The sequence below is a fragment of the Triticum dicoccoides genome, chromosome 7B (genome assembly GCF_002162155.2).
Source record: "Triticum dicoccoides isolate Atlit2015 ecotype Zavitan chromosome 7B, WEW_v2.0, whole genome shotgun sequence".
NCBI lineage: Eukaryota > Viridiplantae > Streptophyta > Magnoliopsida > Poales > Poaceae > Triticum > Triticum dicoccoides.
The window spans coordinates 163,784,626-163,850,584 of NC_041393.1; the positions used below are offsets into that span (position 1 = coordinate 163,784,626).

The 65,959-nt window shown below is 43.7% G+C and overlaps 2 protein-coding genes and 1 long non-coding RNA gene across 3 annotated transcripts; all 3 read left to right on the forward strand.

Moving 5' to 3' along the window:
* Window positions 1-26,763: 26,763 nt before the first annotated feature.
* On the forward strand, window positions 26,764-49,928 carry LOC119341744 (proteasome activator subunit 4-like). Its single transcript, XM_037613599.1, has 35 exons — window positions 26,764-27,109; window positions 29,036-29,138; window positions 29,234-29,346; window positions 29,426-29,548; window positions 30,459-30,560; window positions 30,651-30,816; window positions 33,340-33,456; window positions 33,799-33,866; window positions 33,951-34,052; window positions 34,151-34,367; window positions 34,517-34,744; window positions 34,837-34,964; window positions 35,065-35,182; window positions 35,285-35,500; window positions 35,579-35,728; window positions 35,829-35,905; window positions 35,989-36,206; window positions 36,559-36,772; window positions 36,883-36,962; window positions 37,032-37,149; window positions 37,227-37,397; window positions 37,744-37,912; window positions 37,986-38,029; window positions 38,221-38,263; window positions 38,342-38,487; window positions 44,860-44,954; window positions 45,316-46,214; window positions 47,323-47,577; window positions 47,658-47,753; window positions 48,117-48,295; window positions 48,654-48,735; window positions 48,970-49,091; window positions 49,192-49,284; window positions 49,399-49,552; window positions 49,633-49,928. Exons 1-35 carry the CDS (start codon window positions 26,949-26,951, stop codon window positions 49,672-49,674), a joined length of 5,409 nt encoding a protein of 1,802 aa, XP_037469496.1. The 5' UTR covers window positions 26,764-26,948; the 3' UTR covers window positions 49,675-49,928.
* On the forward strand, window positions 40,554-41,578 carry LOC119341745. The gene is made up of 2 exons (XR_005165266.1): window positions 40,554-40,890; window positions 41,218-41,578. It is a non-coding gene; the product is annotated as an uncharacterized LOC119341745 (long non-coding RNA).
* A 5,330-nt stretch (window positions 49,929-55,258) lies between the features above and the next one.
* Window positions 55,259-58,254, forward strand: LOC119338449 (BURP domain-containing protein 11-like). Its single transcript, XM_037610772.1, has 4 exons — window positions 55,259-55,378; window positions 55,509-55,650; window positions 56,213-57,216; window positions 57,380-58,254. The coding sequence occupies exons 3-4, from the start codon at window positions 57,009-57,011 to the stop codon at window positions 58,138-58,140; spliced, it is 969 nt and encodes a 322-aa protein (XP_037466669.1). The 5' UTR covers window positions 55,259-55,378; window positions 55,509-55,650; window positions 56,213-57,008; the 3' UTR covers window positions 58,141-58,254.
* The last annotated feature ends 7,705 nt before the right edge of the window (window positions 58,255-65,959 follow it).

Consider the following 65,959-nt stretch of genomic DNA (forward strand, 5'->3'; position numbering starts at 1 on the left):
CCGTTTGTTCAAATCCCGTATTGTCATCAATCCACCAAAAAGGGGGAGATTGTAAGGGCATATATATCCCCAAGGTATTTTGGTGATTGATGACAATGCTTTTGTGGATTAATTGTGTGCGTTGAGTTTTTCAGAGATTCATTCTTTGGCATGAGACGATTCCTTCCCCTCGGTGCTTTAGTCAAGACGGTGTAGCTCTTTCGTCTCTCTGTTGGTGGACTAGTTTCGTAGGAGTCACCGTACTATCAAGAGGGGATCCGCTTTGGAAAGGCTAGGGTGGAATCAACACATACACATCCTTATCACACCCGTCGTTCCTTTCCGCTTCATTGGAGCTACCTTTCCTCTCCTTGCCTGCCCTGACCTGTCCTAGCGGTAGTACCGCGGTCCTCAGTGGTAGTACCGCCGAAGCACATCAAGCGGTAGTACCGCTCCCCAAGCGGTAGTACCGCTTGCTGTCTTTGGCCGTAGTACCGCTGTGGTTCCGGGCTACTACCACCTCGACTTGAGACCTCTATTTTTCGTGTCGGGTTGTGCGGTACTAGTAGTGGCAGTAGTACCGCCCCAAGCGGTAGTACCGCCCGTACTCCCGCGGTAGTACCGCTCTGGGCCCAGGTCCCTGCTACCCTCGTGAGCGCGGCAGTACCGCTGGGAGGGAACGGTAGTACCGCTGGCTCAGCGGTAGTACCGCCCTGCCCAAGCGGTAGTACCGCTCTATGCGTGGCTGCTTGGGGGGTAACGGTTGGATTGTTCCCCCCACTATATAAAGAGGTATTCTTCCCTAATGTTGACCTACCTCTTCCCCCAAAAGCTCCATTGTTGCTCCAAGCTCCATTTTCACCCGATCTCTCTCCCTAGCTAATCAAACTTGTTGATTTGCTCGGGATTGGTTGAGAAGGCCCCGATCTACACTTCCACCAAGAGAAATTTGATTCCCCCACTAATCCCTAGCGGATCTTGTTACTCTTGGGTGTTTGAGCACCCTAGACGGTTGAGGTCACCTCGGAGCCATACTCCATTGTGGTGAAGCTTCGTGGTGTTGTTGGGAGCCTCCAATTAAGTTGTGGAGATTGCCCCAACCTTGTTTGTAAAGGTTCGGTCGCCGCCTTCAAGGGCACCAATAGTGGAATCACGACATCTCGCATTGTGTGAGGGCGTGAGGAGAATACGGTGGCCCTAGTGGCTTCTTGGGGAGCATTGTGCCTCCACACCGCTCCAACTGAGACGTACTTCCCTTCAAAAGGAAGGAACTTCGGTAACACATCCTCGTCTCCATCGGCTCCACTCTTGGTTATCTCGCGCCTTTACTTTTGCAAGCTTACTTGTGTTGTATCCCTTGCTTGCTCGTGTGCTTGTTGTCGTTGCATCATATAGGTTGTTCACCTAGTTGCCTTTCTAGACAACCTACTTTGATGCAAAGTTTAATTTGGTAAAGAATTGCTAAAAATTGTTAGTCGCCTATTCACCCCCCTCCCTCTAGTCAACTATATCGATCCTTTCAACAGGTATGACTATCTTGATTATGTCATAAATTTGTCATGGATGTACATGCATGACAAAAAACGCGACCTACTGTGACAAACACGTATCATCACGGAAGTGTATTTTTTTGTAGTGAGTACTAGTAACCTAGGTCGGTTTTGTGAGCCGTCCAAATATAATCATGTGGCTTTGCTTCTTTCTCATTCCTCTCCACCCCTCTTCTCCGTCGATCATGTCACCCAATGATCGTGTAGGGTGGAGAGAAGGGGGGGTTCTGTGTGGGCGTGTCAATCAAGTACCATCTAACTATGGATCGATTGAAAGAGGACTAGGGTGGGTCTGGAGATCGACCGATCGACCGATCTAGAGAGGGGCGGAGAGAAAGATGAATGTATGCTTAAAAAAGATAGATTAAAGGCTTGGTTAAAATTAGTGCATGGCCGAGTGACCTAGGCGTGTGTCGAAGAGCGACGTGACGAGCGAGATACAATCCCGATACCTCGGGAGATCGATTATGTGTGACATGCACAAAGAAGAAAATAGGTGGTATGTGTGTGTGCACGCGCGCTGATACGTCTCCAATGTATCTATATTTTTTTATTGTTCCATTCTATTATATTATCCATCTTGGATGTTTCATATGCATCATTATGCTATTTTATATCATTTTTTGGGACTAAACTATTAACCTAGTGCCAAGTGCCAGTTGTTGTTTTTTTCCTTATTTTTGTCTTTATAGAAAATCAATACCAGACGAAACAAAACTTTTTGAGGATTTTTCTTGGACCAGAAGACATCCAGGAACCTTCGGGAGGAGGTCAAAGGGGCCACCAGTTGGCAACAAGATCAGTTGGCGAGCCCCAGGGGGGCGCCCCTCAAGCTTGTGGGCCCCCTGATGCTCCTCTAACCTAATCTTTGCTCTATAAATACCCAAATATTCCCCGTATACCAGAGGGCACACCAAAAATACTTTTCCGCCACTGCAAGCTTCTATTCTCGTGAGATCCCATCTAGGGGCCTATTCCGGATCTCTGCCGGAGGGGATTCGATCATGGAGGGCTTCTACATCAACCTTGCTGCCCTTCCGATGATGTGTGAGTAGTTTACCACAGACCTACGAGTACATAGCTAGCAGCTAGATGGCTTCTTCTCTCTCTCTTTGATCTTCAATACAATGTTCTCCATGATGTTCTTGGAGATCTCTATTCGATGTAATCTTCTTTTGCGGTGCGTTTGTTGAGATCCGATGAATTGTGGATTTATAATCAGATAATCTATGAATATTATTTGAGTCTTCGCTGAACTCTTTTATGCATGATTAAGATAGCTTTGTATTTCTCTCCGATCTGTTGATTTGGTTTGTCCAACTAGATTGATATTCTTTTTGCAATGGGAGAGGTGCTTTGTAGTGGTTCAATCTTGCGGTGCTCATACCTAGTGAAAAAAGGGGACATGACACGTATTTGTATTGTTGCCACTAACGATAAAAAGGTGGGGTTTATTCATATTGATTGGATCTATCCCTCTACATCATGTCATCTTGCTTAAGGTGTTACTTCGTTCTTGTTAACTTAATACACTAGATGCATGCTGGATAGCGGTCGATGTGTGGAGTAATAGTAGTAGATGCAGGCAGGAGTCGGTCTACTTGTCACAGACGTGATGCTTATATTCATGATCATTGCCTTAGAGATCGTCATAACTTTGCACTTTTCTATCAATTGCTTAACAGTAATTTATTTACCCACCGCATGCTTTCTTTCAAGAGAGAAGCCTCTAGTGAAAACTATGGCCCACGGGTCTAATTTTATCATATTATTTTCAGATATATAAAATCAAAAACACAAAAATACCTTGCTGCAATTTATGTACCTTTACTTTATTTCACACTTTTACTTATCTTTTATACATATCTCTATCAGATCTCATCCTTGCAAGTAATCGTGAAGGGATTGACAACCCCTTTTTCACATTGGGTGCCAGTATTTGTTTGTTTGTGTACGTGCAATCATTGGAGACTTGTGTGTTCCTCCTACTGGATTGATACCTTGGTTCTTAACTAAGGGAAATACTTATCTCTACTTTGCTGCACTACCCTTTCCTCTTCAAAGGAAAAACCAACACAAGCTCAAGAAGTACCAGGAAGAATTTCTGGTGCCGTTGCCTGGGAGGATCTACATCAAGCCTACCAAGTACCAATCATAAACTCTCATCTCTTGCACTTACATTATTCGCCATTGCCTCTCGTTTTCTTCTTCCCCACTTCTAAAACGTTTTCAGAAAAACACAAAAATATTTGCCTTTTTATTTGCTTTCTTTCCGTTTGTCTTTTCGTTTGCTTTTTGTTTGCCTGTGTGCTAGATTGCTGGCTTTGTCACGATGTCTCAAGAAAATACTAAGTTGTGTGATTTTTCCAACACTAATAATAATGATTTTATTGGAACTCCGATTGCTCCCACCACTAGTGTGGAATCTTATGAAATTAATGCCGCTTTGTTGAATCTTGTTATAAAAGAACAATTTTCTGGTAGTCCTAATGAATATGTTGCATCCCATCTTAATACTTTCGTTGAATTGTGTGATATGCAAAATAAAAAAATATGGATAATGATATTGTTAACTTTAAGGTGTTTCCGTTCTTACTATGAGATCGTGCTAAAACTTGGTTTTCATCCTTGCCTAAAAATAGTATTGATTCATGGAATAAGTTTAAGGATGCTTTTATTTCCAAGTTTTTTCCTCCCTCTAAGATCATCTCTCTTAGGTATGATATAATGAATTTTAATCAACTTGATCATGAACATGTTGCACAATCTTGGGAGAGGATGAAGTTAACGATAAGAAATTGCCCTACTCATGGTAAGTTTATGGATGATCATACAAATTTTTTATGCTAGATTGAATTTTGCATCTAGAAATATTTTAGATTCCATCGCAGGTGGTACTTTTATTGAAATCACATGAGGATTAAACTCCTAGATAATATAATGGAAAATTACTCTCAATGGCGTACCGAAAGATCTTCTACTAATAAAAAAGTGCATGTTATTGAAGAAATTAGTACTTTCAGTGGAAAGATGGATGAACTTATGAAATTGGTTGCTAGCAAGAGTGCTCCTATTAATCCTAATGAATGTCTTTGTCTACTTTGATTGAGAATAATAATGAATCTATGGATGCAAATTTTGTTGGTAGGAACAATTTTGGTAATAACGCGTATAGAAGCAATTTTAATCCTAGGCCATTTCCTAGTAATTCCTCTAATAACTATGGTAATTCCTACAACAATTCTTATGTAAATTATAATAAGATACCCTCTGATATTGAGAATAATGTTAAAGATTTCATTAATTCTCAAAAGATTTTCAATGCCATGGTAGAAGAAAAATTGCTTAAGATTGATGATTTGGCTAGAAACATTGATAGAATTTCTCATGAGATTGATTCCTTTAAGATTAGATCTATGACACTCAATATTCATATTAATGGGTCTCTTAAATTTATTCAAATTTCTATTAATGAAAGTAGGGAGGGAATTGCTAGAATGAGAGCTAAGAGAAATTGGCTAGAAAAAACATGTTCTTCTAGTTTTCGTGATAATCATGATGAATATCTTAAAGTGATTTGTGTGAATCCTATTGAATGTTTGTTTACTAATATAAAACTTGATGAAAAAGGGACTGGAGAAGAGTCAACTTTAGCTAGAAGGCGTCCCAATAATTTGAGGGTGAAGATCCTAATGAAAAGATTGATAAAAGTGGGATTGGCGAGGTCAAAACTTTAAGTAGTAATGAGCCCACTCTTTTGGATTTCAAGGATTTTAATTATGACAATTGTTATTTGATTGAGTGTATTTCCTTGTTACAATCTATGCTTAATTCACCTCATGCTTATAACCAAAATAAGGCTTTTAGTACATCATTGATGCTATGATGAAATCTTTTGAAAAAAACTTGGGTTGGAAGTTTCAGTCACTAGAAAGCTTTGGGATGAATGGGAACCTACTATTGAGATTAAGATTAAAGATTATGAGTGCTATTCTTTATATGATTTGGGTGCTAGCGTTTCCACTATTCCAAAAACTCTATGTGATGTGCTAGGATTCCACAAACTTGATGATTGTTCTTTATATTTGCACTTAGCAGATTCTACTATCAAAAAACCTATCTAAACAATTAATGATGTTCTTATTTTTGCAAATAGTAATTATGTGCCCATAGATTTTATTGTGCTTGATATAGATTGCAATCCTACACGCCCTATAATTCTTGGTAGACCTTTCCTTAGAACGATTGGTGCGATTATCGATATGAAAGAAGGAAACATTAGATTTCAATTTCCATTAAGGAAGGGCATGGAACACTCCCCAAGAAAGAAAATTAAGTTGCCATATAAATATATTATGAGGGATACTTATGGATTGAATACCAAAGATGATAATACCTAGATCTATGCAATATGCCTAGCTAGGGGCATAAAATAATAGCGCTTGTTGGGAGGCAACCCAATGTTAATTTTGTTTTTCTTGTTTTTCTTCTATTTTTCAATAAATATGGAATTATACTTATGTTATGATTATGTTTAAGAGTTTTAATTAGTGTTTGTGCCAAGTAGAGCCTTTGGGGTGATCTATGGTGATGGTTGATTTGATTTTGCTGAAAAACAGAAACTTTTGCGACCAGTTATGCAATTTTGTAAATTCACAGAAACATGACTTTGAACTTAATTTTTTACACAAGATTTATACAAATTTCCTACTTTGTCGTAATTTTTATTAAATTTTTAGAGTTACAGAAGTATGAGCAATATTCAGGTCTACACAAAATGTTCTGTTTTTCACAGATTCTGTTTTCTATGCATTGCTCTCTTATTTTGATGAATTTATGGGTAGTATCGGGGGGTATGGACCATGGTGAAGTTGTAATATAGTATATATAAAGCTAATATGAAATTGGAATGAGTTTACAACAGTACCTAAAGTGATGATTTGCTTTTATTATACTAACGGATCTCACGAGTTTTCTGTTGAGTTTTGTGTTGTGAAGCTTTCGAGTTTTGGGTGAAGTTTTGATGGACTAAGGAATAAGGAGTGGCAAGAGCCTAAGCTTGGGGATGCCCAAGGCACCCCAAGGTAATATTCAAGGACAACCAAGCATCTAAGCTTGGGGATGCCCCGGATGGCATCCCCTCTTTTGTCTACAATCCATCTGTAAATTACTTGAAGTTATATTTTTATTCACTACATGATATGTGTTTCGCTTGGAGTGTCTTGTATTATATGAGTCTTTGCTTTATTTGCTTTTTAGTTTGCCACAATCATCCTTGATGTACATACCTTTGGAGAGGGGCACACATTAATCGTGAATTTATTAGAATACTCTATGTGCTTCACTTATATCTTTTGAGCTAGGCAGTTGCTCTAGTGCTTCGCTTATATCTTTTAGAGCACGCGGTGGTTATATTTGAAGAAATTGATGAACTCCCATGCTTCACTTATATTATTTTGAGAGTCTTATAAATAGTATGGCAATGTGTGTAGGTTATGAATTTGGTCCTAATATGGTGGGTATTCAAGAGGGACATAATAAAAACTTTCATGAAGATCATTGAATATATGAGAAGTTCGATTTCTTGCATTTGTTTTGAGATATAAAGATGGTGATATTAGAGTCATGCTAGTTAGTAATTCTGGTTTAGTAAGAATACTTGTGTTAAGGTTTGTGATTCCCGAAACATGCACGTATGGTCTCTCGTTATGTGATGAAATTGGAGCATGATTTATTATTGATTGTCTTCCTTATGAGTCGCGGTCAGGGACGATTGATGGTATTTTCCTACAATCTATCCCCCTAGGAGCATGCGTAGTAGTACTTTGCTTCGAGGGCTAATAAAATTTTGCAATAAGTGTATGAGTTCTTTATGACTAATGTTGAGTCCATGGATTATACACACTCTCACCCTTCCACCTTTGCTAGCCACTCTAGTACCACGTAACTTTCGCTAGTGCATTAAACCATCCTTATACCTTTCCTCAAAACAACCACCATACCTACCTACTATGGCATTTTCATAGCCATTACGAGATATATTGTCATGCAACTTCCACTGTTCTGTTTTATTATGACACATACCATCATTGTCATATTGATTTGCATGATCATGTAGTTGGCATAGAATTTGTGGTGTGGCCACAGTTCATAATTTTTATACATGTCATGCTAGATCATTGCACATCTCGGTACACCGCCGGAGGCATTCATATAGAGTCATATCTTTGTTCCAGTATCGAGTTGTAATTCTTGAGTTGTAAGTAAATAAAACTGTGATGATCATCATTATTAGAACATTGTCCCATGTGAGGAAAGGATGACGGAGACTATGATTCCCCCACAAGTCGGGGTGAGACTCCGGACTTAAGGCCAAAGTGCCCAACAAAAAAAAGAGAAGAAAAAATGAAATGAGAGAAAAAGAGAGAAGGGACAAGTTACTATCCTTTTCCACAGTTGTGCTTCAAAGTAGCATCATGTTCTTCGTGATAGAGAGGCTCCTATTTTGTCACTTTCATATATTACTAGTGGGAATTTTTCATTATAGAACTTGGCTTGTATATTCCAATGATGGGCTTCCTCAAATGCTCGAGGTCTTCATGAGAAAGCAAGTTGGATGCACACCCACTATGTTTTCTTTTGAGCTTTCATACACTTATAGCTCTAGTGCATCCATTGCATGGCAATCCCTACTCACTCACATTGATATCAATGGGCATCTCCATAGCCTATTAATTTGCCTAGTTGATGTGAGAATTTCATTCTCCTTTTTTTTGTCTACTACCACCTTCTATTCCACCCATAGTGCTATATCCATGGCTCACGCTAACGTATTGCGTGAGAGTTGAAAAAGCTAAAGTGCGTTAAAAAGTATGAACCAATTGCTTGGCTTGTCATCGGGCTTGTGCATGATAAATACTTTGTGTTAAGAAGATGGAGCATGACAATATTGTTGGGGAACGTAGTAATTTCAAAATTTTCCTACGCACACGCAAGATCATGGTGATGGCATAGCAATGAGAGGGGAGAGTATTGTCCACGTACCCTCGTCGACCGTAAGCGGAAGCATTATGACAGCGCGGTTGATGTAGTCGTACGTCTTCACGATCCGACCGATCCAAGTACCGAACATACGTCACCTCCGAGTTCAGCACACGTTCAGCTCGATGACGATCCCCAGGCTCCGATCCAGCAAAGCGTCGGGGATGAGTTCCGTCAGCACGACGGCGTGGTGATGATGATGATGTTCTACCGGCGCAGGGCTTCGCCTAAACTCCGCGACGATATGACCGAGGTGGAATATGGTGGAGGGGGCACCGCACACGGCTAAGGAATGATCCATAGATCAACTTGTGTGTCTCTAGGGTGCCCCCTGCCCCCGTATATAAAGGAGCAAGGGGGGGAGGCCGGCCAGCCCTAGGGGGCGCGCCAAGGAGGGGGGAGTCCTCCTCCTAGTGGGAGTAGGACTCCCCTTTCCTAGTCCCACTAGGAAGGAGGAAGGGGGAAGGAAAGAGAGGGAGAGGGAGAGGGAAAGGGGGGCCGCGCCCCCTCCCCTAGTCCAATTCGGACTCCTCATGGGGGGGGCACCTCCTGGGCTGCTGCCCTCTCTCTCCCCTCAGGCCCACTAAGGCCCAATACTTCCCCGGGGGGGTCCGGTAACCCCTCCGGCACTCCGGTTTTCTCCGAAATCACCCGGAACACTTCCGGTGTTCGAATATAGTCGTCCAATATATCGATCTTTACGTCTCAACCATTTCGAGACTCCTTGTCATGTCCCCGATCTCATCCGGGACTCTGAACTCCTTCGGTACATCAAAACTCATAAACTCATAATATAACTGTCATCGAAACCTTAAGCGTGCGGACCCTACGGGTTCGAGAACTATGTAGACATGACCTAGAACTATTCTCGGTCAATAACCAATAGCGGAACCTGGATGCCCATATTGGCTCCTACATATTCTACGAAGATCTTTATCGGTCAAACCGCATAACAACATACGTTGTTCCCTTTGTCATCGGTATGTTACTTGCCCGAGATTCGATCGTCGGTATCCAATACCTAGTTCAATCTCGTTACCGGCAAGTCTCTTTACTCGTTATGTAATGCATCATTCCGTAACTAACTCATTAGCTACATTGCTTGCAAGACTTATAGTGATGTGCATTACCGAGAGGGCCCAGAGATACCTCTCCGACAATCGGAGTGACAAAACCTAATCTCGAAATACGCCAACCCAACATGTACCTTTGGAGACACCTGTAGTACTCCTTTATAATCACCCAGTTACGTTGTGACGTTTGGTAGCACCCAAAGTGTTCCTTCGATAAATGGGAGTTGCATAATCTCATAGTTATAGGAACATGTATAAGTCATGAAGAAAGCAATAGCAATATACTAAACGATCAAGTGCTAGGCTAACGGAATGGGTCAAGTCAATCACATCATTCTTCTAATGATGTGATCCCATTAATCAAATGACAACTCATGTCTATGGTTAGGAAACTTAACCATCTTTGATTAACGAGCTAGTCAGTTAGAGGCATACTAGTGACACTATGTTTGTCTATGTATTCACACAAGTATTATGTTTCCGGTAATACAATTCTAGCATGAATAATAAACATTTATCATGAAATAAGAAAATAAATAATAACTTTATTATTGCCTCTAGGGCATATTTCCTTCAGTCTCCCACTTGCACTAGAGTCAATAATATAGTTCACATCGCCATGTGATTTAACACCAATATTCATATATGTATATGATTAACACCCATAGTTCACATCGTCATGTGACCAACACCCAAAGGGTTTAATAGAGTCAATAATCTAGTTCACATCTCTATGTGATTAACACCCAAAGAGTACTAAGGTGTGATCATGTTTTGTTCATGAGAGAAGCTTAGTCAAAGGGTCTGTCATATTCAGAGCCGTATGTATTTTGCAAAAATTATATGTCTATAATGCTCTGCACGGAGCTACTCTAGCTAATTGCTCCCACTTTCAATATGTATCCAGATTGAGACTTAGAGTCATCTGGATCGGTGTAAAAGATTGCACCAATGTAACTCTTTCCGACGGGCTCTTTTATCACCTCCATAATCGAGAAATATTTCCTTAGTTCTCACTAAGGATAATTTTGACCAATGTCCAGTGATCTACTCCTAGATCACTATTGTACTCCCTTGCCAAACCAGGGCAGAGTATACAATAGGTCTGGTCCATAGCATGGCATACTTTGTAGAACCTATGACTGAGGCATAGGGAATGACTTTCATTCTCTTTTCTATTTTCTGCCTTGGTCGGGATTCGAGTCTTACTCAATTTCACACCTTTGCAACACAGGCAAGAACTCTTTCTTTGACTGTTCCATTTTGAACTATTTCAAAATCTTGTCAAGGTATGTACTTATTGAAAAACTTATCAAGCGTCTTGATCTATCTCAATAGATCTTGATGCTCAATATGTAAGTATCTTTACTGAAGTCTTTCTTTTAAAGAACTCCTTTCAAACACTCCTTTATGCTTTTGTAGAATAATTCTACATTATTTCCGATCAACAATATGTCATTCACATATACTTATCAGAAATGTTGTAGTGCTCCCACTCACTTTCTTGTAAATACAGGCTTCACCGTAAGTCTGTACAAAACTATATGCTTTGATCAACTTATCAAAGCATATATTCCAACTCTGAGATGCTTGCACCAGTCCATAAATGGATCACTGGAGCTTGCACATTTTGTTAGCACCTTTAGGATTGACAAAACCTTCTGGTTGCATCATATACAACTCTTCTTTAAGAAAACCATTAAGGAATGCAGTTTTGACATCCATTTGCCAGATTTCATAAAATGTGGCAATTGCTAACATGATTCGGACAGACTTAAGCATCGCTATGAGTGAGAAAATCTCATCGTATTCAACACCTTGAACTTGTCGAAAACCTTTCGCAACAAGTCGAGCTTAGTAGATAGTAATACTACTATCAGTGTCCGTCTTCCTCTTGAAGATCCATTTATTTAACATGGCTTGCTGATCATCGAGCAAGTCAATCAAAGTCCATACTTTGTTCTCATAGAGGGATCTCATCTCAGATTTTATGGCCTCAAGCCATTTCGTGGAATCTGGGCTCATCATCGTTTCCTCATAGTTCATAGGTTCATCATGGTCTAGTAACATGACTTCCAGAACAGGATTACCGTACCATTCTGGTGCGGATCGTACTCTGGAAGACCTACGAGGTTTTGTAGTAACTTGATCTGAAGTTTCATGATCATCATCATTAGCTTCCTCACTAATTGGTGTAGGAATCACTGGAACTGATTTCTGTGATGAACTACTTTCCAATTCGGGAGAAGGTACAAATTACCTTATCAAGCTCTACTTTCCTCCCACTCACTTCTTACGAGAGAAACTCCTTCTCTAGAAAGGATCCATTTTTAGCAACAAATGTTTTGCCTTCGGATCTGTGATAGAAGGATTACCCAACAGTTTCCTTTGGGTATTCTATGAAGACGCACTTCTCCGATTTGGGTTCGAGCTTATCAGGTTGAAAAACTTTTTCATATAAGCATCGCAACTCCAAACTTTAAGAAACGACAACTTGGGTTACTTGCTAAACCACAGTTCATATGGTGTCGACTCAACGGATTTAGATGGTGCCCTTTTAACGTGAATGCAGCTGTCTCTAATACATAACCCCAAAACAATAGTGGTAATCAGTAAGAGACATCATAGATCGCACCATGTCCAATAAAGTGCGGTTACGACGTTCGGACACACCATAACGTTGTGGTGTTCTAGGTGGCGAGAGCTGTGAAACTATTCCACATTGTTTTAATTGAAGACCAAACTCGTAACTCGAATATTCTGCTCTGTGATCAGATCATAGAAACTTTATTTTCTTTTTACGATGATTTTTCCACTCCACTCTGAAATTCTTTGAACCTTTCAACTATTTCAGATTTATGTTTCATCAAGTAGATATACCCATATCTGCTCAAATCATCTTGTGAAGGTCAGAAAATAACGATACTTGCCACGAGCTTCAACACTCATTGGATCGCATACATCAGTATGTATTATTTCCAATAAGTCAGTAGCTTGTTCCATTCTTCCGGAGAACGGAGTTTTAGTCATCTTGCCCAAAAGGCACGGTTCGCAAGTATCAAAAGATTCATAACCAAGTGATTCCAAAAATCCATCTTTATGGAGTTTCTTCATGCGCTTTACACCAATATGACCCAAACGGCAGTGCCACAAATAAGTTGCACTATCATTATTAACTTTGCATCTTTTGGCATCAGTATTATGAATATGTGTATCACTACGATCGAGATCCAACAAACTATGTTCATTGGGTGTATGACCATCGAAGGTCTTATTCATGTAAACAGAATAACAATTATTCTCTAACTTTAAATGAATAACCGTATCGCAATAAACACGATCAAATCATGTTCATGCTCAACGCAAATGCCAAATAACATTTATTTAGGTTTAACACTAATCCCGAAAGTATAGGGAGTGTGCGATGATGATCATATCAATCTTGGAACTACTTCCAACACTCATCGTCACTTCCCCTTCAACTAGTCTCTGTTTATTCTGTAACTCCTGTTTCGAGTTACTAATCTTAGTAACCGAACAAGTATCAAATACTCAGGGGCTACTATAAACACTAGTAAGGCACACATCAATAACCTGTATATCAAATATACCCTTGTTCACTTTGCCATCCTTCTTATCCACCAAATATTCAGGGCATTTCCGCTTCCAGTGACCATTTCCTTTGCAGTGTAAGCACTCAGTTTCAGGCTTTGGTCAAGCTTTGGTCTTCTTCACGGGAGTGACAACTTGTTTGCCATTCTACTTGAAGTTTCCCTTTCTTTCCCTTTGCCCTTTTCTTGAAACTAGTGGTCTTGTCAATCATCAACACTTGATGCTCTTTATTGATTTCTACCTTCGTCGATTTCAACATCACGAAGAGCTCGGGAATCATTTTCGTCATCCCTTGCATACTATAGTTCATCACGAAGTTCTAGTAACTTAGTGATGGTGACTAGAGAATTCTGTCAATCACTATCTTATCTGGAAGATTAACTCCCACTTGATTCAAGTGATTGAAGTACCCAGACAATCTGAGCACATGCTCACTAGTTGAGCGATTCTCCTCCATCTTTTAGCTTTAGAACTTGTTGGAGACTTCATATCTCTCAACTCGGGTATTTGCTAGAAATATTAACTTCAACTCCTGGAACATCTCATATGGTCCATGACGTTCAAAACGTCTTTGAAGTCCCGATTCTAAGCCGTTTAAGCATGGTGCACTAAACTATCAAGTAGTCATCCTTTTGAGCTAGCCAAACGTTCATAACGTCTGCATCTGCTCCTGCAATAGGTTTGTCACCTAGCGGTGCATTAAGGACATAATTCTTCTGTGCAGCAATGAGGATAAACCTCAGATCACGGATCCAATCCGCATCATTGCTACTAACATCTTTCAATACAATTTTCTCTAGAACATATTAAAATAAACATATGAAAGCAACAACACAAGCTATTGATCTACAACATAATTTGCAAAATACTACCAGGACTAAGTTCATGATAAATTTAAGTTCAATTAATCATATTACTTAAGAACTCCCACTTAGATAGACATCCCTCTAGTCCTCTAAGTGATTACGTGATCCATATCAATTACACCATGTCCGATCGTCACGTGAGATGGAGTAGTTTCAACAGTGAACATCAATATGTTGATCATATCTACTATATGATTCATGCTCGACCTTCCGGTCTCCGTGTTCCGAGGCCATATCTGTTATATGCTAGGCTCGTCAAGTTTAACCTGAGTATTCCGCGTGTGCAACTGTTTTGCACATGTTGTATTTGAACGTAGAGCCTATCACACCCGATCATCACGTGGTGTCTCAGCACGAAGAACTTTCACAGTGCATACTCAGGGAGAACACTTCTTGATAATTTTAGTGACAGATCATCTTAAAATGCTACCGTCAATCAAAGCAAGATAAGATGCATAAAGGATAAACATCACATGCAATCAATATAAGTGATATGATATGGCCATCATCATCTTGTGCTTGTGATCTCCATCTCCGAAGCACCGTCGTGATCACCATCGTCACCGGCGTGACACCTTGATCTCCATCGTAGCATCGTTGTCGTTACGCCATCTATTGCTTCTACGACTATCGCTACCGCTTAGTGATAAAGTAAAGCAATTACAGGGCGTTTGCATTTCATACAATAAAGCGACAACCATATGGCTCCTGCCAGTTGCCGATAACTTCGGTTACAAAACATGATCATCTCATACAATAAAATATAGCATCACGTCTTGACCATATCACATCACAACATGCCCTGCAAAAACAAGTTAGACGTCCTCTACTTTGTTGTTGCAAATTTTACGTGGCTGCTACGGGCTGAGCAAGAACCATTCTTACCTACGCATCAAAACCACAATGATAGTTCGTCAAGTTAGTGTTGTTTTAACCTTCGCAAGGACCGGGCGTAGCCACACTCGGTTCAACTAAAGTTGGAGAAACAGACACCCGCTAGTCACCTGTGTGCAAAGCACGGCGGTAAAACCAGTCTCGCATAAGCGTACGCGTAATGTCGGTCCGGGCCGCTTCATCCAACAATACCGCTGAACCAAAGTATGACATGCTGGTAAGCAGTATGACTTGTATCACCCACAACTCACTTGTGTTCTACTCGTGCATATAACATCAACGCATAAAACCTAGGCTCGGATGCTACTGTTGGGGAACGTAGTAATTTCAAAATTTTCCTACGCACACGCAAGATCATGGTGATGGCATAGCAACGAGAGGGGAGAGTATTGTCCACGTACCCTCGTAGACCGTAAGCGGAAGCGTTATGACAACGCGGTTGATGTAGTCGTACGTCTTCACGATCCGACCGATCCAAGTACCGAACGTACGGCACCTCCGAGTTCAGCACACGTTCAGCTCGATGACGATCCCCGAGCTCCGATCTAGCAAAGCGTTGGGGATGAGTTCCGTTAGCATGACGGCATGGTGACGATGATGATGTTCTAGCGGTGCAGGGCTTCGCCTAAACTCCGCGATGATATGACCGAGGTGGAATATGGTGGAGGGGGGCACCGCACACGGCTAAGGAACGATCTGTAGATCAACTTGTGTGTCTCTAGGGTGCCCCCCTGCCCCCGTATATAAACGAGCAAGGGGGGAGGCCGGCCGGCCCTAGGGGGCGCGCCAAGGAGGGGGAGTCCTCCTCCTAGTGGGAGTAGGTCTCCCCTTTCCTAGTCCCACTAGGAAGGAGGAAGGGGGAAGGAAAGAGAGGGAGAGGGAGAGGGAAAGGGGGGGCCGCGCCCCCTCCCCTAGTCCAATTCGGACTCCTCATGGGGGGGCGCCCCCTCCTGGGCTGTTGCCCTCTCTCTCCCCTCAGGCCCACTAAGGCCCAATACTTCCCCGGGGGGTTCCGGTAACCCCTCCGGCACTCCGGTTTTCTCCGAAATCACCCGGAACACTTCCGGTGTCCGAATATATTCGTCCAATATATCGATCTTTACGTCTCGACCATTTCAAGACTCCTCGTCATGTCCCCGATCTCATCCGGGACTCTGAACTCCTTCGGTACATCAAAACTCATAAACTCATAATATAACTGTCATCGAAACCTTAAGCGTGCGGACCCTACGGGTTCGAGAACTATGTAGACATGACCTAGAACTATTCTCGGTCAATAACCAATAGCGGAACCTGGATGCCCATATTGGCTCCTACATATTCTACGAAGATCTTTATCGGTCAAACCGCATAACAACATACGTTGTTCCCTTTGTCATCGGTATGTTACTTGCCCGAGATTCGATCGTCGGTATCCAATACCTAGTTCAATCTCGTTACCGGCAAGTCTCTTTACTCGTTATGTAATGCATCATTCTGTAACTAACTCATTAGCTACATTGCTTGCAAGGCTTATAGTGATGTGCATTACCGAGAGGGCCCAGAGATACCTCTCCGACAATCGGAGTGACAAAACCTAATCTCGAAATACGCCAACCCAACATGTACCTTTGGAGACACCTGTAGTACTCCTTTATAATCACCCAATTACGTTGTGACGTTTGGTAGCACCCAAAGTGTTCCTCCGGTAAATGGTAGTTGCATAATCTCATAGTTATAGGAACATGTATAAGTCATGAAGAAAGCAATAGCAATATACTAAACGATCAAGTGCTAGGCTAACGGAATGGGTCAAGTCAATCACATCATTCTTCTAATGATGTGATCCCATTAATCAAATGACAACTCATGTCTATGGTTAGGAAACTTAACCATCTTTGATTAACGAGCTAGTCAAGTAGAGGCATACTAGTGACACTATGTTTGTCTATGTATTCACACATGTATTATGTTTCCGGTTAATACAATTCTAGCATGAATAATAAACATTTATCATGAAATAAGGAAATAAATAATAACTTTATTATTGCCTCTAGGGCATATTTCCTTTAAATATTATATGATTTTGTAGGGATAACTTTCTTTAGACATGATATTTTGAAAAGACATAATTGCTTTTTAGTATGCTTGAAGTATTATTGTTTTTATGCCAATATTAAAATTTTGCTTTGAATCTTATGAATCTGAATATTCATGCCACATAAAAGAAAGATTACTTGATAAACATGTTAGGTAGCATTCCACATCAAAAATTACGTTTTATCATTTACCTACTCGAGGACGAGCAGGAATTAAGCTTGTGGATGCTTGATACGTCTCCAACTTATCTATAATTTTTGATTGTTCCATGCTATTATATTATCATCTTGGATGTTTTATATGCATTATTACGTTATTTTATACCACTTTTTGGGACTAAGCTATTAACCTAGTGCCAAGTGTCAGTTGCTATTTTTCCTTGTTTTTGTCTTTACAGAAAATCAATATCACAAGAACGAAACTTTTTGAGGATTTTTCTTGGACCAGAAGACACCCAGGAACCTTCGGGAGGAGGTCAGAGGGGCCACCAGTTGGCAACAAGCTCGGGAGGCACGCCCCAGAGGGGCGCCCCCAGGCTTATGGGCCCCCTAATGCTCCTCCAACCCTAATCTTTACTCTATAAATACCCAAATATTCCTCGTATACTAGAGGGCACACCAAAAATACTTTTCCGTCGCCGCAGGCTTCTATTCTCATGAGATCCCATCTAGGGGCCTTTTCCGGCACTTCGCTAGAGGGGGGTTCGATCACAGAGGGCTTCTACATCAACCTTGCTGCCCTTCGGATGATGTGTGAGTAGTATACCACAGACCTATGGGTCCATAGCTAGTAGCTAGATGGCTTCTTCTCTCTCTTTGATGTTCAATACAATGTTCTCCTCAATATTCTTGGAGATATATTCGATTTAATCTTCTTCTGCGGTGCATTTGTTGAGATTCGATGAATTGTGGGTTTATAATCAGATTATCTATGAATATTATTTGAGTCTTCTCTGAACTCTTTTATGCATGATTAAGATAGCTTTGTATTTCTCTCCGATCTATTGATTTGGTTTGGCCAACTACATTGATTTTTCTTGCAATGGGAGATGTGCTTTGTAGTGGGTTCAATCTTGCGGTGCTCATACTCAGTGAAAAAAGGGGACATGACACGTATTTGTATTGTTGCCACTAAGGATAAAAAGGTGGGGTTTATTCATATTGATTGGATCTATCCCTCTACATCATGTCATCTTGCTTAAGGCGTTACTCCGTTCTTGTTAACTTAATACACTAGATGCATGCTGGATAGCGGTCGATGTGTGGAGTAATAGTAGTAGATGCAGGCAGGAGTCGGTCTACTTGTCACATATGTGATACCTATATTCATGATTATTGCCTTAGATATCGTCATATTTTGTGCTTTTTTATCAATTGCTGAACATTAATTTGTTTACCCACCGTATGCTTTCTTTCAAGAGAGAAGCCCCCAGTGAAAACTATGGCCCCGGGTCTATTTTTATCATACTATTTTCAGATCTATAAAATCAAAAGCACAGAAATACCTTGCTGCAATTTTTTAACTTTGCTTTATTTTCACTTTTACTTATCTTTTATATCTATCTCTATCAGATCGCATCCTTGCAAGTAACCGTGAAGGGATTGACAACCCCTTTTTTGTGTTGGGTGCCAGCATTTATTTGTTTGTGTAGGTGCAATCGTTGGGGACTTGTGTGTTCCTCCTACTGGATTGATACCTTGGTTCTTAGCTGAGGGAAATACTTATCTCTACTTTGCTGCACCACCCTTTCCTCTTCAAGGGAAAAACCAACGCAAGCTCAAGAAGTAGCACTTGCACACCAAGAAAATTGCACACAAGGAGACATCGTGTGTGGCGGGTTGATCACCATGTTAGCCACATCTGTTGGCTTGAACTTCACCAACCTCTGCCCCATTATTGGTAACGCCCTTCTCAATATGAGTGTTCTTACTAGTGATGCAATGGTCGTGGTTCGCCGTGGTTTCCATTGCATCTGAATTCCAAGAGTGGCATACATGCTACCCACTCCCATGCCTAACTGGTTCTATATAAAGAACAAAATTTTGCATTATGTGCCATATGAAGGAGATGCAACTTTTCAACAAGAGACACCCAAATTGGAACAAGTTGATGAAGATGAACTAGCCACCAACGAGGAGGTTGAGCATCCCAAAGAAGATGCACAAGAGGAGTTGCACTACACCTTATACACCGACATCAACAATCTCGAGCGCTCCATCAATGATATGAGCAATCTCACCGCATCTGTTTGAGACATGTCTGCGTACATGAACAACAACTTCTTCGAGTGGAGCCAAGGATGGACTCCGTACTACCCACCGCCATAATGATCTCACTGAGTTTGGGCTTGCAAAATCTTAAACTTGGGGGAGTTTACTTCCACGTCTATGTTAAGATGTGGTGGAATTCATTTTAAGTTCTAACAAGGTTGTACTTTAGCTTGTTAAGCTTCAAACACTCGTGTTGGTTTGTTCCAACAGTTTGCTTCTAATTTGGTTTGTTTTTCGTTTGTTTGTTTTTTTTTCGCCGGTTGCAATTTCTTTTGCAAGTTAGCTTTCACCCCCCTCCCAAATAGAATAAGTTTTCTTTTGCTTTGCTCTTTTCCTTTTTGTCCTGGATTTCATTTGCATTCTGGTTTATATTTTTGGAGGAGTTGATCTACTCTGGGCAATAGGGAACCCATTCTTAAGGAAGAGAAGCATGGAAATTCATGATCGTGAAGGTATGTCCTACGACTCTTGTATTTTGCACTTGGATTACTTAGAATAGTTATAGTAGTAGTATGTGTGAATTATTCAAGTGGGATTAAGTCTCGATAGTTGAAATAGAAGTTTTATTCTTGTAGGTAAAATAATTTAGTAACTTTTGCTCTATTTAATCTAGATAACCAAGATTGTTGTCATGGGACTTGTTTTTAAAGAAAGTGATGTCAGCAAAGAACAACCATGCATATGAAAAAGTCTTTAGAAAGACTTGGGCGTTGAGAAAAAAGTTGTTAGAGAAGATGCCCATCCCCATAGTTTTAAATTTAATAGACTCAATGGCACTTGTGGATAAAGTTGTCCAAAGAAACCCAGTTGAAAGGTGATCGAGATTATGCTAAAATATGTTTTGCATTTTTACATGGTGCTTCAGCTTCTCGCTAGTGCCATGGCCTTGTCACTCTATGCGCTCTTACGTGCATAAATGCGAATTCATCACCAATCTTGATGTTATGCTGAGAATTCCGCTGGCCAATGAATGATCCACCTAAGCCTCAGCTTGGATTTCGTCCATGAGTTTGTTAATGTTCGTGTTGGAAACACCACATCTAATATTACTCATTTTTCTCTTGAGGTGTGTATGTGGTAATAAACGAGTACTAATCGCAAGAGCTCTAAAGAGACAACATATTGGTCCATATAACTCAAATTTAAGCCACAAAGATAACCCATGCATGTATCATTTCTTTGGCATAATATCGTCAAGGGACAACAAAAGTTTCAACAATCAATGATTGAAGTAAAGTGCTTGAGAGCTTTGACAAGGAGACACTCGTGGGTGTTAGCGAGTTACTATAGTATCATGTTGTCTTTACATACCTTTCACTCTCGTAATTTATGTTTTCATCGCTCAAGAAAGAAAATCTCTCCCGTGTGTTCCTCCACAAGCAAGTGTTAACTAGAGTAAATAGAATAAGAGCTACTCTACTTTGTATAGATGAGTAAGAGTTTTGTGTTGATTATCCTTTCTTCCCTAACACTTGCATAATAGCCATGCCACCGCTACAACTATACTAAGTTTTCAGGCAGAAGAAGCAGAGGGCTATCTAGGAATACAAAACATAAGTGAACTAAAACCTTCTCGTTATTTCGGTTTAAAGTTAAACAACTGAGTTCCTTACAGTCTGAATCTCTATATGCTTGCTCAAGGATGATCAAGTTTTAATATCACGGGAGTTGATGAGTGTATTTTTATGCTCATCACACCATTGTTTAAACCGGTTTATTTCATAAAATCTGAGATATTCCCTCCGATATTGCCACTAATGAATAATGAATGCAAGCGATTGTGAAATTCTCTCTTTATTTTGTTTCTATAGGGAAAAGGGCTATACATGATGAAAATCAATCATATACATGGAAAGATGCAAAAATGGAGATAGAAGAAATCAAATGTGAGGCACACAAGAGGCAACAGAGTCCAAGGCAATGTCTGGTACGAGTGCAAGCGCTCGTACCAGGTGCCCACAACACCGTGGCATCCACCACAACAACTTTCATACAGGGACCCATACCTGATTTGCGAAGGGCAGACGCTAGAACCTCCATCTCCGCACCAGAAGCCATTCACAAACCCTAGCCACCGTGAATTCCCATCTCATCTCCATAGCACCACCATCTTCACCACTTTCGCCATCCATCTCCAAGTTAGTCATACTTGTAATCATGTATCGCATCCTGCAACCATTGTAAGACATATTATCAATAAAGCTTTCATCTTTATGTCTTCTTCAATGATTTCTTTGTGTGATCCGATCGCCATGTGTGAGTATTTCGGTAAGGCAATGGGTTGAGGCATAGCCTTGCAACCCGATGCACTTGTATGAGGGATTGATGGAATGACTTTGAATGAATGTCATGTATGTGTGAAATAAAATTGCATCGTAGTTGCCTCTTGTCTCTCTTGTGTTCTTCGTCCTGTAGGTATCAGGATCATGGAGTTCGAGCCACAAGGAGGTTAGGAGTAAGGAGAACGTGAAGCGCTATTATGAACACTAGTGACAGAAAGGTTCAGTACGGTAGCGTGGATTCACTCTCTGGGGATACATGAGGTGTAGTCATTAAACGCCCAATGCTTTTGTCTGATTTATCTTAATTACCGAGGCAACCCCATGCGACGTATAGGGGCTATGGTTGGACAACTGACAGGGCGCATTTCACTCAATACGTAATTTAGACACATCTCCGACTTCGAGTCGTTGCAAGCACCTCTCAGCAGGTGTCTTCTAGAGCACAAATTAAGGTCATAATGATCCCAATCATAAACATACAGTTGTAAGAATCAAGTCCTTATACCCATGCCTATTTTTATTATAAGTGTTTTCAGCTACAACTTGATTACGAATCGGTCTAAAAATTGGAATTCAATACTCTCGAAAAAGCTTGGTAGAAATCCTTGTCACATGTGCACGTCATCTCGTCGGTTCGATAACTCAGGGTCACTCCTTGTGGAAAGAGGTTGAGAACCTTTCTGTTATTCGTTACCGGATCACCAAAGGGACTCATCAGTCTTCAACAGGATATTTGACCACATCATCAATATTCCTGATAGATTCATCATGGTCCAGGAAATATCCATGATGTGATGTACACATGTCACAAATGCTTTCATATTGTCTATGGCATCCTCTCCATTGATCTCTCTAAGCCCATTTGTGCTTACTTGCAGACTAGACATGCAGTAATAAATTGTCATCCTTCCTTCTCATACCCTATCTGCTCTATTAGATCATCCACATCTGAGGGTGCCCAAGTGTTCTTGTCCATGTGATCAAAACCAAATACTCTGGCCTCCATAGTACCTTTTTACTTCTGCCTTGGTCCATGAAAAACCCTCCATGCCATATCTGAACAAAAAAAAGTGGATCATCTTCACTTGCATAACATAAATGGAGTGGGTCAATATAACATCTTAAATGAACAATGTGACAGTCGATAGAGAATTGCATGGAACCGAACAAAAATGAATGCTTCAAAAAGTACACCACCATCATATGATACTTAACAAAAACATGCTACACAGAGAACCATCCATATGATGCTTATCTTGAACCTAGAATTAAAATATGCTTAATAGAGAAGCACCAACCACTTGAACAAAAATGCCCAAATTTTAAACCATATGCAGGGTCAATGTACTTCAGGTTTTCATATCCACAACACATATACTACCTAAATTCCTAATGGACAAGGCAATGTACTACACAAATTTAACACCATGATTCAAATTATAGTAATCAGGGCCCTCCATAAATGGGCAACTTTAAGAAAAGACCCTCCTTTTTACAACCTCCCCTAAATCCAAACCAGTACAAACCCTAGCTCGGCATCTAGAATTCACGAGGAAGATGTTAAGCCCCGAAAAGTTGAGCATCAAACCCTTAGGATTTCCCCAAGCCGGCTGCGTGGCCGAGGAGATAGTTTGCATGTGAAGGGTATGAGGCTCTAATACCTTTTGGAGAGGAACGCTCGGGATCGGACAAATCGATGTCATTTGTATCATCCACGACAAATGCCTTCGTCTCGGCCATGGTTAGGCACAACCGGGCCATAAAATCCTTGCCCCTAACACTCAGACTCACTGTTTTCGTTGCCGGCAAATTTGATGTTGCGATTGTCACGCCCTTTCCCATGAGGGCTGGATTCATGGGGGTTCCAACACTGCTCGGGCTCGGGGAATCCTTCGCCCCACGAAGCATCCACCCCAACGTTCTTTGCATCATCCATCAGCCCAAAACGGAAGCCTTCGGAAAACTAAGATCATCCCTTGATCACCCCGAGTCGCAATGAGGGAGAGAGCTAGCCGTCCAGACAAAGAAGCGGGGAAGGAGTCATAGTGAGGGAGCGAGCTAGCCGAGCAGATGGGAGCCGCGGGTAAGGAGGAATAACTCAGATGTTTTTTTAAAGATTAGATGTAGATCACACTCTCCGATGGAGTTCTTGTCCATGAAGCCATTGGTCGCCAGATTGCCGTGAAACCGTAGGAGACGAAACATTTTACTTCTTTAATACTCCTTCCGTCCCACAATATAAGAACACAAAATATAAGATCATAGGAGTACTTTGTAAAATATCTAGTCACCTATTTAATTACCATGAGTATGTATTATATATACTTACTAAAGCATGAGATCTATATCATAATTTAAGCGGTGAGTATGATAATTGATTGTTAGTTTACACTCTCACAAGTACAACCTTAAGAGCATATTTAAGCGGAGCCCCATGTCCTTCCTAAAGCCGGGCAGCCTGCCCGGACAACAAGTTACCAACCAACTCGACCACACATACTCATCCCAAACGTCCGGGCTAACCGGCACTCCCATACACAACCATATGTGGGGTGAACATGGGAGCGCCCAGACGCGTCCGCCATGTTAGAGCCGACCTATGCTGGCCCACCCCGACCTCACATAAATGCGTCCCTATCCACATCTTGGACCTATCTACATCTTGGACCAAACTGTAGCCACACCACTTTACTTTTAGTCCGCCTCAAGTTCCTCTCTGACAATCTTCGATCTTCTCTGGTATGACGAGCAACGGTCAAACTCCAAGATCTCTGGATCTGTTGAGAGCTCGTCTAATGTCGAACCAGGAGGAGTTGGCCACTGGGAGCCAATATTTATTTTTAGGGTCCGACTATGTCATATCTAAGTTGACTTCATCATCTGTTTGTGCCCCCTGTACTGCTTTCTTTGTATTTTTTAAATAGTATATACACAAGAAAGCTGCCATGATTCACTAACAGCTACACGCTAAAAAAAGTTTGGCCGTGGCCGCTCGAACAAATAAAAGCTACGCATGCACACTACTGTAGATCAATCAATGTGCTTACTCGTGTGCTTGGTTTGAGGGTGAGCTTGCAATTGGGAGAATTTGAGGGTGGACTTACAACTGGGACAAGTCCACCCTCAACTCATAACTTGGGCACAACCTTTATTTGTCCCAGTTGCAAGTCCACTCAACCGGGGCCCAACTTTTTTTGTCTCGGTTGCAAGTCCACCCTCGACTCGCAACCGGGGCCTATGCTTTTCTCTCCCAGTTGTAAGTCCATCTCCGACTCGCAACTCGGGCCGCCCTTTTCTGTCCCAGTTGCAAGTCCACCCTCGACTGGCAACTGGGGCCAGATCTTTTTTTTGTCTCAGTTGCAGGTCCACCCTCGACTCGCAACTGGGGCCTGACAGTTTTTTCTTCCAGTTGCAAGTCCATCCTTGATTCGCAACTGGGGCCCGACCTTTTCTTGTCCCGGTTGCAATCCCACCCTCTACTCGTAACTAAGAGCCGACCTTTTGTTTTCTCCCAATTGCAAGTCCACCCTCAACTCGCGACTTGGGGGGTCGTTGGCCCGTACGTGAGTTGAGGGTGGACTTCCAATTGAGAGAAAACAAAAGGTCAGCTCCTAGGTACGAGTTGAGGGTGAGACTACAACCGGGACAAGAAAACGGCCGGGCCCTAGTTGCGAGTCAAGGATGAACTTGCAAGTGGAAGAAAAAAATTGTCGGGCCCGAGTTGCGAGTCGAGGGTGGACTTGCAACTGGGACAAAAAAAGATCCGGCCCTAGTTGCGAGTCGAGGGTGGACTTGCAACTAGGACAGAAAAGGCCAGGCCCGAGTTGCGAGTCGAAGATGGACTTGCAACTAGGAAAGAAAAGTATAGGCCCCAGTTGCGAGTCGATGGGTGGACTTGCAACTGAGACAAAAAAAGTCGGGCTCCAGTTGCGAGTCGTGGGTGGACTTGCAACCGGGACAAAAAAAAGGTTGGGCCCAAGTTACGAGTCGATGTTGGACTTGCAACTGGGACAAAAACAAACTATAGGCCCAATTTCGTGTCGATGATGGACTTGCAATTATGACTACACAAAATTACGATACCGGTTGCGAGTCAATTATGAATGCAATTGAGTCAACTATAAAAGCCCTAGTTGCGAGTCAAAGATGGAGTTGCAACTGGAATAAAAAATCAACTATGGTCCCTGTTGAATTTCAATGTCTTTGGAATCCGATTTAAGGAAGGTTTTCAAGAAAAAATTGGAGAAAAAAACTACATAGGAATTGGGCCGGATGAAAAAGAAAAAATAGAACAAAGAAACTGAAGAAAAAAACACGTAAATGTTCTATGCACAAAACAAAAAAGAGACAAGACAAAAGAAAAAGAAAAAAAACAATAAAAAAAAGTTGAAAGTTGCACATGGTGGGCCACTAGGCCTCTCGCACAAACACCATGCTTCCGACCAAAAAAATCTAAGAATAATAGTTGAAAAGTTGGAAAGTATGCTTAAAATGCAATGTAAAAACAAAAGGCAAAACTTCTGGTAAAAAGGATGGGAATGCGAGGGGTAGTGAGTAGAGAGTGTCGAACAGGAACAAAAGACATGAGGAAAAACATGCTGGCTCTATCATTTAATTCTCATGGCAGCCCACTGAAAAAAAGAAGCATATCTCTACATAGATCGGACCCAAACAAAGACAAAGAACAAGCCCAGACGAAAAAAGCAACCCAGACTCAAGTCAAAAACAACAACACGCTGCACATGCATGAAAACGGTGAAACAACTAGCGATCATAAAATTCATCTAAAAGAACTAGCGATTAAAAAAAAACTAGGGATCACATCTAGATTCAACGGTTTTGGACTTAGATGTGTGATAAGCACTTCTGGTGATAAGTATTTCACATCTACTAGATGTGAAATAGTAAAACCGTTCTTTTTGAGCCACAGCCTTAACCAATAATCGACAACCATGTTAAAATAAAAATAATAATCGACAGTCATACTTGACCTCTAAGAAGAAACTAGAGAGTTTCAGAAAAAAATATTGAAGAGGAACTCGAGAAGTCCACCGTACACCAGGTCCACGCAGCCCCAGAGCCTGCGTCACTGATAACAGCAGCGCCCCCCTGCCTTGGCCGCGGAGCACCGGTCGCCGAAGTCGCCCTCTGGCCTCTCTGGTCGTCGTCTCCCCCTCGCCCCCGCTCGTCTTGGGGGCGAAGAAAGAACCCGGCCGCTCATAAATACTCTCCCCGATTAAACCCCAAGCAGAAACCCACCACCCATTTCCGCCTCGCTTCGCTTCGCAAGCACACAGCGGCGATGCATCTCTACAACGCGTGGCTGCCCCCGGCGGTGGCGGATGCCGCGCGGGGGGAGGCGGCGGCCTTCGCCGGCGTGGTGCGGGCGGCCAAGGACGCGTGGCGCCCCGACGACCCCGACTCGGCCTACGCCACGCTCAAGTGGATCTCCGTGTTCGACCTGTAATTCCCTCGCGCCCTTTCCTCCGTACCGATTCGATTCGATGCGGTGCGATTCGATTTGCTTTTGGGATTTTATATGGACAATCGCCGGTCGCGTTGCTCACGTAATCTGGAGAGGTTTTGAGCGGTTCCATTTCCATGACTGTGTGAAGGGTTAGCTTGGGGCTCGCGGTTGTGGAATTGTTGGCTGCGTAATCCCAAGCATCAAGCATCCACTCTCTGGAGCTTGTTCGGCTAAGCCGTGAATGGGATGAGCTCTTTTACGATGCAGTCCACCACTGTAAAACACAGTCAGAATTGGTTGCCCTTGGTGTACATTTATGGACTGTCACTGTGTTTTTGGGTAAAACACTTGCCACAAGGCTCACGGCCTAAGCTCTAATACCAAGCTCGTTTCTGAGCTTTGCCTGCCCATTTTTAGCATCTTAACAAAAGTTTTGATGATTAATTAGTTCATGAGGTGCTAATTAGCTACTACGAACTCTTTTGGGCACTAGCATGTAGCGGTGTCCGTCATATGTAATTGGTGGATCAGATTGAGGGATGCCAGGAGGCAGGGTCCATCTGAAATTATCTCTCTCGGTCTGTCAGTGGTTTGTTTGCAAATACTGAAGCGTTAGGGTCTGTTTGTAAATATTTATTTATGCTTTCTTTTGAATATAATCAGTGCAAATGCCATCTAATAGACTGTGACCCACCTGATTAGTTAGCATGTTAGTACCCAAAGGTGGATATACACTATATTCTGCCCCTTTGTATATTTCGATTTGAATGATTTTGTTACAGTTGGATAAAGTTGTCTTCAACCTGTGCCTCTGCACAGCAACTCCAAAACATATAAATTCTAAAATTGTCGTTGTGACATTTGATTTGTAGGAAGTACAACTGTAGAAAAACCTAAGGTTCCTGTAAAAGTATTTCAATTCAAGATATGGAACAGTTACTTTGGTTACATACGGTAGAGAAAAGCAATCATATCGCTTCAATTCAGTTTCTATTTAGATAGATTTTGAACGTGCATGTGTGCTTTAAAGTTAATTTATTTTGCGAGAAAAGCTGTATTATATATTTATATTACACTGTATGCTTTTGCAATTGTGTTATAGCCTGTCTCATTCAGATTTACATGCAATGTTCTGCCCAAGTTGTGTTTTCTAAAATTATACTGGGTTGTGATATTAATACTCTGGATTGATCTGTGAAGTAGTATTATAACGACTATGACTTATTAATTGGGCATGTGTTTTATGAGTAAAATATAGAATTTGTTTTGTTGATGGGGCTAATGAATTAAACTGCAAAGTTGATGGGCTACATATGAGATCTAAGACACAAAATACTCCCTCCGTCCGAAAATACTTGTCATCAAAATGGATAAAAGGTGATGTATCTCGAACTAAAATACGTCTAGACACATCCTCCTTTATCCATTTTGATGACAAGTATTTCCGGACGGAGGGAGTACTATACAGTTTAGATATATGGATTTGGTTTTCATTTTTAATATGTCAGTGCCTCAGATATTTTTTAATTGTCATGGGAATTTATAGTTATTTTCTATGTGGGGCCTTGGGAGGATATCGTCTTTGGAATTAGGCCGTGACTCCACAGGAGTCTCCAATTAATGAATATGCAACGATAAACATGTATCAATTCTTAACATGACCTTATTACAAAACCCTTCACTTCATAACACTGATTAATATATCAAAGTACACATGAGATTATAATGGCACTTTTATGTTACGTGCCACACATTTTCCCTTTCTCTCATTAACACAGCAATTTCAATTGTATATTGAAGTGAGGCTATACTTGGAAGGGCGCAACTTGTTTTTGTTGTAACATACTAACAATGTAATTGAATTTCTTTAATTACCAGGATTTATGTAGCAAATGTTGATGTTTGATTTTTTATGGATTTAGTTTTATCAAAGCAAAGAGTGACGTTGCTCCTGAGGACATACATGCTCTTATAGAGCTTGGGTTTGGAATATTTCACGCATCGCAGAATAAGTTTGTTGTCCAGGTAATGGCCTGCAATTAGTGATTTATCTATGTATAGTTATGATCTCTTGTTCTTTGGTGATGTACGCTTTTGGTTGGTAAACAATTGGTAACCAGATAAAATGGGGAGGTTTGCTCATCAGGCTTTCCAAAAAGCATGCGGAGAGACTTTCACTTGATGTGCAATGGAGGCCGCTTTACGAGACATTGATACAAACCCATTTCAAGAGGTACCGTTCGGAACACACATATTTTCGGGTGTCGAAAGAGCTATATGAATTAACATGGTGAATGTCATGTTTATTTCAGAAACATGGGCCCTGAGGGCTGGAAAGTAAGGCAGCAACACTTCGAGACCATCACCGGCTTAGTACGTGCCTCTAGGACTTTCTTTCCTGAAGGTGCAGCTGCTGAGATTTGGTTGGAATTCAGGTTTGGCAGTTTCTGTTTGGCATATTCAGCACCAGTGTTTATTTTTTTCCCGCATACTGCTGCATTCTTGCTTCTATGCTGCTTTGATTTTTCTTGATTCATTGGCATATTATCTAGTGAAAATGTGAATTGGTGAAAATCCTGTCAAAATCCAACTTGGAACTCATCTCCTTGGATGGACCGGCTCAATAAGAGAGGGAGACTAGATAACTTTTATTTATTCCTTTCCTTAATAAGACGTACTTGCATGCATCGGGTAACTGAAACTTTCCAAGCAATCTTCACTAACAAATTTTATCTTATTCCCTAAGGCTAATATCTAAGTAGTACTAGTAGTTGTTATCTTGTCTCAACTATGGAACCAAAAAGCAAGGAAGCATTGTTTTCTAATCAGTGACAGGGTAACACTTGCTATATCTTCTCGTACTGTTTATTAATGGAGAAATGGTGCTTAGCCATGCATACTTGGGTACATGCTAGATTATAAGCAAGTTTGGTGACATGTACCATGCCCATGCAAGTTTGGGATCTGAACTTTAGGGACTCCCGAGTGCTATGCTACACCTGTGCTAGGTTAGAGACTTGAGTGTCATGATTCTGCTATTTTAGAGATCTATGCTGCGATTCTCGCTGTCCCTTTTCCATGATAGGCCCAATAGAATCTAAAAAAATGATAAGCCCTATAGGAAATATCCATAAGCAGCTGAATGCTTGTGTTTTATTTGCACTGTTTTTTTATTCCTTGTGTTGCTACTATCAATGTTATTGTTTTCTATACTACTAGTATTGTATAAATTAGAAAAACAGCACAAAGTGTATCAATCCTTTCTTATAACCACAACTGGAAATTTGTGCTTGGGAGTTCTGCCGGAATAGAACTGCCTGACCTGATACTGTATTGGAACCACAGGCCCTTGCTGGAAAATCCATGGCATAACTCAGCATTTGAAGGTGTTGGATTTGTTAGGCTGTTTCTTCCTGCAAACTCGAGGAACCAGGATCACTTTACAACGTAATTGAAACGGTCGCATATTTGATCAGTGAGCTTCCTTATGTTGCCAAACATCTATTCTTTTTAACTAACTTTGACACTGATTTGTAGTGATTGGATTGCACAATGTCTACACATTTGGGACTCTGTCACAAATTGTAACTTCTGGGATATCCAATGGGCTGCCATCATAGGACGTTGCATAAAAAATTCCAGATCCATTGAATGGGAGAAGTTTCTGCCGCTATTGTTTACAAGATACTTGAACATGTTTGAGGTATGTCTGGCTTTCAGGTTGAATTCCAAGGTACTTTGTTTACGGGAAGACTGTAGTGAAGGCCCTGATGGTGGAGAGGAGTGGGGGTGGGGGTGGGGGTGGGTGGAGATGTACAAACAGTTAAATAAACGAGCGACTCGAAAAAAATAGGCAACAGAATCAACCCAGCTGATCTCTCCTAAAAAAATGTTTCCTGGACATGGCACTGGGCGTGACACTGTCTAAAATCTTCACATTGTGCTATTTCCATATATGCCACACAAAAAGGACAGACCCAGTGCTAGAAGCTCCCACACCAGATGGGGTATGGGGAAGGATTATATGAGGCAAGCCTTACCCCTGCACAGTGCAATGCAGAGAGGCAGCGTTGAACCCAGGACCTCTTGGCACAAGTGGGGAGTACTTCACCACTGCGCCAGGCCTGTACTTCCCATATATGCCACACAGCGGTTATATTTTTTTCCCCATGAAGAGCGTCTGTTGGAAGTTGCTGCTCCAACCGACCATGCTAAAGGCACTTTCCAACAATAGGTGATTGCACATTTGCACCATCATTGTGCATCACGCATGGAGAATCCTCCGACACATCAAGTTTTTTTTTCTGAAAAGGAAGGACAAGCTTCCCGGCCTCTGCATCCTCAGATGCATACAACCATAATTTCATTAAAAAGATACCAAGTATCAAAGACTGAACACAACGGTTTACAAAAAACGAAAAACTGAAGGATAGCCAACATCTCTATCATGTATCATCTACCACTAACCTATTACCGGGGACCATATTCCTCTGGTAAAATAGTCGGACTGAGCGATGTACATGGTACTCCAAGATAATGCGCCTTCAAGAAGGGATTACAGCTCATATGTCGATGCTGCTGAGTTTTTTTTATAAAAGGTCAATCCTGTGGTTATCACCCCCTGAGGAGCTTCGAGCTACACATCTTGGGAAGGAAACGACTCACGTAAGCCAATGTTTCTTGATCTGGCCAAAGAATCTGACCAAGGGTTTTTACCCGGAGAAAACGCATACTCCGTGCTGATTCACCAATGCTGTTGTCCACCATCTCCGCTGACCGGTGCCTGTCGTCCTAGCTGGCTCATCGTGCGTCCCTCGACGTGCCATTGGATCCCGCTCAAGCCCTCTGCTTGTGTCGGGATCGGAGAAGTTTGCCAGACGCAACCCTGACGTAGCTGCCGGCAAAAGAGCAGTAGAGGTCGCGCTGCCGCACCACATGCTGGTTCACCGCTGATCGCTTTCAGGCTGCTGCGCAACCGATCCACCACTTCATGGTGGCCATGATAGCCTCCACAGTCACCACTTGCACTAGACTACAGCCCAATATTGCCACCTGCACACCTGGCCACTGCCAGGGCGCACAGGATCTGAGTGCGCCGGCAACACCGCACAGGGTGCATGGGCTATGAAATATTTGTGTTTCATCTTATACGTCTTTATTGTGCAACTTACTTTTTATTGCTCAAGCTTTCATATGGGTTGGAATATGTGTTCATTGAAATGAAGCTGTTACTAGTTTCATTTATTTGTTGCAATTGGCCTGTCGGATTCCATCCAAGTTTTTCACTCTTACATGAAGGTGGGCCAAAGTTTTCTTTTGAGGTGCTGGAAGCATAGTCGAGTGTTTCTACAATAGGCATTGGTGATATTGACGATGTGGCATGCTTGTGTTTGCAAAACATACAAAGTATATAAAACTTCAGAGTAAAGCTTCCAGATCTGATAAAACTAATACCATCATCTTATCAGTAATTCTTCATCTGAAGGCGAGAAACTAACATCTGTTTTGCTCATTTATGAGATGTTTCCTCTGAAACAAAATAACTAACTTTCTTCAACTGCATTCATGAAGAAATAATAATGAGATAAAAGTGAAAACATCACTTTCTTAAAATACTTTCAAGAAGGAATAATGGGAAAAAAATGATAAATGATGAAGGAGTGTCTAAAAGATGAGTACAAAGTCACAACAAGATTGAAGCAATGTAACATACGAGGAAACATGGGGCTTTCCTTGTCTTGGAGGCTTCATACCCTGACCACTTTTGCCGAAAAAATTCTAATAGTTAGAGGTCTGAACAAAGGCCATTATATTGTATTAAGGGGCATGAAGGTCCATGTATCATCATTAGATTCATTGCTTCTGATAACTGTTTTTCACCAATATAGTACCAACCACACCTTGTCCACTATAGACTATTGAAGTACTATAGTGCACTATTCCAAATACTGAGGTGAGTACAATGTTCTCTTGGATGTCATCATATTTCTTGCTAATCCGAGTCAAGCTTTTATTCATTCTTCAGGGTTATGAAGCCAAATCTAGTTGGTACTTAGATTTTGTTTACTGTAAATACCAAAAATATTCATACGGTCGGTACAGTACAACGTTCGTCATATGTTATTCAGCTGTCAGATTTAAAGTAGCATTATGTATGGTAAATCCATTAAGTAGGATTACAGAATCTTCTCCACAGTCATTGATATATTTTTGTCTCTGTTGCTAGGTTCCTATATCCAGTGGGAATGGGTCATACCCTTTTCCGGTGGAGGTGCCTAGGAACACAAGATTTTTGTTCTCCAGTAAGACCAGATCACCTTCCAAGGCAATTGCAAAGTCTGTTGTAAGCTATCCTTATCCTTTCAACTATTTTTTCTTGACGGCCTGTGGAAGATTTTATGCACTTAAGACTTCAATATTTGATGTCTTGGTATGGGCATAAAATATGCATGAGTAATGGGGCCAACTTTCTTATGATTCTAACCACTTGTTCAGTCACTAGCTAATAATCTATGCTGTGTATTCTGCTGATAAAGTTATCCCTGCTATTCATGTTTTAGTTCATATGGAAAAACTTGCCAAAGAAAAAAATGCTACAGTATGATATTTTGTGAACATTACGGCTTGTTGCATTGTTTAGCCAAAGCAAGATACGACTAATATTATCTTTTATTTTTGTTTGCAGGTGTACCTTTTGAAGCCTAAAAGTCTGGCATTGGAACAGTTTGAGAAGCTCATAAATTTTCTAGAACAGTTTGTCTTCTGGTCCTTGTACTTCTTTTTGCTTGTCGCACTGGCTCTTTATTTTGTTTTAACTTAAGTCTTTCTGGCATTTAGATTCTATCATCCATCAAATGGGGGTCGCTGGACCTACTCATTGGAGCGTTTTCTGCGGTATCTTGTTTTTTACTTTGAAAGACGTCTTCAAGATGAACAATTGTAAGTGATCAATCTTAACTCATGCTGCAGCTTGAAGTATCTTGCGCCACATGAGAATTTTATTGCTTGCATCATCTGATTTAATATTGGCAATGTAGTGACACAATGGATGAGAAAAATGAGCAGTTCTGTTTGGGAAAAGAAGAGAGTGCTGTTTTTATCAAAGTAGTGCTGAAATTACTGGATCGTGGTCAGTACAGCAAGGATGATTCTCTTGCTGAAACAGTATCCATTGCAACTTCAATCCTGTCTTATGTCGAGCCATCCTTGGTGCTTCCGTTTGTCGCAACGAACTTCCAACTAGCCTTGGAGACAGTAAGTTTTGACAACATATGCAGCATACCTGTTACTATTTTTGTTGAGCTTGGATGTCATTACAACGTGCAGGAGCCCTACAATATGCCAATATTTATAGTTTTCAGCTAACTCGCAAGCAAGCTAATGACTTCACTTTTTTCTGACAGACTACTGCCACCCACCAGTTAAAGAATGCTGTCACATCTGTCGCATTTTCTGGACGGGCGCTTCTTCTAAGTTCTTTATGCTCAACTCAATCTGATGACAGTAGCATGACTGATACACTCTATGAACTTATTGTCACTTCCCTTTCAAATGCATTGCTTGGTATGGATGCCAACGATCCACCTAAAACTGTAGCTACGATGCAGTTAATTGGCTCAATATTTTCAAATGTAAGTATTTATATGATTTAACCTTGTCTTTGCGCACTGATTTTATGATATTGGTGTGCAACATTTAGCTAACCATTGTTTGGTGCTTATAGCTGGCTACAGTTGGTGTTAGTGATGATGTGCCTGCTTTCCTCCAAACTTCCTCTCTATCGGATTGGCTAGATGAATTCTTTTGTCGGCTGTTTTCTGTGCTTCAGAATTTGGAATCAAGTAGTGCCATGTAAGCTGTGGTTGCTAAACTCTGTATTTAAGTTGTCATTACTACTGAATTATTTTTGGAGGACATGCTAAATGATATCTTTCTCTTTTTGATGTGGCAGCGCGGAGGGTTACCAGACCTCAATCATGCCGGGAACTTTTCTCGTCGAGGACAGCCCTCACTATTTTTGCATGCTAGAAATACTTCTGGGAAAGTTATCAAAAACCTTATTTAATCAGGTATTGCGTTTTTTTAATTAAATGCTCCACCTCCTTGTCCTAAACGGTTTAAACATGTGAATTTTCTGTCATGCTCATGTTTCTCGATTTTCCAATTGGCAGTCCCTTAAGAAAATTGCCAAGTTCGTCAATGCAAATATCCTTCCTGGTGCCACTTCAGAAGTTGGACTTCTTTGTTGTGCCTGTGTTCATTCATATCCTGAGGAGGCTTCAGTCTACCTTGTAAAGCCTATCTTAATGACTATCACGTCCTCCTTCGAAGGTACCCCCACAACAGGTTATGTTGGAAGAGAAGTTCCTAACAATATGGTTTCTAAGGTTCGTTCAAAACCTATAACATTTATTGCTTGAGCTCTTACATTCATTACCCACCAGCTGCGTTGTATGCACATCCAGGCTACACTTTCTCCTGCTCTAGAAACAGCATTGGACTACTATCTGAGGGTTTTGGCTATATCCATCAGTTATGCGGGTCCTGTCTTGCTGAACTATAGAGAAGAATTAAAGCACGTAATAATGTCTGCATTCCAGGCCCCTTCATGGAAGGTTTATATTTCCTCTTATCTTTCATACATTTCGACAGACAGTAACCCATTATATGTTACACTTTGAAATGATGAATTCCCTTTTCTTTTGGAATAACCAGGTCAATGGAGCTGGTGATCATCTCCTTCGCTCTGTGCTAGGAAGCCTGGTTTCATTTTATCCACTAGATCAGTATAAGTATGTCTAGCTTATTTACATCTGTCTGGTTTATCATTTGATCTTTAAAAGATTTTATCCAACAAAATCTTGTTATTTTACAGGCCATTTTCTTGTCATTCCATTGCTAATATTATTGAGCCATGGGGTTGTTCAAAAGCTCATCAGGACAGGGAGGTTGAAATGCTTAATTTTCCTCCGAAGTGGCATGATCCCAGTCAAGATGAACTATCTTTTGCAAACGAATTGTTAGAATTTCATTTCCAGTCGGCTGTGGAAGATCTTTTGACTATTTGCCAGACAGAAGTTCAGTCTGAGACAGGTACATATATTCTTGGTCTGACCAAGGAGATATCCCTGTATGTTTTCTTTTCGGTTTGGTTATGCATAGTGCATATATTTATGTATACAAGAATCGTGTTAAAGCATGTATGCTAATCTGACATGAAGCTGATTACACCAATGTATGTTACTCCCTCCGTCCAAAAAAGCTTGTCCCTCAAATAGATGTATCTAGCATCAAGTTAGTGCTAGATACATCCATTTGAGGGACAAGCTTGGGACAAGCTTTTTCGGACGGAGGGAGTAATAATTAAGTTGTTTTTCTTATTTTTGTCATTGTTCTCTTTGCCTGAGTGTCCCCTTGATACCCTGTTATTCTGTTCTTTTGGCAGGAGATGAGAAGGAGCACCTAAAAGTAACACTATTGCGCATTCATTCTGCATTGCAGGGTGTAATGTCGTGCTTACCTGAACTGCGTCCATCATATAAAGATGGGAGGTCCAAGGTAGTAGAGCCCAGTTTCTTTATTGCAGGATCTTCTGGTAGCACCGTTGGCAGCTCAGAGATGCGTGAAAAGGCTGCAGAACTTGTGCACATAGCTTGCAGGTAGCATACATTCGTACTGCACCCAGTTCTACTTACTAGCATCTTAAAGCTTATTTGCTTTCATCATTTGCAAGTTTATTTAGTCTCAGCATTCACAATTCTTTTAACAGGTACTTATTAAAGGAAAGAACTGATGATAGTATTCTCCTAGCACTTGTAGTACGCGTGATTGATGCTTTGGTAAACTATGGTATGATAGCTATCTTAGAAACTTGCACACTGTACTTTTGACTGTTTACATGACAGTGTACTGCTGTAGGTAGCTTGGAATATGATGAATGGTCAAGTCATGTTCAAGCTTGGAAATTAGAGTCTGCTGCCATCATTGAGCCTCAATGCAACTTTATTGTTCCATTTCATGCTCAGGGCAAAAAGAGGTATATATTGGTCCTACTTTCTAGTCTGATTCCATTATATGGATTGTGATTGAAATTCAGTCTCTTATTTCTATTAGGCCTAGATGGGCGCTTGTCGATAAAGCACACTTGCATAATACGTGGAGATGTTCACAATCATCATACCACAGATACCGTACAGATGCCAATGTATCTCCATCTAGCCTCATGGTTAATTTGGTGAAGGATCTCCTAGATCTCTCATTACACAACTACGAAACTGTTCGCTCGTAAGCTCTCTTTCCCTCTTTATTTACATGTGACCATATAGTTTGCAACTTCTGTTTAGGCTGTTAGTATGTATTTTCATTCGAATATTACCATCAGCATTTGCAATACATAGTAACTCGAAACTGTTGATTCTGACTACTGTATGTTTCTGTTTTTCTCTGTTTTGGAATATAACAACGCACAGTTGTGGATATTGATTTGTTCGTAGTTTTCTTTATCTGGCTGATATTGATCATGACCTCATAGCAGAAATGAAGTTCTGATCAAAGGGTTATGTGGTCATACATCAATGACCTACTTTACTTTCTTACCATTTTTCCATTTTTCTAAATTCTTTTAATGCAGGTATGCTGGAAGATCGCTAACAAAAATGCTGAAGCGCTGGCCTTCTCTAATTTCTGATTGTGTTCTTACCCTGACTGAGAATTTGCGTGATTCGAAAGCCCTGGAACATGTGGTGCTTGGTTCTTGCAGCATTCTCGCATCACAGACTGTTTTGAGACACTTGACAACTGTATGTCTATTTCACAATCATATATAAGTTATATCAGTGATTTTAATTATATTAACATCATTGTTCAATGTAGGATTCTGCTTCCCTCTCTTCATTTATCATGGGAATTTTGGGAAGGTAATTGGCAGATACTGTAGGTTTTCCCTATCGTTTCTAATAGCTTACCAGTAATGTTCCTTTACACACACACAAAAGAATATGAGTATTTGACACTCAACAAACAAGGAAAGAGAAGCATGCAGTATCCTTTGTTAAAAGAGCACCTTATTGATATGTATGTACTAAAATCTTATCTTCTTGTTCTGTAGCTCTCATCATGAATCGATAAAGTGTCAGAAAGCTATTACCGAGGTATGTTTCATAAACAGAAGACGGAGAAAACTATAACATGATATTTGCCACTAAATATTCTGTATATGTTGTTTACAGCTCTTTGTGAAATACAACATACGTTTCTCTGGAATATCAAGGTCTTTTTTCAAGAATTCTCAAAGTCTGGCTGACAGGCCAGGATTTCTTGGATTATTTTCTCAAATTAATGCTTTGGGCTTTGAGACTAACAGTCTACATTGGAGGTAAGCTATATGCCAACTCTATGTCAAACACTGCCACATCTGTATTAACATCTAGCACCTGCGTTTTTTCTTACCTTGAAAAATACCCAAGACCTCTGTTTTTGACAAATATGTCAAACAAATTCCCTCTATCATTTTTCTGGTTCTCTAATTTCTTACGAGTTCCACGTGAGGCTTGATATGTCCTAAAAGTGGACAGAAAGAAGGCAAGCAATTTGTTCATCTAAATTGCGGAAGCCGAAACTTGAACCCAAGACCTCTTGGCTCTGATGCTGACTGCTGCATTAAGTTTTTTATGCACCAACCAGTAGAACCGTACGTCCGAACTGATGGAAAAGGTTGGGCAATCCACATATACTTCAATATAGACCACTGTGCAGTTTGGATGGTACTAGAAGCTGGTCAGCTTAAATATGTCTACTTACCATTTCCGAGATGCATGATTATGTTGACTTCGAAACTTAGTATTTCTTTTGTTACATGAACCGCAAATCTGCTGACATGTTTGTCCAAAGTGTTGCTCTGTAACTGCAAGACTGTAATATAGCTGCATTGTTGCAACAATTCTAGAATTTCGTGTCCCAACCAGATGATGCAGGGCGTATGGAAAAAGGGTGGTATCTGTACACTGGGAAGTCTGAATATGTTGTAACCTGTTGAACCGGTATGGGCCAAGCCCATCTAGCTTTGTCACTTAGGGCCCAAGCCCATGAGGAGGTGCTGACCTAGAAGGAGGCATCAGTCCTCCCGTTCCCAAGCTGAGCCGCCACACACACAGAAAAAGGCTACCGAGAGAGAGGTGGGCTCCTGCGATTGCAACATGGTATCAGAGCTAGGCGGCAACGACGGGGCCTGACGGGAGTAGGGCGGCGACGGCGGACCTAGGAGGCGGAGTGGGCTCACCTCGGCGCGGGCTCCTCCCTCTTCCCCTCATTCCCTTCTTGTTCCCTCTCGCGGTTGTGCGCTGGCTGGCCTCTCGCAGCTGCAGGGGAGCTGCGCCAGTAGCTGCGTGCGAGTGAGGAAGACAAGGGGGCGGCGCGAGCTGAGGAGGTGCGCATGCGGGAGGGGCTGTAGAGGGGACTGACAGGAGGTGTGCTGCTGGAACTGCTGCTATGTGCAGCGGCTAAGTCAGAGGAGAGAAGTGTGCTCCAGCTGCCTGAAGCTGAGGTTGCTGTTGGTTGCTGTCCTGCTGCTGAGGAAGGAGAAGTGGGGCAGTGTTGTGCTGCTGATTGAAAGGGAACTGGAGACTGCTGATTCTGCAGAGGACTGTGTGCGGCTGTGCTTGCTGCTATTGTTGGCTGTGTAGGCTGTATCCGAAGATGAGTGAGCCAACAGGCCTTGCTGAGGCTTTCGAGAAGCTAGCTAAGATCCTCGAGGAGTCGAAATCTGGGGCCATCGTTCCTCGACAGGAAGTGGCTCAGAAGATCGAACTGTCGCCCATGGACATGAAGTTAGAGGGGGCTACCAATTATCTGAGCTGGTCCCGAAGGGCGTTGCTGGCTGTGGAACAGAAGGAGCTTGATGGGCACTTGTTGGGTGCTGTTGCTGAACCAGGAGACAAGACTACTGTGGAGGGAAAGAGATGGAAGGTCATAAACTCTGTGCTCATTGGCTGGTTGTTGAACTCGGTGGTGCCCCCCATTGGACGCTCTGTGGAGGGGCTATCCACATCCGCTGCGATATGGACGACTCTGTCCACCTTGTACTCAGGTAAGGGCAATGTCATGCTCATTGCTCAGATTGAGGGGAAGATCAGTCAGCTGCATCAAGGTGATGACATGTCAGTGATGACATATGTGGCAGAGCTGCAGGCTTTGTGGGCAGAGCAGGATAACTGCGACCCTCTGGAACTCTATGATGCGGCTTGCATCGAGTCAGGGCGCAAGTGGATTGCACGCAGGCGTGTGCTGAAACTGTTGGAGGGGCTTAGAGGTTGCTTTCATGGCAGGAGGGCATCCCTGTTGCACCAACCTCTCCTGCCCTCTATTGAGGAGACTATTGCTGCAATGTCTCAAGAGGAGGTGCGGCTATCTCTTGAGCATGCAGACATGAAGGTTGTGCCGGCTTCGACATTTGCAGTCACTGAGCGCATGGAGTGGAGCGATCCCAACAAATGTCATATCTGTGGGGAGGTAGGTCACTGGAAGTGGGCGTGTCCAACTCGTGGCAGAGGCATGGGCTACGACAGAGGGGGAACTGGCAGAGGCAGGCGTGGTAGAGGCAGAGGTGGATACTCAGGGACCTCAAGGGGTCAGGCTTCTATGGGTAGAGGTGGCTACTCAGGACACTTAGGGGATCAGAGGGCTCACATGACAGTGGCAGGAGACACTGGGACGTCACAAGGCAAAGATGCAGCTAATGCTGACTATGGAGACTTTGCTCTCTGGGCCTCCACTGATGAAGGTAATCCGGATGAGGCATGTCTTGCTTCTAATGAGAGTGCTCCAGAGTGGGTTCTTGACTCTGGAGCATCTAAAGCATGTTGCTAGTAATTCCTGCATGTTTGAGTCTTACCATAAGCACCCTCCGTCTCACACGGGCACAATGCAAACTGCTGATGGCACAAACCAGCCTGTCATAGGGGTTGGCACAGTCAAGTGCACTCCGACCATCTCCCTATCCTCAGTGTTACATGTGCCAGCTTTTCCTGTCAATTTGGTCTCTTTCAGTGCTCTAATTGATCAAATTGACTGTCGTGTGATCCTTGACAAATTCGGTTGCGTGATTCAGGAGCGCCAGACGAGCCAGACGATTGGGACTGGCACCAGGCGTAGGGGGCTCTGGTACATGGACCAGGAGGTGCAGCCGGACTTGGTGTGTGCTGCGACCATGGAGGACAAGGAGAAGGAGGCGATGATCCATCACTGTAGGATGGGACATGTATCTTTTGATAAGATGAGTAGAATCTTTCCGGATGTTATGTGTGGGATAGGCAAGGGCAAGTTGACATGTGATGCTTGCGAATATGCCAAACACACACGAGCCTCATATGTGAGCAAGGGGCTTAGGAGCATCTCTCCTTTTATGCTTATTCATTCGGATGTATGGAAGAGCCCAGTTGTATCAATGAATGGAATGAAATACTTTGTTACATTCATCGATTGCTATTCTCGTATGACTTGGATTTATATGATGCGTCACAAAGATGAGGTGTTTAGCTGTTTTCAGAATTTCCATGCCTTGGTGAAGAATCAGTTTCAGGTGCAGGTGCAGGTGATCAGGACTGACAATGGGACAGAGTATGTGAACAACACATTTGGGGCCTATTTGTCTGATCAAGGTATTCTTCATCAAACTACATGCCCAGACACCCCTCCTCAGAATGGAGTGGCAGAAAGAAAAAATCAGCATATTCTTGAGGTTGCTCGGTCATTGATGTTTACGATGAATGTGCCCAAATTCTTGTGGAGTGAAGCAGTTATGACAGCCACATACTTGATCAACCGGACACCATCAAGAATACTAAGCATGAAATCTCCGTGTGAGCTAGTATATGGAGAAACTAAGTTTGTTGTTCCCCCAAAGTTGTTTGGCAGTACTTGTTTTGTTCGAGATCACCGTCCTTCTGTTGGAAAACTTGATCCGCGAGCGGTGAAGTGTATTTTTCTGGGCTATTCTTCTAGTCAGCAGGGGTATAAATGTTGGTGTCCCTCAGAGAAACGCAGGTTTGTCAGTATGGATGTAACCTTCAGGGAGTCTGAGCCATTCTATGGTGAGCCAACAGATCTAAGTGTGTTGTTTCAAGGGCTTGACCATTTACACTCTGTGCAGGATGGTCAAGAGGGGGAGAAGGCTGTATCTCACATTCAGGAGGATTCTGTGGGCACTAATGATGTGCAGGTTCAAGTCCAGCCAATTGTGGGTACAATTCCGGTTGGTACTCTCACTGATGGTGATGTGCAGGTTCAGGTCCAGCCAACAGTGGGTTCCATTCAGATTGGTAATCTCCAGCTCCCTGTTCGAGATCGGTGGCAGAAGACCCCCCTAGTGTACTCTTGACGAGAGCCACAAGTGCCACAGGTGCATGACTCATCTGACACTCGTCTGGTATATTCTCGGCGGCAGCCACTTGTGCAGGAGGGGGAGCAACAAGTGCAGGGGGAGCAGTCAGTGCAGGGGGAGCAACAAGGCAGTGGTGCAAGCTCATCTGACACAGTGGAACTGCCTATTGCGTTGCGAAAGGGGACACGTGAAGCGGCACAGAAGGCTTTACCACCGGAGGTTTTTGATGATCATGATATCGGAAATGTTGTGTCTTATCAGGCTTTGTCTCCTTCCTATAGAGTGTTTGTTGCCTCTCTTCAAACTGTGTCAATCCCAAAGGATTGGAAGGCTGCAAAGCAAGATCCGAAGTGGCGTGAAGCGATGATAGAAGAGTTGGAAGCACCGAGGAAAAACAAGACATGGGTGCTAACTACATTGCCGGCAGGAAAGAAAGCAGTGAGTTGTAAGTGGATCTATACAGTGAAGCAGAATCCTGAGGGGAAGGTGGAACGGTATAAGGCCAGATTGGTCACCAGAGGATATAGTCAAACTTATGGAATTGACTATGACGAGACGTTTGCTCCAGTGGCAAAGATGAACACAATAAGGATATTGGTTTCCTGTGCTGCAAACTTTGGGTGGAAATTGCATCAATTAGATGTCAAGAATGCCTTCTTGCATGGTGAGTTGCAGGAAGAAGTGTACATGGAGATACCACCAGGTTTTGGTACTTCACAGACCACGGGGAAGGTATGTAGGCTGAAGAAATTCTTGTATGGACTGAAGCAATCGCCGAGGGCTTGGTTCGATAGGTTCAGACGTGCTGTCCGTGCTATGGGGTATGGTCAATGTAATGGTGACCACACGGTGTTCTACAGACACTCACTCTCTAATCGAAAGATCACCATTCTTGCAGTTTATGTGGATGACATTATCATCACCGGAGATGATGAGGAGGAAATAAAGAGATTGAAGGGGTGTCTGAGCAATGAGTTTGAGGTGAAGGATTTGGGCAACCTAAAATACTTCCTTGGGATTGAAGTGGCCCGGACAGAGAAGGGAATATCTTTGTGCCAAAGGAAATACACCTTGGATCTCTTGAGTGACATGGGCATGATGGGATGTCGTGCAGCCCCTACGCCGATTGAACAAAATCATCAAGTGACAGCTCAGTCAGGCGAGCTGGTGAATAAGGAAGATTATCAGAAACTGGTTGGGAGGTTATTGTACTTGTGTCATACCAGGCCTGACATTACGTATGCCGTGGGTGTGGTGAGCAGATACATGCATGAACCAAGGAGTGGGCATCTTGATATTGTGCACAGAATTCTGAGATACTTGAAGGGGACTCCGGGTAAAGGGTTGTGGTTTGCGAAGAGTGGACATCTTGAGGTGGATGGCTATAGTGACTCTGATTGGGCCAGTTGTCAAGATGATAGAAGATCAACTTCTGGCTAGTGTGTGTTTGTGGGAGGAAACTTGGTGTCATGGAGAAGCAAGAAACAGGCTGTTGTGTCTAGATCAACAGCAGAAGCCGAGTATAGAGTATTATCTCAAGGGTTATGTGAGATGCTCTGGGTGAAGTACCTACTGAGCGAGTTGAAACTTCTGAGGAAGGGACCCTTGAAGGTGTGGTGTGACAATCAGTCAGCTATTGCCATTGCTAATAACCCAGTTCAGCATGATAGGACAAAACATGTGGAAATTGATCGCTTCTTCATTAAGGAGAAACTTGATGCTGGGATCATCAGTCTTATTCACGTCAGCTCTGGGCAACAGTTTGCAGATTGCTTGACAAAGGGACTGGGAACGAAGGACTGTAACTTGGCATGTGACAAGATGGGGATGATAGATATCTACCACCCATCTTGAGGGGGAGTGTTGAACCGGTATGGGCCAAGCCCATCTAGCTTTGTCACTTAGGGCCCAAGCCCATGAGGAGGTGCTGACCTAGAAGGAGGCATCAGTCCTCCCGTTCCCAAGCTGAGCCGCCACACACACAGAAAAAGGCTACCGAGAGAGAGGTGGGCTCCTGCGACTGCAACATAACCATATATGCAGCTGTCTACTTGAGCACAACATTTCTTCTTTTTGGTAACATGACGTGTGAATTGTGATGGGATGATGATACATGGTTCTCATAATTCTGGTGGAACTGGAGGAATTTGATAATTCTCTAAAGCTTTCTTCTGAACTGATTTGTCATTAGAAGCATTCCATATGTAGTAGCACTCCTACAAAGACAATAGCGTGAAATCTACTATTCCTTATTCGTCCCAATAATTTAATCTCAATAATAACTGTCATGCCGTTCTGTCAGGATAAAATGACTATCTTCCCTGCTATTTACATGCATTTTACTTAAACTTGTAAGCTGTATACTTTCAGGTACAACCTGATGGCTAATAGAGTACTTCTGTTGCTAATTTTGGCATCTAGAAGTGAGCCTGACATTTATTCACAAATCCTGGCAGAGACTGCTGGTATGCACAGCTTCTCCTGTCGGTAGTTTCTTTTCGTAACATTGAAATGAACATGTATGCCATATTTTGAAGGGGAGCCTTGGCGCAGTGGTAAAGCTGCTGCCTTGTGACCATGAGGTCATGGGTTCAAGTCCTGGAAACAGCCTCTTACAGAAATGTAGGGAAAGGCTGCGTACTATAGACCCAAAGTGGTCGGACCCTTCCCTGGACCCTGCGCAAGCGGGAGCTACATGCACCAGGTTGCCCTTTATGTATGCCATATTTTCATTGTCATTTTCTCCAGCTGCACGTTCCTGAAAGAACTTCTGTATTACTTTCATGGGTTTGTCGTCCATTGTTTAAAATGTCTGTTTTATGCTAGGTCATTTCTTAAGAAATTTGAAGAGTCAACTCCCCCACTCAAGGATGCTTGCAATATCTGCTCTGAACACACTATTAGAAGGATCACCTCACAAGGCATCTGTGGAAGATCCACAACAATCATTAGATCACCCTGAAGAATGCAACATTTTGTCCACAGGAAAGCTTCTGAATGACATAATCCAGGAGGAAGGATTCATGAATGACACACTAAACAGTCTCTCACATGTACATATTATTTCTGATAGTGATGGTTCATCAAAAGCAAGTTATGGTGCTTCATCGTTTCAAAGCGGATCTGATAAAGCAATCACTTACTTCTATTTTGATTTCTCTGCCTCGTGGCCATGTACCCCTAGTTGGATTTCTTTAGTGGGCGGTGGCACATTCTATTCCAGCTTTGCTAAGATATTCAAAAGGCTTATACAACAATGTGGAATGCCAGTAATGTCCTCACTTCAGACTGCACTAGAAGAATTTCTGAGTTCAAAAGAAAGATCAAGGCAATGTGTGGCGGCTGAAGCTATGGCAGGCATGCTTCACTCTGATGTCAGTGGGGATTTGGAGTCTGGGAGTGACTGGTTGATGCTTCAATTGCAGAAGGTTGTGTTAACTCCATCTGTGGAATCAGTTCCTGAATGGGCATCTTGCATTAGATATGCTGTTACTGGCAAAGAAAGATCTGGAACTCGTGCTCCTGTTCTCAGGCAAAAAGTATTAGATTGCTTATGTACAGCAGTTCCTCACTCTGTAGCAACTAGCGTACTTGCCAAGAGATATTCTTTTCTGTCTGTTGCTCTAATTGAAATTTCTCCACATAAAATGTCCCCAGAAGAGGAGCAGTACCACGTTACAATTCTCAACGAACTGCTTGACAATATGAGTCACTCATCTGCGCAGGTAATGTTAGATCACTTCAATGTGGGGGTACCTTTTTCTTTTCTAATTCCATTGTCTTTAATTAAGTTGATACTATGGTCACACCTAAAGAATACTTCCTTGACATATCTAGCAAAATCGGCTGCTCTTCTGTCCTAGGACTTAATTGAGTGTTGCATGTTGTATAGAACATGTTCACGCCTGAGCATCTTCACTAGGATTCAGGGTCTATATCAATGGTATGATATTTTGTAACCAGGCTTGCTATGTGCTGGATTAGGTTCCTGTAAACTGAATTGCACTTATATTAACTCTTGGACTATCTTCGTGGGTGACTGGCATAATTATCAGATGTGCCCGAACCAGCTTTGGGACATAAAGGACTTATTGGCTTGGACCCTCTCGGCTACTTGACAAAACACCCTTTGCATGTGAAATTCGGTTAAAAAATTCATTTCATTGCTGCTGGCACAAGTGTAACACTATAACCTCAATTGAAAATGTAGCCTATATTATTAATTGCAAATTAAGGACGCATGTCTATTCGAATGTTCAAAAAAACGTGGAAATGTGACATAAGATACACTCATGCAAAAATAAGAAAACAATGATCACTAGCAACTGACAAAATATACAAATGATCAAATATGTTTAGATGTGTTTGTTCACATTCCATTTAAACATAAATCAAACTGACTTGATAAGTGAGGTTGTACAGAATAGAGCTGCAGTGAGAAATGAATTTAAAATCTTGCACACTAGATATTTCCTCTGACAATCATACTAGTTCTCAAACCCCCCATATAAAAAGAGGCCAATAAGAAAAGAAAAACGAAAAAAATGCAATATGGATAGAGCAAGCGTACCAAGAGAAAAACGAAAAGAAATAAACATATACTGCCACACATTTCAGATTCAAGCCTATCAAAGGTTATGGCAGAATCAAATTGCCATGGCTACTCACCATAAATTCCCGCTAAACTCCCCATCTCATTCCCAATTGGCACTGTCAAAATTTTCTGAAGTAATGACAAGCTTTTGATAATAAATGGAGCCCAGATGTGTAAAGATATATAGTTATCTCGAAAGAAAACAAACTCTTATCCATTTCCTTTCATTTTGATTCCAGGTAAGAGAGGCGATTGGTGTTGCTATGTGTGTCGCATGCTCGAATGTGAGATTAGCTGGTGCACGTTCACCGGGAGTCCTGACAGAACAATCCGGAAATGAATATTGGTCTAAGCGTTTGACAGATGGAGCTACTGAGTTGTCTGTGAGTATACAGAACAATAGTCAATCTAAGCAACTAGAATTGGCATCCGATTCATCCACTGCGAATGGCTTGGACAATAAAGAGGAGGCTGACACTAAAAGAATGGAAACGGTGTTATTTCATAACTTTCTCCAGGTTGATAAGCGTACTATTCCGTTGCTTCATTCTAGGCTTACGCTTTTCTTTTGCAGATTTTCCATTTCATGATTGCATCTCTGAAGTCTGGGAGATCTTCCGTTCTACTAGATGTTATTATTGCGCTCTTCTACCCTGTTCTATCATTACAGGTATGCATTGTGGTAACTTCGCTGTAGTGACATAACCCAATCTTCCATGAACGGGATTTTTGCCTGAACACTCGGTTTTTATGGTATTTTGAGAGAAACAAGAATAGTGAAGGGGAAGAATTTTCTCTTTTGATTTGCTAACCACATCTTAGAAGTCCAGTAAATCCTTCTATCTTTCTGAAGAAAAACTGAAGTTTGATCCTACCTACTAAAATTCTTGAAAGTTGAGATTTTCTTTTGAGCAGAAGACAAAAATATTGTAAACCTTCCAGGAGGTCATCTTTTTTGTTTGTAGAGACAGGTACTAGCAATTGTTATAATTAGGAATTCTAACAATTTGACTGCCATGCTATGTTTTTGCAGGAAACATCAAATAAAGATTTGTCATTGCTTGCAAAGTCAGCTTTTGAATTGCTTAAATGGAGGACTTTGCCGCGCCCTTTTCTTGAAACAGCTATTATGGCTATCCTTTCTTCAGTCAATGATCCCAACTGGCGAACCAGATCAGCGTTGTTATCATATCTCAGGACCTTTACATACAGGTTCATACCCTCTCTTCTGATTGCTATTTTTCCAGTATTAGAATAAATGTTTTTTTAGTCCACAATGTGTTCTTCTCTAGTTTTATTCTCAGTGTGAAAAAGTTACCTTTGATACTACACCGTCAGTGTCAAAACCTAGGTCATTGCTGCAAACAGCTCACTGACTGTTCCTATCATAGTGTGTTGTGACTTGTGAAGTGTATTATGACGTATTTTTCTCATTGAGGATGATAGGGACTTACGTTATCTTGTACTTGCAGATCTATAGTCTTCTTGATGGGTTAATATTTCTTAGTTGTCGTGTGGTTTTGTGATTCTCCCAGTGGTCTTGGAACTAATGGAAAGTTAATTGTCACAGGCACACATTCATTCTTTCTGGCTCAGAGAAATCACAAATTTGGCAAACAATCGAGAAGTTACTTGTGGATAACCAAGTTGAGGCAAGTATATATCTTTATTTGGCCTGTACTCAATATTTTCTTTCCACCTGTTGTGTTATTCAAAAAATGTGTACAATTTGTACTCCTGACATGAAAAGCATGAAGAATATCAATATTTCTACTTCTAGCCGTTTCCTTGGTATAATGCATACACATGAGTGTTGTTCTTACTAAAGCTCTTCTAAGTGAAGATACCTGTTGCTAATTGTATGAACTTTACCATTCTATACTCAGGTCAGGGAGCATGCTGCTGGTGTTCTTGCAAGCTTAATGAAGGGTATAGATAAAGATCTATCGAAGGATTTCCGTGATAGATCACATGCACAAGCCCAAAGTATCCTTGATACGAGAAGAAGGTAAACTTTGTACTGAATTCCGATGCTACCGTAGTATTTTGTGTCACTGAGTGTTGAGCAGATAGTTGGCTAATGCATGTGAATGTTTTTCACCTTGCAGAACTCCAAAGTCAGGCCATTCTGTTGCTACGATCCATGGTGCAGTACTTGCTCTGACAGCTTCGGTGCTTTCTGTCCCATACGACATGCCAAGGTACTCGCTGGCCTTACCTTTTGTTGCATAGTATGGCAGGTGGCACTAGCAACAGATTTGTTGATAGTTCTATTGCTCCATAATCCACACTTACGTCAGCCCTGGTCTTTGCAGCTGGCTTCCTGGTCATGTAACACTACTGGCCCACTTCATCCGCGAGCCGTCTCCTGTAAAATCTACTGTGACAAAGGCTGTTGCTGAGTTTAAGAGGACACACGCCGACACTTGGAGCATCCAGAAGGATGCCTTCACAGAAGACGAATTGGAGGCAAGCTCAATATCTTCAATTACTGGTTGCTGCACAAGTTGATGTCATTTCTCACAGTTTTGCTCTATTTGCGCTTGCAGGTCCTCCGTGATACATCGTCCTCGTCATCATACTTTGCTTAGATTCAGAGACTGATATTTTCCAATACAGCGGTAGCAGATTTTATGAATTTGGCCAGGAAGAAGACTAGTTGCACTGGTGACAGAAAATTTCATTTTCTTTTCAATCGATGAACTGCCAGTGATGATCATATATTCATAGTTACATACCGTGTATTGTAGTTCCGTCAATAACGGTTTCCTTCATACAGGCGATACCTTTGATATATGGACTTGAATTAGTATATATATGGAATGCGCTTCTGCAGTTATTATTATTTTTGCTAAGCACCGGGATAGCAGAAGCGGGCAAGAACTCGCAGGCGCACTGCTGGTTGAACGCACGTATCGGTTTCGCCTACTAGAAATAGTAGGCGAAAGTCTGCTGATTTGGTAATGCCTGGTGCAGCATGTGGTCTTTACCTCCAACATGTCCTGTCGTTGCTTAGCAAAAATTCAAGGTTTTAGTTTGGATACTGGGCTTCTCCAATGATATTTCACATTACTACGCCTAAGTTGCAGTTTGGATAGTGTGCCATTTTGGCAGTACTAGGAGATGGATCGATTTGCGCCATCTACAAAGAGTCAAGGCCTCGTTGATCCGTAGGAATATAAAACCGTGGGAATTGGAAAAATATAGAATTGCAATCTCGTCTCATCTGAATACCACAAAAGGATTTTCTTTCAAGAGGTTTGAGTGATTCTAAATTTCCTCCAAGTGTAGTACTACCTCCGTCTAGGTGAATAAGTCATTCGCGTAGTTCTAGATCATCGATTTGAGGAATTAAATATGTGTTATATGTCATGAAAAGTATATCACTAGATTTTTACAAGGATGTAGTTTCTAAATATATATTTTTTGTCACATATAATACATATTTAGATAGTTAAATCGTCAACCTAGAACTACGCGAATGACTTATTCACCGAGACGGAGGTAGTACAAAGAATTTTTAAGAAGCAATCCTATAGGACGCAATCATAGGAATCAAACACCATCATAGAAAGATTCCTACGAATCAAAGAGGCCCTTGGCATGGTTCAGTCAAGCATGCCCCTCGTTACTCCACCAACCACCATATGCATCCGTATAGCTTATCATAGCTTTCAGCACAGCGCCGGCCCCGCCATGATTTCCCGCTCTGCGAAATCGATCACGCCTGTCGTCTAGTCCTTCCCTAGCCGTCACCCTCCGGTCACTCTCTCTCACCACACATGCATGGCCGACATGACATCCTGTCATCGCCGCGGCTGATTGTCCTTGCTTTCATGGCGAACTGTGTGCCTACCTACTCATGCTAGCCGGCCCCAACGGCCCAACCTCGGGCGGTCCGTTATCATGTACTGCAAAGGGCAACACATTGGTAAACTGTAATTTTGCAATGTCTGATTGGCTGTACCCGATGCCAAGAATGTTCTAGAACGACGGGATCGACTGCATTGCCTTGTTTCCCCTTTGAAAGGATGCCGATCTCTGTATCAATTGATGTGTGTATGTGAGCATCTGCAATTATACGGTGTTAAAAAAGAAATTTCTTGTGGTTACTTTATTTCTCAATCTGGTCCTTCCGTTCCATCGCGGTTAACCCTGCCGTCGCACGCTGCCTGCTGATAGGATGCAGTATCCCTTGTCAGATCTTAGCCAATCGGCCTTCCAAATTGAATATGCAACAACGAGTTCCACATGGTGTGTTGTTTATAGGCTATGGTTAGATCAGGCAAGGGGAGATATGCATGCACATCGTAGCTAAGACACTTGAAAAGAAATTTGAGTTCTTTCGACAAGACAAAAGGCCCACTTTCTGCAGGAATCAGCAGACGTGATGGCTGCGTATTGTCACTACGCTCTGGTCATCAGTCTTTAGGGGGAAAGATCGCTCTTATCAGATCGAGGAGAATCGTTTGGCTGAAAGAACAAAGAAAGGTACAGCCAACCAAAATGCCTGAGAACTAAAAACTCATTATTTGTATCTTTCTCTTAGCTAAAATGGAGTCGAAAATGGACATCTGAATAACCATGTGTGTCCGGTTTATGCCATCGCCATACTTTATCCTTGAGTCAGCCAGCCGACCTTGTGCTGCTCACGAATCTTAGAGTATCTCCGGCCGTTTGGCCCCAGACACCGGGCGAAGGGTTTTGGCATTTGCGCCGCCGTTTTTTTGGGTCTGGGGACGATCAATGTTTCGGCCCCCAAAACGCATATAAAATTCAAAGTCCATTTTCCCGCTACAAAAAACGACACAGTCCGGCAATCATGCCACAGGGCCGGCGATCGAACATAGCCAAAGTTCGCGATCAAAAGGGTAGGAACAAATAGATATGGAGCTCAAGCGGTAGGCTCCTCTGCCGCAGGGCTGGCCGAGGTCGGCGTGGGTGTCAGTGTGGGCACATCTTCAGTGTTCGGGCTCGGCATCGATGTGGGCGCAGCTCCAATGCTCGGGCTCGGCGGTTGGCGTAGGTGTGGTGGTCGCCGACGGTCCTGACATCTGTTTCAAGATGAGGCCGCGCTCCGCCAGGTACCACGCCTTCACCTGCTCGTCCATAGTCGACATGTCTCCCCCCATCAAGAACGCCAACTCGATGTTCCTCTTTTTCGTGGTGACGTTGGTCCTGAGAAGGTCGAGCTTGGCGTCCTGCTTCGTCATCAACGCCGACCACCTCGCGTCGGATTTCTACCCTCTCTTGGCGGCGTTGCTCTTAGCGTCGGTGATGCATTGCTTGATCGACGACTGCAATCGTTCGACAGCTGGTGCCGCGTCCCCTTGCCACCTTGGCTCGTTTGTTGCCATCAGGGCACCCTTCTGCCGCCGTTGGGGCAGGCGCGTCCGGGTTGTAGGTGTCCTTCGCCTTGGCGAGAGCGAGCCGGACCTCCGTCCATTTCTCGCACGACTCGATCCTGGTGAACACATGAAGGAACTTGAACTCTTGATCGCTGTTGTCCTGGCGGAACATGTTGAACATCCGAACCATCTGCACATCCAAAGACAAAGTGTCGACGAAGTACATGGCGAGGAACTGGGCCGACGAACGATGGCCATACCTGACCCTCGACGTTGGTGCCGCTTTCCGGGCGGTCCGCGGCCTCCTCTTGAATCCCATGCCACTTGTTGCAGGCTGTCTGGATTGTCACCCAGTGGTTCGCCATGGCCTTCTCGCCGCGGTCCATGTGGATGTTGGCGAAGTCCGGGTCGACCAACTTGCACTCGTTGAACGCCATCTTGATCCTTCTCCAATACGTGTCGGCGTTCTAATTCGAGCTGGTGATCGGGTCGATGCTGACGGTCTTCCATGCTTCGGCGAGGCACTCGTCTTCCTTGAACGTCCACTTCACGCTAGGCTCGCCCAGCCTGGCGTTGGCCGCCCGATTCTTCTTTTTCGCTTTGGGCGCCGGCTCCACCTCCGTTGGTTCCTCCTCCATTTCCTCCTCGGTGTCGTCGAGCTCGTTCTCGATATGACGGCATCGTCCAAAGTTTCGTCTTGTGTGCGAAACCCAGGGCACGAAGCGGCGGCGACTGAGCTGATCGTGATGATCTCGTCCATGTCGCCGTCGATGCTGAACGGTGCCGCCGAGTCGTATGCGAATGGGAGGGCGCCACGATGCAGGCGAACCTGAGTGAGTCGGCGGCGAGTAGCTGTACTGGGTGTTGAGGCCGGCGGCGAACATGGGGGAGGGAGTACGCGGGTCGTGGTTGAAGCCGGACAGGGACGCGCACGGCGCCGCGCCATGTGGGAAGGTGATGTTGGGGTTGAAGCCTCCATGCGCGTCGCCATCGGGATAGCCAGGAGAGGCCGCGTACCCCCACAGCGGCGGTGAGAAGTTGGACGGCAACGGCGACGCGACGCTCTGCTGGCTTCCCCACGCGGCTTGGGGGCACTGGGCGTCCTGTTCAGGTAAAAGGTTCGCCATCCCCGCGCGAGCCACCTCTCCCTGCTACTCCACCGTCGCCGCCACGTCCCTAGCCTTCTTCATGATGAGCATGTTCCGCCGGTCGGTGGTCACCGCCTCCCGATGCTCAACGTCGGCCTTTCACTCGGCGTTCGACAAGCCTGGGGGTCTTGCCATTGGCGCCCTCAGCTTCCTCTTCTTTGGCTGAACGAAATCGGCGGCTAGGCGAGGGGCGACATACTTCTTCGGCGGCATGACGGGCGGATCCGGGAGAGAGAATGGCGGGAAGGGCGGGGGAGAAGGGGGCGACACTGGGGAAATGGTGGGAAAGGGGGAAGAAAACGGCGGGAATTCGGCCGGTGTCGCCGACAACACTGGCCCACGCGCCTTTTTGCTATAGCCGGCGCCCCCAGGAGCCTCTTGGCGCGCTGGGTTCGGCTTGTGCTCGCCGGTTGTAATTTCGGGCCAAACCGGCGATAAACGAGGATCTGGGGGCACGGCTGGGCCGGTTCTTTCGCCGCTGACGCTAAAAAAGCCCCCCTGGGGGGCCTGTTGGGGGGGGGGGCGAGTGGAGATGCTCTTAGATTCAGGCATTCAGCTACCAGAGTAGTACTACTCTTAATAAGTAATAATTTCCGCTAACCACTCAAGCATTTTTTTTATTTTTTTTGGGGGAACCACTCAAACAGTTTAAAGTACCAACTTTTGGGTTGCTAGAGGATTGCCTCCGTATCACCCTATTAGGCTAGTCATAGTGGGAGTAACATAAGTAGTAACATAGATATCACATAAGCAAAAAAGATGACGTGTCATGTAATTAAAGAGGAGAGAGACAAATAGAGTAACATAATATGTTACCAGCACATAGCGGTTTCCAATATAAAATGAGTCTACAAAGCAATAAATGAAGATATGCACGTTACTACACCTATGGCACTTCCCACTATGAAGGTGGTAACATATGTATGTTACTAGTCTAAGTTACTCCCCATTATGACTAGCCTTAGTATTGGGAATGGTATACTGGAGGATTGCTGGAGATGCTCTTATAATACTACGTACGTAAAACGCCAGCCAATTCAACCATGTAAGGCTAGTCATAATGGGAGTAATTTAGGTAGTAACATAGCGCATTTCAAAAAAAATTTGCTTAGGTGACAAGTAGTTAATGAGAGGTGGTAACATAATATGTTACTGTAACATAGCGCTTCACGAGACAAGATGAGTCTACAAGTTAATAAATGAAGCCATCCACGATACTACTATTATGTTACTTTGCATTATGAAGGTAGTAACTTAGACTAGTGTCATGCATATGACACTAGTCTAAGTTACTCCCCACTATGACCAGCCTAAGGAATACAAGTAGAATCATATTCAGCACATTTCAAACAGATTATTTCCTCTCCCAGACAAGCTTACAAGGCCTTTCGGCTTGGACTTTTGTAGTCCGTAACATTGCACTTTGGCCATATTTGCGCCACCAGATCTGACATACTCCATACCCATAAAGAAATGAACACGAGGAACTCACGCTGCTCTTTCTTAATAACCACGTACTACAATAGGAGAGCAACGGTTGAGTCGTCAGCGTCCAATGCCGTCATACGTTGGCCCTTGCATGGCTCATGAATCATGGATTTAGCAAGATACTTGAAATGCATATGTATAATTGTTGAGCAGTAAATTTATGCCACTCCTTGCCCAATCACGACTATAAATAAGACCCATGTCCAGCTGGTTTGCTTCACACCACTACCCACTAGCACTGGACGCAACACACTGCACCGCAGCGCGCGCACACCATGGATCTACTCCTGCCACTCGTCTCGCTTCTTCTGGTCAGTGCAAACGGCACACTCTCATCAGATATTTCTGTCCATACACTAATTGCATACCTATGTCACGTGTGTGTGTGTGTATTTGTGCAACTTGTAACAGTCGTTCGTTTATTTGTTGTGATGCATCCAGATTACTGGAGGAGGCAGTCATCATGTGAGCTTCGCCAATGCGGCCACGGCGAACTCGGTGACGCCGAGGGCGTACTGGGAGGCGGTGCTTCCCGGAACTCCAATGCCCCCAGCCGTCAGCGACCTGTTACTCCAACAAGAAGGTCTCTCTCTCTCTCTCTCTCTCTCTCTCTCTCTCTCTCTCTCTCTCTCTCTCCAAAATCGTAGACCTGATTGGTCTGAAGCTGAGTGTGTAAATTTTTTTTTCTTTTTTTTTCTCGAATACGCACGAGTGTGTAAATCGAATATAGTTGTAAAGTGAAAGGTATACCTTTTTGGGGGGAAGATAAAACTAAACATAACTTTTAATAGAGACCGGATATTCAACAAAAGATTAGGTTTAAATGTAGCCTGTCATTCACAACATAAACGATCTGTTTGTGTCTATGCATACCGCAAACACGAGTCTCGTTTTATTTCGTTGTTGTGATATATGACTCTGATGTTCAGAGGTCTAATGTTCAGAAGGGCAACCTAGTGTCAAAAATGATCTTATATTTTGGGACGGAGGGAGTAGTATTTAGCATATTCTATTTGTAGTTTTTTTTAATTTGTTGTCTTTGCATGCATGCATCACCCCGTTCAATTTGATTTTATATGACTTGTGATTTATCACAATTGACCTACTAATAAGTCTATCAACATGGTTGCCACATGTGAATTCAGTGCGTGCCTCTCTAGATGGTGTTGACCTCAAGTTTGTCAAAGGACTACGAAAAATTGGACCATATTATAAGAAACTCAAGTCAGAAGCTGATCAAGGGGAAGACCATAGTCATGCTGCATCACAAGCTGAACATAATTTCAAGGAGGTCTCTTTGTCGTATGGATCAAAAGGTGGAGACAATTTAAAGGAGGTCTCTGTGTCATATGGGGCAAAAGTTGGAGAGAGACCTAAAAAAGTTTTGGTATCTTATGGGGTAGGTGACAAAGATGTTCCAAAGAGAGACTTCGTGGCACAAGAAGGAGATGTAAAGGAGGTTTCTCTGTCATATGTATCAAAAGGTGGAAATAATTTAAAGGAAGTATCTGTGTCATATGGATCAAAAGATAGAGAGAGTCTGGAAGAAGTCTCAGTATCTTATGAAATAGATGGAAAATATGTTCCAAAGAAAGACTTTGTGGCACAAGAAGAAGACCTAAAAGAAGTCTCAGTGTCATATGGGTTAGATGAAGGAAAAAATGAACATATTGAAGTCTTAAACCAAGGTGAAGATGATCCACATAGAGTTACAATGTCATATAGATCAGAACAAGAAGATGATCCCAATAAAGCTACAATGACATATAGGTCAGAACAAGAAGAAGATCCACATAAAGTTACACTGTCATATGGGTCAGAACAAGAAGATGATCCCAATAAAGCTACAATGACATATAGGTCAGAACAAGATGAAGAAGATCCACATAAAGTTACAATGTCATTGGGCTGGAACAAGAAGATGATCCCAATAAAGCTACAATGACATATAGGTCAGAACAACAAGAAGAAGATCCACATAAAGTTACAATGTCATACGGGTCAAACCATGAAGAGCATACAAATAAACTTACAATGACATATGGGTCAGAAGATGAAGTGGATCCAAATAAAGCTACAATGTCATATAGGTCGGAACATGAAAATGACCTAAAGACCGTTTCTACGGGGCATATGACACACATAGAAGGTAAAAGAAAGCTCAACTTATGAAGAAAGTGCATTTTTAGAATTTTCATGTTAATTTAGTGATTTTAATGTGATGATAAATATCCAGAGAACAGAGTTAGCTATTTGATTAAATATCATTTCTCAAATGATTTTTTTACTATTGCCCGTGTTTCAAGTAACAGGAAAGCCGAGCCACCATGTCCACTCTCATAGCCACAAGACCAAAAGACACGCGGATGTTTTCTTCTTCCACGACATGCTGCGGCCAGGGTCAATGATCACCCCAACCATCCCGCCGACCAACTCCATCCCGACGCTTCTTCCCCGCCACGTCGCCGACTCCCTTCCATTCTCCACCAAGCGCCTCCCGGACATCGTCGCGATGTTTGCGCCAACGTCCCTTGGGATGATCAGAGACATTCGGTGGACGCTGGACACCTGTGAGCACCCACGGACGCTCCCCGGCGAAAAGGCAGGATGCACCACCTCCCTCGAGACCCTCGGCGAGCTAACGACGTCCCTTCTCAGAACGTCCAACGTTCGTGCGTTCTCCGCCGCCAATCTTCCCGTGGAAGCCCCGGGCACACCGGCGCTGCGGGGGAGGTACAACGTGACGGCTGCCCGAAGGCTCTCCAAGTCATCGGAGATCATGACCTGCCACGACTTGACGTACCCGTATGCGGTGTACTACTGCCACACATCCAACCCCACCGCCGCGTACGCGGTGACGCTGGAGAGCATGGAAAGGGGCGCGGCGCCGGCGACGATGGAGGCGCTGGCGGTGTGCCACCTCGACACGTCACAGTGGAGCCTGAAGCACCCGTTCTTTGCGCTGCACAATGTCAAGCCAGGGGATGTCGCTGTGTGCCACTTCCTCACCAAGCTAAGCGTCGTTTGGGTGCAGGCCGGCGAGCCCGGAAACGCACATGCGGCGGCCCGGTAGGCTGGAAAACACGTGTGTGTCGGGATGTGTGAGATGCGGCGCATTCATGAAATGGACGGCTCTAAGTGCATGTATCGAGGTTGTACTAAATAAATGCGCGCTTGCTGTGTCTTGGTGACGTTGATGTTGATTTTCGAAACGACTCCTCGGCGGTCCATCGGATCGATCGATTCCGACCGAGCGCGGCGCGCGTCCTATTTCCTTTCCCTTTTCTGCTCGTTTCCAAAAAGCCCACCCGACCGACCGCTATCTATTCCTTTTTCCCTTTCGACATCCCCTCGCGGCAGTGACCAATACGGCGAGATGCCGCGGCCACATGAGCGACCACGAGATCAGCGGCGAATAGGGCGAGGCGCCGCGGCCGCACAAGCGCTCGCGAGGCCAGCGGCCGCACGGGTGCCGCGAGGTCCAAGGGCGGAAGCGGCCAATACGGCGAGGCGGTGGCTGTCCGGCGGCGTACGTCCTCCTGACTGGGCTTGAGCTCCCGCTGTGCGTCCCCACCCGCATCACCAAGCTTCCCAGCGGCGTCCGCGTCGGCTCCGAGGATGTCCCAGTACCCCCTCCCCCTCCCCCCTCCCCTCTTCCTTCTAATGAGTCCATGTGTTGTAGGGTGAAACCCTAGATGGAGATCTTTCATAAATTAAAGGGGAATCCCTAAGAACAAGAAGAACACAAAGGAGAAAACAAGAGGAACACTCAAGAACAAGCCCAAATCACACACCCACTAGACTCATATCCACACAAGATCCACAAAGGTGAAGGAAATATGCCCTACAGGCAATAATAAAATTGTTATTTTATATTTTCTTATACCATGATAAATGTCTATTATTCATGCTACAATTGTATTAACCGGAAACTTCATACATGTGTGGATAAATAGAAAAAACACCGTGTCCCTAGTATGCCTATACTTGACTAGCTCGTTAATCAAAGATGGTTAAGTTTCCTAGCCATAGACATGTGTTGTCATTTAATGCACGGGGTCACATCATTAGGAGAATGATGTGATGAACAAGATCCATTCGTTAGCTTAGCATTATGATCGTTCAATTTTATTGCCACTGCTTTCTTCATGTCAAATACATATTCCTCTGACTATGAGATTATGCAACTGCCGGATACCGGAGGAATGCCTTGTGTGCTATCAAATGTCACAACATAACTGGGTGATTATAAAGATGCTCTATAGGTATCTCTGAAGGTGTTTGGTTAGTTGGCATAGATCGAGATTAGGATTTGTTACTCCGAGTATCGGAGAGATATCTCTGGGCCCTCTCGGTAATGCACATCATAAGAAGCCTTGCAAGCAATGTGACTAATGAGTTAGTTGCCGGATGATGCATTACGGAACAAGTAAAGAGACTTGCCGGTAACGACATTGAACTAGGTATGAAGATACCGATGATCGAATCTCGGGCAAGTAACATACCGATGACAAAGGGAATAACGTATGTTGTCGTAACGGTTCGACCGATAAAGATCTTCATAGAATATGTGGGAGCCAATATGAGCATCCAGGTTCCACTATTGGTTATTGACCGGAGATGTGTCTCAGTCATGTCTACATAGTTCTCGAACCCGTAGGGTCCGCACGCTTAACGTTTGATGATGATTTGTATTATATGAGTTATGTGATTTGGTGACCGAATGTTGTTTGGAGTCCTGGATGAGATCATGGACATGACAAGGAGTCTCGAAATGGTCGAGAGGTAAAGATTGATATATTGGATGATAGTATTCGGACACCGGAAGTGTTCCAGAATGTATCAGATACATATCGGAGTACCGGGGGGAGGGGGGGGAGGGGAGGGGGGGAGGGGGGTTACCGAACCCCCCGGGGAAAGATATGGGCCATATGGGCCATAGGAGGGAGCACACCAGCCCACAAAGGGGTGGCGCTCCCCCCCAAGGAAGGAGGCCGAATAGGATTAGGAGGAGGGGCGGCGCCCCCCTCTTTCCTTCTCCCCTCTCTCTTCCCTTCTCCCCCTTTCGGTAAAAGGAAAGCGGGGGGCGAATCCTACTAGGAGACCAAGTAGGACTCCTCCTACTTGGGTGCGCCTAGGGCTGCCTCTCTCCCCCTCCCTCTGTCGGTGTCAAAACCGGCAGTCTCGGGTAGGGGGTCCCGAACTGTGCGTCTAAGGCTAATGGTAACAGGAGGCGGGTGACAGGATGTTTACCCAGGTTCGGGCCCTCTCTATGGAGGTAATACCCTACTTCCTGCTTGATTGATCTTGATGATATGAGTATTACAAGAGTTGATCTACTAGAAGATCGTAGAGGCTGAACCCTAGAAGCTAGCCTATGATTATGATTGTTGTTGTCCTATGGACTAAACCCTCCAGTTTATATAGACACCGGAGGGGGCTAGGGTTACACAGAGTCGGTTACAGAGAAGGGAATCTACATATCCGAATTGCCAAGCTTGCCTTCCACGCAAAGGAGAGTCCCACCCGGACACGGGACGAAGTCTTCTATCTTGCATCTTCATAGCCCAACAGTCCGACATAAGCACATAGTCCGACTGTCCGAGGACCCCCTAATCCAGGACTCCCTCAGTAGCCCATGAACCAGGCTTCAATGACGATGAGTCTGGCGTGCAGATTGTCTTCGGCATTGCAAGGCGGATTCCTTCTCCGAATACTTCAAAGTAGACTTTGAACACAAGAATCGTGTCCGGCTCTGCAAAACAAATTCCACATACCACCGTAGAGAGTACAATATTCCACGAATCTAATCTGCTGACAATTTTTTCACAGCGTCACGCCGTGGCCCGGTCATTATTCGAACCGTTTTCTCAACCTGCCACTACATGTTTTGCGAGGCGGTTTCATTGGCACGTCTTGTCGAAGCAGAGATCGTGTCCCCTTATCATGGGATTCTCATCAATACAGGCGTGGGTAACCCAACTGCTCCATTAGTATGACTCCTTGGATTAGGCAAGTCCCAAACGGCCGCGCGGAGGGCGCTTGACATTCATCCCCTTTATAAAGAGGCCAAGACCAGTCCTTTTCTTTCCACACTTGATCCTTCCCTTTCCCTACCTCGAGTTCCAACACAAAGGTTCAGTCCAAGCGCTTCAGACCTTCAACCATGTCCGGATCCAACCTTCAAGGCTGGTGGATGGCCTCTTCTGTCACAGAGGAGTACATCAAGAAGCTTAGGGAGGCTAGGTACTTGACCGCCAAAATCCTTCACAGGCTTCCTGCTCAAGGGCAGGTTATCCCTACTCCCAAACCCAACGAGAGTGTCGTATTTGTCTCCCACTTCTTCCGAGGGCTAGGCTTCGGTCTTCATCCCTTTGTTAGAGGGCTCATGTTTTATTACGGGCTAGATTTTCATGATCTAGCTCCAGATTCCTTCCTCCACATCTCAACGTTCATCGTTGTGTGTGAGGCCTTCCTCCGCATTACCCCACACTTCGGCTTATGGCTCAAGACTTTCAATGTGAAGTCAAAGATGATCGACGGGCGACACGCGGAGTGCGGAGGTGCTATAATAAGCAAAGGTGCCGATTTTTTATGGCCAAAGGGTACCTTCCCGGAAGTTTGTGACCTATGGCAACGGGAGTGGTTTTATATCACAGCACCCCGAGGTAGAAAGTGGGCGGACGCCCCAGCCTTCCACTCTGCTCCTCCGCCACAGCTTGCATCATGGGTCAACAAGGGGCTGGACTAGGGATCAGTCGATGACGTGCAGACATTGCAAAGCCGCATCTAGGATCTCATCAAGAAGGACATCAGCCTTGTCAAAGTAATCCAAGTAATGCTAGTTCGTCGGGTCCTGCCATGCCAACATCGACCCCTTTGTATGTGGGAGTTCAACCCGGAAGGACCGCGAACTGTTCAGCACTTCTTCGGCATGACGCTCGAAGGGATGTATCAATTATTCTTCGGATCATGAATAAAGTGTCCGGACACAACAGAGGATGCATGCCTTGATTGCAACCATCCAGATACCCAGGTAAATAATTCCACAACCGAACATGCTGTCATTATATTTGCCACAACATTATCCTGAAAAACCATCCTGGGCCAGGGCTGGATAAGAAAGGCGGAGAGGATCAGGTGTTCGGCTCCTCTTCCTGAAGATTCGGCGGACCCTGTATCAACCAGGATGCTGGCCCGTGCACCTTATCAAGTGCCATCAGGGAAGGACAAGGAGATGAATGGGGAAGCCGCAAGCGGACTTCATGCTGGAGATACGTTATGCATTGTAACCGGGGAAATTGGTACTCCTGGGTCGGAGGATGAACGAGGAGGAGAATCTAGTATCCCCTCTCCCCACGAGAAGAAAAGGGCCGCCCCCGAAGACTTGGAAGCAGAGGTCTCCAAACGAGGGAAGAAGCCTTTATCAGGGGGCCTGCCCCGGAGGGCAACATTGCTATACAACGACCATAGGGGGGCCAGCCGTCAACCAAGCCATAAGTGAACAAAGGTGCTTTGTAAGCATACCCCGTTCTTTTTCTGAGAATAGCAACTAAGACATATGTTTTGCAGTTCGGCTTATAGCCTCCCTCAACAATCTTCGTCCTCGGGCGATCTTCTTCTGGAGATGATGGAGAGCAAAACGCCTCCTCCTACTTCTCCGCCTCATGAGGCGGACGACCCTGAGGTGTCGTCCCGGAGGATCTCTCCCGATCCGCAAAGGTCAGAAGGCAACTCTTCGGCTGGCCGAGGTCTGGGGTGTTCGGCTCCTGAAGAGACCAACAGAAAAAGCCCCGGACTGTCCGATATACAGCCGGACACATTGACGGGTCTTCTGCGGCAAGCGCCTATCTCAGAGGCACATCGTACCTTAATGGGTACGGTGATTGAGAGGATTTCGTCCGCAAAAAGCGGGTTGAATGAAGCGAGCCTGCTAAGAGGCTTTGAGGTACGCAATGTGATATTTTTTGATTGTACCGCAAACGCAAGGTGCACTATGTATAGATAGTAGCCCCTGAGACTCTGGTTGCCATCCAAACGGGGCGATCAGAGGATCGAAAGTAGAAATAATCTCAGGTAATGATTTTGCCAATTTTGTACACAGGCGGCTGCAGCCCCGGCAGCTGCCCGGGTTGCCGGATTTGCCGAACTGAAGCGACAACTTGATGTGGCGGATGAAGACATCACACTTGTGAATAACCGGCTTGACGAGGCATAGGGTATGTATATTTGAGTGGTCAGCGAATATTAATAAGAGCATGATGCTGGGATTTATAATATGCTTTGATTGCAGATGGTGCTGCCACCGTGGAGACCCTTCGGGCTAAGCTTGCCCAGTACAAGGAGCAAGCCAGGAAAAGCAATGCGGCTGCCAAGAAGGAAGCTGATGAATTAAAAGCCGAACATGCTGCTTGTCGCCAAAGTGAGGATAGAATGGCCAACATGGCTCTTGAGCTACAGAATGCCGCTAGCCGATATGAGCTTCTCGAAAGGGAAAACCAAGCGAAAACGGCTGACCTAGAAAAGGCCTTACAAGCAGCGAAGGAAACTCGCTCTGAGATCAGAGCAGCTCGGGAGGAGCTCCAGCAAGCCGGTAAGATCGCGACTGGAAAGCCCTTTTTATTGTGAACTAAATTTGGCGATCCGAATTATGCCCCTCTTGATCAATTGTGGAGCTCTCCCGACGCATACTTGGATTTGTCAAAGAGTGCTGCCGATGCGGCACAATATTTCCAAGATCAAGAAGATCATCAAATGGAAAGATTGTTCTGGTCGCAGTTCAGTGCTCCAAGGCGTCCGCTACTGTTGAACGAGCAAATGGCCGAATGGGCCGAGCTCCATAGGTTATCCGGGCTTGCCATGAAGGTTGTCGTGGATCGCCTGTGGCCGGAGGAACCGAGTCCGGATAGTTATTTTGGTTTGGTGCAACGATTTATTCGTGTTGTGACGCATATCGACACTGTCAAGCGGTCGGCGTGCATAGAGGGTGCGTGGATGGCCCTAGCCCGTGTTTAGACATACCGGACGAGGATGGAGGCCACCGATATTGCAACCAGGGGTCCACCCGGGGGCCAGGACTCGCCCAAGCACTATTTTGAAGAGGTCTTAGAAGGTTCCTGTTTAATAGAGGCTCAGTGCTCAAAGAATGTCATGTTCAAATGACATGTTTCTTGATTGTAAAAACAATTCTTTTGATAATAAAGGCTATATTTGTACCTTTGCCCGTGAGGTATTGTAGTGCCTCCTGTGCGGCCTCCTGAAAGTTTGCAGTCATCGGCTTCAGCCCCCTCGCGTATAACGCGGGGGTGTTCGGTAAAAGTGCGTAATCACACTTGGTCCAACGTCTTGGTCCGTTAAGGAGGTGGTAGCGCGGTGAACGAGGCAATCAGACTATATAGCTTTAACACTTTCACTTAGCTATAGGAGTTTGACGGTGGGGCTACTATATAGCCCCTGGTATGTCCGTGTTTATCCGAATACGATGTGTTTACATACGTGACCGGAAAACTGGTCCTTCGTTAATGCGGAGGAATCGCGAAGATTCCGTTGAGTCATCGAGTGGTTGACCAGTCTCTCGCTTTATCATGACAGTCAGTTTTCGGCTTTCTCTACTGAGGTGCTCATCTGGATGAACCAGGGCACAATTGCAGCAGTTCTCCCTATGCCACCTTAGCCGATAGAGCGGAACGTAAGGTAGCAAAACACGGGAGCCGGGCAAACACAACTATTGACCAAAGACATGATTCAGAGCTGATGCATATAAGGCCAAACTCGCGACGCCGAACACTCCCGAAGGTATTCGGACTTTACAACATATACTGGGCTGAATACAACCCTCGATGATGAGCCCTGAATTTCAAGGTATGTGCATCAATCCGGCACGACGAGAGATCGCCTGTGGTGAGAGCATAGATCTCAAAAAACACATTGGTTGCTGCCTCTATAACGTCTATTTTAGAATGGCAAATCATACGCTCGCCAATGACGCCGGTATCCCTCTTGGTCATTTTAAGTGCCGGGAGGGTGTGAGACAACAAGAGACAATAAAAAAGGTTTACACAGGGTCTTAATCTAAAAAGAAACCTTTGGACAGGGCCCTGCTGCACGTCTGCACCTTTATCTCCGTTGTGCCGTATCTTTGAAGGGTATAGCATGATGGTCATCTGAAAAGAAAGAAAACCCAGGTGAAAGAATCTGGTGTGACCGTGCGTAAATTCGGTTGATCTTAATGAACCGTGAACATTCAATCTCTTGAGTGTAAATAGGGTCAAGCCGAACTATGGACCTTTTACATGCGGGCAGCCCCCCGCACCACATATGGGGGCATAGCCATTTAATCAAGCTCAGGTTTATCTGAGCTGCTACAACTAGGTGTGCGCCGAACTCGTCTAGCCATGTCCGTGGTCTTGGAGACTGATGAATTGCTCGGGTTGGAAAGGCCATTCCGTGATTCGGCTGCTAGAGCCGCCAGGTATTCTTCCATACGAAGAGAATGCTCTGTGTTTCCGCTGATTGTGATGACGCCACGTGGACCGGGCATCTTGAGTTTGAGATAAGCGTAATGCGGTACTGCATTGAAATGAGCGAAGACCATTCTTCCGAGTAGTGCATGATAGCTGCTTCAGAACGGAGCAATGTCGAAGATTAGTTCTTCGCTTTGAAAGTTGTCGGGAGAACCGAATACAACCTCCAATGTTAAAGAGCCCGTGCAGCGGGCCTCTACGCCTGGTATTACTCCTTTAAAGGTAGTACTGCTTTGGTTGATTCTTGACGGGTCTATCCCCATCTTGCGGACAGTGTCCTGATATATCAGATTAAGACTATTGCCGCCGTCCATGAGGACTAGGGTGAGATGGTATCCGTCGATTATTGGGTCGAGCACCAAGGCAACC

Excerpts from the sequence above, each read along its gene's own strand:
- LOC119341744 (XM_037613599.1), top strand. The coding sequence starts at position 26,949 with ATGCATCTCTACAACGCGTGGCTGCCCCCGGCGGTGGCGGATGCCGCG. Across the intron at positions 27,110-29,035 it reads TGGATCTCCGTGTTCGACCT|TTTTATCAAAGCAAAGAGTG; the intron begins GTAATTCCCTCG and ends TTATGGATTTAG. Across the intron at positions 44,955-45,315 it reads AATCCTGGCAGAGACTGCTG|GTCATTTCTTAAGAAATTTG; the intron begins GTATGCACAGCT and ends GTTTTATGCTAG.
- LOC119338449 (XM_037610772.1), top strand. The coding sequence starts at position 57,009 with ATGACATATAGGTCAGAACAACAAGAAGAAGATCCACATAAAGTTACA. Across the intron at positions 57,217-57,379 it reads GCATATGACACACATAGAAG|GAAAGCCGAGCCACCATGTC; the intron begins GTAAAAGAAAGC and ends TTCAAGTAACAG.